Here is a 72,089-nt window from a genome sequence, read left to right as displayed (position 1 = left end):
AAACTTCCTTGCTAGGAATCTATCCAGGAGATATTGTGATAAGTGTAATTTATACATACAGGGACATAGGATGTATAAATTCAGGTCAATGATGTTGAATTTTAAAAAATGTACAGCCTAGAAGTTGAGAGTCAGGCTTCCCTGGTGGCCCAGTGGTTAAGAATCTGCCCCAGTGCAGGGGACATGGGTTTGATCCCCGGTCCAGGAAGATTCCACATGCCGTAGGGCAACTAAGCTGTGTGCCACACTGAGCGTGGATGCCTAGAGCCTGCGCTCTGCAACAAAGCAACCACTGCTTAGGGAAGCCTGTGCACTGCAACTAGAGTGTAGCCCCTGCTTGCTACAACTAGAGAAAACTCACGCAGCAACGAAGACCCAGAGCAACCAAAAATAAACACAAATTTTTTAAAAAATGGTAGTCGAGAGTTAAGTTTTATTTGGTGGAAAATCTCAAATAACTTTGAGAGATTGCTCCAAAGAGGCAAGGGCAGGACCCAAGGTACATAGGAGTTTTTGCAATAAAAACCAGGTAGTTGGAACATCAAAAGTGACTTAAAGGGAAAGTCACTCAGTTGTGTCCAACTCTTTGCAATTCCATGGACTATACAGGAATTCTCCAGGCCAGAATACTAGAGTGGATAGCCTTTCTCTTTTCCAGGGGATCTTCCCAACCCAAGAATCAAACCCAGGTCTGCCGCATTGCAGGCTTATTCTTTACCAGCTGAGCCACAAGGGAAGCCCAAGAATAATGGAGAGGGTAGCCTATCCCTTCTCCAGCGGATCTTCCTGACCCAAGAATCGAAATGGGGTCTCCTACATTGCAGCTGGATTCTTTACCAACTGAGCTATCAGGAAAGCCTTGGAACATCAAAAGGTTACTATTAATTAAAGAAAACCAGATATCTTAAGTTAAGAAATCTAGCGCTTTTTTATATATGGGAAGATGCAAGAGTCTGGGCTCACTGAAATCATTCCTTTGACATGCACCTCGGCTTACCTGTGCTTTCTTGCCCTGAATCTCCTCATACTGGTTGTCTGCAGTGGCTGAGGGCTTGATGGAGGGGAACCTGTTTTTTTCAACCCTGAGTTCCATCAGGGCTCACCATCTGGATGGCTGCAATACCCTTTGTTTACTGACGTGGCAGGCAATATTTTTCATTCACAATGTGATTTGTTCTATCACCCTGAATTATTTGCTGTGATGTATCAGATGGAGGAAAAAGGAACACTTTGTACAGAAAATGTTGCCTTAAACTTGTGCATACAGTTACAAAATCGCTAAGCTACCATGCTCAAAGATAACCCAGGCTAGCATGGCTTAACTTTTGTTGTCGTTCAGTCGCTACATCGTGTTGTCTTGTCAGACTCTTTGGGACCCCTTGGACTGCAGCACACCAGGCTTCCCTGTCCTTCACTATCTCCCAGAGTTTGCCCAAACTCGTGTCCATTGAATCAGTGATGCCATCCAACCATCTCATCCTCTGTCGTCCCCTTATCCTCCTGCTTTCAATCTTTCTCAGCATCATGGTCATTTCCATTGATTTTGCTCCTTGCATCAGGTGGCCAGAGGGTTGGAGCTTCAGCTTCAGCATCAGTCCTTCCAATGAATATTCAGGATTGATTTCTTTTGTGTGTGTGTGTGTGTTTAGAATTTTATACTTTATTCTAATAAATTTCTAAAATTTTGATAAATAGACAAATTTTTTAGAAACCATGATTCATAAAATTAATACTAAAAAAAAGATACAGAAGGTTTGCAGCATTATAATTTTCTCTAGTTTTACTGAGGTATAATTGACAAATAAAAATTGTATATATTTAAGTTGTACAACATGATCCTTTGACATATGTATACATTATGAAATGACTATCACAATCAAGGTAATTAACATAGTCATCACCTCATTTAGTTCTTTTTCATTTTTTTTCTTTTGTGAGAACAATTAAAATTTCCTTTCTGATATGCTCAGTTCAGTTCAGTTCAGTCGCTCAGTCATGTCTGACTCTTTGAGACCCCATGAATCGCAGCACGCCAGGCCTCCCTGTCCATCACCAACTCCCAGAGTTTACTCAAACTCATGTCCATCGAGTCGGTGATGCCATCCAGCCATCTCATCCTCTGTTGTCCCCTTCTCCTCCTGCCCTCAATCCCTCCCAGCATCAGGGTCATTTCCAATGAGTCAACTCTTCACATGAGGTAGCTCAGCATCACTCATTTCTAAGGGATAACTTGGCCTCAGGAAATGTTTGGCAACTTCTGGAGACAACTTTGGCATCACAGACAATGTTGGCATTAGTGAACAAAAGCAAGGGATTCTGTTTAGCATTCTACAATGCAGAGGACACACTCCCAGTCACAAAGAATTATACAGCCACCCCCAAATGTCAGTAATGCTGAGCTTGAGAAATTCTGCCCTTACTTTCTATAAATGCTAAACTCAGCTATCTTCCTTTTGCCACTGGATGCAGGAAATTTTCTACAGAATATATGAGTGGTAAAGAGAAAGTAGCTTTTAATAGGAAATTCAATATTCTCTTTCTTTCCCTAAGATTGAGAAACCCTGTTCTCCTGGCAAAAGTGGACAGCAAGTATGAACACATGAGAAATTTCAAAAGACTGTGAGGGCCAACATTTTAAATTTTATAATACCATACTTTAAAAAATATCTAGTCATAGAAAAAAAGGATTGACTTGTTTGATCTTCTTGCAGTCTAAGGGACTCTCAAGAGTCTTCTCCAGCACCACAGTTCAAAAGCATCAGTTCTTAAGTGCTCAGCCTTCTTTATGATCCAACTCTCAGCTTTGCCTACATGGACCTTTGTTGGCAAAGTGATGACTCTGCTTTTTGTGTTAGTATACTGTAATGGTCTTTATCTTTCTGGCTTACTTCGCTCTGTATAATGGGCTCCAGTTTCATCCATCTCATTAGAACTGATTCAAATGAATTCTTTTTAATGGCTGAGTAATATTCCATGGTGTATATGCACCACAGCTTCCTCATCCATCCATCTGCTGATGGGCATCTAGGTTGCTTCCATGTCCTGGCTATTATAAACAGTGCTGCGATGAACATTGGGGTGCACGTGTCTCTTTCAGATCTGGTTTCCTCAGTGTGTATGCCCAGAAGTGGGATTGCTGGGTCATATGGCAGTTCTATTTCCAGCTTTTTAAGAAATCTCCACACTGTTTTCCATAGTGGCTGTACTAATTTGCATTCCCACCAACAGTGTAAGAGGGTTCCCTTTTCTCCACACCCTCTCCAGCATTTATTGCTTGTAGACTTTTGGATAGCAGCCATCCTGACTGGCGTGTAATGGTACCTCATTGTGGTTTTGACTCGCATTTCTCTGATAATGAGTGATGTTGAGCATCTTTTCATGTGTCTTTTTGCCATCTGTATGTCTTCCTTGGAAAAATGTCTGTTTAGTTCTTTGGCCCATTTTTTGATTGGGTCATTTATTTTTCTGGAGTTGAGCTGGAGGAGTTGCTTTTTAATATGCTGTCTGAGGTTTGTCATAGCTTTTCTTCAAGAAGCATGCATCTTTTAATTTCACAGCCACAGTCACCATCTGCAATGATTTGGGAGCTCAAGAAAATAAAGTCTGTCATTGTTTCCATTGTTTCCCCATTTATTTGCCGTGAAATGATGGGACAAGATGCCAAGATCTTAGTTTTTTGAATGTTGAGGTTTAAGTCAGACTTTTCACTCTCCTCTTTCACCTTCATCAAGACACACACACACACACACACACACATATATCAGATGAATGCATATATATGGTATGTTATTGAGGTTTTGAAATGAACTTTCCCCATTATTCAAAACAATGCAGTTTTTTTGTTTTTTTTTTTTGTTTTTTGTCTTTTACATAAAGACTTATCACGAGACCTGGATGACTTACAATTTTTCTCTCATGACAAAAATTTGGGTATAGATGACTCTTGTAGTCCTGACATGCCCTCACGTTCTTAACTCAATTTACAATCTAAATTTGTGTTATCAAAGCCTCACAGAATCGGGGGTGGGTGGTGTATTATTGTGCGTATGCCCATGTAAACTTGCCTCTCTTTACAGTGCTAAAAAGTTTAATAACAGTTTTGGAAAATCATCTTGCAAGTTATCATCATAGCCAGGATGATAATACTACTATATATATTAGTGTATGATATGTATATGTATATTATATATAGACAGATACAAAAACTGGTATCAAACCTATATCTCCTACATTGGCAGGTGAATTCTTTACCCTAGAACAACTAGAGAAGCCCCACAAATATATATCTATATATATATAATGACAAAGTTTGGTGTGATGTGTGTGAGTATGTGTGTCTTCAAGCAAAATTGATAAGGTTCATTGTTTCACTCATTGCTATAAAAAAGAGGAGAAAAAAGAAAAACCTGAGTTTGTTATGTTCACCTGTTTTCCCAGATGCAATGTTTTTACCACACATAATGTTTAGGAGAATGAATAGATTATGTAATAAAAGTGTACCTAGATGAAAAATTCAGTGTATTATTTCTACCATTCTGTGGATATGGATGAGTTTTAAAGACAATTTTGATTTTTTTAGAGCAATTTTAGGTTCACAGAAAAATTTAGCGATGAGTATAGAGAATTCCCATGTGCCTGCCACCTGCACACAGGTGCAGACTCCCTGACTGGCCCATCCACAGCAGTACGTTTGTTAAAACAGATGAATCTGCATCAGTACATTGTAGTCACTCCAAATCCGTAGTTCACCAATTAGGGTTCACTCTGGGTGTTGCACATTCCAAGGGTTTAGATAATTGTGTGATGATCTGTATCCATCATTATAGTATCACACAGAGCATATTCACTCATGAGTCCTAAAACTCATCCACCTATTCATCATGTTCCTGCTGATGTCAAATTTTTGAGTTTTTTTTATAGCTAACATCACATTGTATGTTTTTAAAGATTTATTTATGTATTGGCTGTGGTGGATCTCTGTGGCTACACATAGGCTTTCTCTAGTTGCCTCCAATGGGGGGGGGCTTCTCTTTGATGTGATGCTCATGCGTCTCATTGTGGGGGCTTCTGTTCTTGCTGAGCTCAGGCTCTGGGGTGCACGGGCTTCAGCAGTGGTGGCACATTGGCTTAGTTGCTCTGCAGCATGTGGGATCAAACCCGACCAGGGATCAAATCTGTGTCCCTTGCATTGCAAGGCTTAACCACTGGATTGTTAACCACTGGACCGTCAGGGAAGTTCAGCTCATTGTATATTCCATTTTATATATATAATATATTATATGTATCACATCTTTTTTCAATTTAATTGTAGTTGATTCACAATGCTATGTTAGTTTCAGGTGTACAACAAAGTGATTTGGTTATATATATATCTATTTTATATATATGTATCTATATATATTCCCCCCCAACCTTGGGCTTCCCAGGCAGTGCTAGTAGTAAAGAACCTACCTGCCAATGCAGGAGACATAAGAGATGCATGTTAGATCCCTAGGTCGGAAAGATCCCATGCAGAAAGAAAAGGCAACCCACTTCAGTATTCTTGCTGGGAAATCCCATGAACAGAGGAGCCTGGGGGTCTACAGTCCATAGAGTTGCAAAGAATTGGACACGACTGAAGCGACTTAGCCTCCATGCATGCATATTCTTTTTTCAGGTTTTTTTCCCATACAGGTTATTACAAAATATTGAATATAGTTCTCTGGGCTGTACAGTGGGTCTTTTTTTAAATCTATTTTATATATAGCAGTCTGTATATGCTGACCTCAAACTCCCAATTTATCCCTCCTTCCTGTCTTTCCCCTTTGGTAACCATGTTTGTTTTTGATATGTGTGAGCCTGTACCCTTTTTTTTAAGATTCCACATGTAAATGGTATCATATGGTATTTGCCTTTCGCTATCTGGCTTACTTCACTTAGTATGATAGTCTCTGGGTCCATTCATGTTGCTACAAATGGCATTATTTCATTCACTTTAATGGCTAATATTCCATTATATAAGTATACTACATCTTCTTTATCCATTTGTCTGTTGATAGACACTTTTATTGCTTCCATGTCTTGGTATTGTTAGATGGTGCTGCTACGGACATTGGGGTGCATGTATCTTTCCAAATTAGCATTTAAAATTTTTTGGATATATACCCAGGAGTGAAATTGCTGGGTCAGATGGTAGTTCCCAAACTGAAGACTTTTTTTTTTATTTCAGAAGTTATTCAGGTGACCTGACATAATACAATACCACATACAAGCAGTTCTTTTGACCTCTCCTCTACCCCCACACAAAGGTCAAATAAAGACGCTACAGAGCGAGAGGAAGTCACGGAGGAAGTTAGAACATGAGACGTTCTCAGGACTCTTGTCCACTCCTTCCCCCCCGAGGGGTGGAGCATGTGCGGAGCAACCTATATAATTCGGCAGGTGCAGAAGCAGAAGGAATCTCTTTCAGAATGAACTGGCAGATACATCCCAAACAGGGTCCCCAATAACACAGATTGACAAAAGAACAAAAAGATGCTTCTGAAACATCCAGAGCAGTGTCAGTGATGTAACATCAGACAGAAGATAGAATTAGAAGAGAAAGGGAGTAGAGATCATGAATGATATTTTCCTGCTTCATTGTGATGCAATTGACATATCATATTGTGTAAATTTAAGTTTACTTACATGTTGTGTAAGTAAATCATGTAACAATTTGACACATATGTAACTGCAAAATATTCACTATTAGATTAGTTAAAATATCCTTCACTTCATATAATTAACATAATTTTAAAAGAACTGTTTCAGAAGGTGCTTCTCATCGCTAATTATTAGAGAAATGCAAAGCAAAACTACAATGATGAGGTATTACCTCATCATTCTAATGACGGTCAGAATGGCCATCATCAAAAAGTCTACAAATAACAAATGCTGGAGAGAATGTGGAGATAAAGGAACCTTCTTACAATATTCGTAAGAATATTAATTGGTGTAGTCACTATGGAGAACAATATGGCAGTTCTTTTAAAAAATTAAAAACAGACCTACCTTATGATCCAACAATCCTATCTTGGGTATATATTCAGAGAAAACTAATTTGAAAGGATCCAAGCACCATAATGTTCATAGCAGCACTGTTTACAATAGTCAAAATATGGAAGCAATCTAAATGTCCATCCACAGGTGAATGGATATCAAAGATGTAATACATGTATACAGTGGACTGTTAGCCATAAAAAAGAATGAAATAATGCCATTTGTAGAAAATGGATGAACCTATAGATTCTCATATTAAGTGAAGTAAGTCAGGCAAAGATAAATATCATATGACATTGTCTCTAGGTGGAATCTAGAAAAAAATGATACAAGTGAATTTATTTACAAAACAGAAACAGATTCACAGACACTGAAAACAAACTTGTGGTTATCAAATGGGAAAGGGGAGGGTGGAGAAATAAATTAAGAGGTTGGGATTAGTAGATACATACTATTATATATAAAATGAACATCAAGAACCTACAGTACAGTGCAGGGAACTATATTCAGTATCTTGTAACAACTTTTGATGGAAAAGAATCTGAAAAAGGATAGATAAATACACCAGAAACTAACACAACATTGTACATCAACTATACTTCAATAAAAAGAACTGTTTCAGATTTACAGAAACGTGATGATAGTACCGATGTACCCAGCACCCATGTACCACGTGAGTGACATCTCCATAGACACCGAGCATCTCCTTCACTTCTCTCTCCTGTGAATGTCTTAGAAACAGGGGTAACATTCATATTCCCAAGGAGGATTTACATATTAGTTGGAGCTCAATAACTATTTGAGAAATGAAGGAACAGACAGCCAAAGGAGGAAAGAAAGAACCACTTAATTCAGATTCATGAAATCTCTACCTTTAGTCTCTTGCTAACCAACAACCAAATCCTGATCTTTTTCTTGACCAAAAAAAAAAAAAAAATTGCTTTTTAAAGAAAGAAATTAAAACCAAAGAATTACTATGTAATATAGCAAACATTTACATTTCCACCACCTAGAAAGGAGAATTAGTAACATTTTATTGGGCTTCCTGGTGGCCCAGTGGTAAAGAATCCACCTGCCAATGCAGAAGACACAGGTTCAAACCCTGGGTTGGAAAGATCCCCTGGAGGAAGAAGTGGCAACCCACTCCAGTATTCTTGCCTGGGAAATCCCATGGACAGAGGAACCTGGTGGGCTATAGTCCATAGGATCCCTAAAATACCATTTAGCAACTAAACAGCAATAACAGCAGCATTATATTGTATTTATTTTGGGTCCTAATTAGCAACATTTTATTACATTCATTTTGGGTCTCTTTAAACAAAGAAAATAACTTTTGACAGATCCAATGACTCCCTTTGACTCTCCAACCCTAGGTTCTGTTTTTCTTTCCATTCCCCCAAGGCAGCAAATTGTATTTATTTAGTGTATACCCTTCCTTTCTGATTTTCACACATGTGAGTGTTATATGCGTCCAAACATGTATGCATCTCAACATATATTCATACAAAAAACACCCATATCAGTGAACAATATCTAGCATTGTTTTGTGCATTTCCATTTTTATCTATATTTGCCTAAATAGGTAATAAATATACTTACAGTTCATCTTATGTTTTTAAGTTCAACTGGTCTATGAAGATGATGTCTGTGAAACTGGAATGTCATACTGCATATTATATTAGCAAGCAAACAAATTCATCCTTTGTTTGCAACCTGAGTTCTGCTAGGACCACAGGAAGAAAATGGGGGAAGTGGGTTTTTGCACCAACATGCATCAGGGTGCCACCCTTACAGAGATAAATAATCTAGTCTGAGAAAAAATACACATCAGTGTCTAGGAAGCAAGTATAGCCACCAGACAGCACATAATTAAAGCACCCCATTTCTCAGTGCATGTTATTTTATAAATGTGGGGAAAACACTAAATGCTGGTATAAAAACTCTGGAAAATTATTTGACCGTGTCTACTGTACCTCTTGCGAAGAGTTGACTCATTGGGAAAGACCCTGATGCTGGGAGGGATTGGGGGCAGGAGGAGAAGGGGCCGACAGAGGATGAGATGGATGGATGGCATCACTGACTCGATGGACATGAGTTTGAGTAAACTCCGGGAGTTGGTGATGGACAGGGAGGCCTGGCGTGCTGCGATTCATGGGGTCGCAAAGAGTCGGACACGACTGAGCGACTGAAATGAACTGAACTGAACTGTATCTCTGTGATCTTTATCCCTATCTATAGTTATCTATATATACTTTTTGCTGTGTGTGTGTGTGTGTGTCTGTCCGTGTCTGTAATTTCACTCCTAGGCATATTCCCAAAAGAAATGAGCACCCATATACACCAATAGATATGTATGGATAAATAGATTGGGACATATTCACGGAACGGAATCCCGTATACCAATGAAAAAGGACAGAGCACAGCTACATGCCCCAACATGGATAAATCTAATAGACACTGATTAACAAAAGAAGAGCAATTGAAGAGACAACAGATGGTATGAGTCTACTTATAATAAAGTTCAAGAACAGACAAAAATAATCTGTGGTGGTGGAGATGGGTTAATTCCAGGGTTGGGAGGATGGTACTGACCAGAGGAGGCATTGGAGAATATTCTGAGGGGCTGAAAAGATTTCCCTATGTTGATTACCCTCCCTCTGGAGAAAGGAGAATACTTCGAGACACTAGCTTGCTGCACTCCCTCTTTGCCTGACAAAGAATAAATCTGCTCTTTTTTTCTCCTTCAAAACTCTGTCTCCATATCTCATATCAGCATTGTGTACAGAGAACCAATATTTTGGCATCAGTAATGGTCTTCTGAGGGTTTACTAATCTACAAACTCATCGAGTTGCATATATTCATTATGCACAGCTTTTCTTGTATGTAATTAGCCTCCAACTAATAAAAATAAATGGAAAAAAATTACTTAATTAAAAGAAAATAAAATAGAAATAGCCTTCTGTGAATGAAAGACATTGATCTGGTCTCTGATGAAAGGAAGTAAGATTTAGGTGGAGAATGTAGCATGATCAAGTTGTTGTTGGGCATATGTTGGGGCCGAGAGGTAAATGCAGAGAGAAAGGCCATAGTGGGACATTCAACATCTCACAAACTTGGACCTCCATCTAGAAGAGATCAATTCAGTGATTTGATAACTTCATCTTTGTAGGACTTGACCAAAAAGCAGCTTATAAGTAATAGCTAATGTGAAGACATCTATAGCTAAGATATTTCTTGAAAAAGCAGAAGAAAAGAGACTTCCTTCTTCTAATCCTGTCCCCTGCTCCCCCCAAATTTGCAAGTCCAATTTGGTCAAAAATAGCACATCAGACTGGAAACTAATGCCGTGGTACTCTTGGCCCTGCTCGGACTTTCCATTTCCAGCCTGGCTGGGTTGTTTGTCCATGAACTAAATTCTGAATATTGGCCCTGATGCCCACTTACTCTGGAACTCATCATTCTCCTTTATGTGTCAAGACTTAATTAATCTCTCCAGAATCATCTGAAATCACATATCCTTCAAGAAACCATTTATTGTGGATTATCAAAAACACTAATTTGAAAAGATACATGCATCCTAAAGTTCATAGCAGCATTACTGACAGTTGCTAAGATATGGAAGTAACCTGAGTGTCCATCAACAGATGAATGGAAAAAAGATGTGGTATATACACACACTGGAATACTTCTAAGCCATAAAAAGGAATGAAAATTTGCCATTTTCAGCAACATGTATGAACATGGAGGGCATTATGCTAAGTGAAGTAAGTCAGGCAGAGAAAGACAAAAACTGTATGATATCATTTAGAGATGGGATCTGAAAACTACAAGAGACTGGTGAATATATATGATAAAAAAGAAGCAGACTCACAGATGTAGAGAACAAGTTAGTGGTTACCAGTGGGAGGAGAGGCAACGTGAGGATGGGGGAGTGGGAGGTGCGACAGTGTTTTCGTTGTCACGTTTGGGAGATGGGACTGCTAGCCTCTAGTGGGTGGGGCTTACACAGGCTCCCACAGCAAAGAATAATCCAACTCCAATGTCAATAACCCCAAGACACAGAAAAAATACGCAGAGCATAATTAAAAATTTTCTAATATTAGTAGGAGCTCTGAGCATAGAGCTTAGATAAAACTTTTATTTTCTTCTTTTTTAAATCCGTGTTTCTAAGATTTCTTTTTTCATTTTTTAATTTATTTTTATTAGTTGGAAGCTAATTATTTTACACTATTGTAATGGTTTTGCCATACATTTACATGAATCAGCCATGGATTTACGTGTGTTCCCCATCCTGAACCCCCCTCCCACCTCCCTCCCCACCCCATCCCTCTGGGTCATCCCAGTGCACCAGCCCTGAGCACTTGTCTCATAATAAATGTACTTTAACCACTACAATATTGTAAAGTAATTAGCCTCCAACTAATAAAAATAAATGAAAAAAAATAAAATAAAAAAAGAAAGAAATGTACCTTAAGATTTTTAAACATCATTTTATTATGAAAACTTGCCAAGCTGCAAGAATTTTACAGTGAACGCCCATGTACCTGAGAGAGACTGGGACCTGGGACCCTTTGTTGCAGTGGTTCCACCTGGACAAGCATCTGCCTGAGCAACAAAATGCAAAATGGGACTAATAACTTCACACATGCACAGATGGGGACAAATTATGAACAATAAGATACAAAAAGGCCACAAGCCAATTGCCATTTCTGAGGTGTGGGAGCAAAATCAGGTCCTGCACATGAACCTGTAATCTCCAGTGAACATCTTACTTGTGTTTTTACAATGTATCTCCATGTCTGCATTGCCTTCTCACTTCATTCATTCATTTTTTTAATTAATTTATTTTTTTATTGAAGGATAATTGCTTTATAGAATTTTTTTGTTTTCTGTCAAACCTCAACATGAATCGGCTATAGGTATACGTATATCCCCTTCCTTTTGAACCTCCCTGCATCTCCCTCCCCATCCCACCCCTCTAAGATGATACAGAGCCTCTGTTTGAGTTTCCTGAGCCATACAGCAAATTCCCGTTGGCTATCTATTTTGCATATGGTAATGTAAGTTTCCATGTTACTCTTTCTATACATCTCAACTCTCTCCCCGCCATTACCCAAGTCCATAAGTCTATTCTCTGTGTCTGTTTCTCCATTTTTGCCCTGTAAATAAATTCTTCAGTACCATTTTTCTAGATTACACATATATGCATTGCTGCTGCTGCTGCTAAGTTGCTTCAGTCGTGTCCAACTCTGTGCGACCCCATAGATGGCAGTCCATCATGCTCCTCCGACCCTGGGAGTCTCCAGGCAAGAATACTGGAGTGGGTTGCCATTTCCTTCTCCACTGCATGCATGCATGCTAAGTTGCTTCAGTCATGTCTGACTCTCTGTGACCCCATGGACAGGAGCCCACCAGGCTCCTCTGTCTACAAAATTCTCTAGGCAAGAAGACTGGAATGGATTGCCATTTCCTTCTCCCATATATGTGTTAGAATACGATATTTATCTTTCTCTTTCTGACTCACTTCACTCTGTATAATAGGTTCCAGGTTCACCCACCTTATTAGAACTGACTCAAATGCGTTCCTTTTTATGGCTGAGTAATATTCCATTGTGTATATGTACCACAACTTCTTTATCTATTCATCTGTCATTGGGCATTTGGTTGCTTCCATGTTCCAGCTATTGTAAACAGTGATGCAGTGAACAATGGGATACATGTGTATTTTTCAATTTTGGTTTCCTGAGGGTATATGCCTAGGAGTGGGATTGCTGGGTCATATGGTGGTTTTATTCCTTTAAGAAATCTGCATACCATCTTCCATAGTGCCTATATCAATTTACATTCCCACCAACAGTGCAAGAGCATTCCCTTTTCTCCACACCCTCTCCAGCATTTATTGTTTGTAGACATTTTGGTGACGACCATTCTGACTGATGTGAGGTGATATCTCATTGTAGTTTTGATTTGCATTTCTCTAATAATGAGCAATGTTGAACATCTTTTCATGTGTTTGTTAGCCATCTGTATGTCTTCTTTGGAAAAATGTCTGTTTAGGTCTTTTTCCCACTTTTTGATTGGGTTGTTTGTTTTTCTGGTATTGAGTTGTATGAGCTGCTTGTATATTTTGGAAATTAATCCTTTGTCAGTTGTTTCATTTGCTATTATTTTCTCCCATTCTGAGGGTTGTCTTTTCACCTTGCTTATAGTTTCCTTTGCTATGCAGAAGTTTTTAAGTTTAATCAGGTCCCACTTGTTTACTTTTGTTTTTATTTCTATTACTCTAGAAGGCAGGTCATAGAGGATCTTGCTTTGATTCATGTCATCGAGTGTTCTGCCTATGTTTTCCTCTAAGAGTTTTATAGCTTCTGGTCTTACATTTAGGTCTTTAATCCATTTTGAGTTTATCTTTGTGTATGGTGTTAGGAAGTGTTCTAATTTCACTTTTTTTACATGTAGCTGTCCAGTTTTCCCAGCACTATTTATTGAAGAAGCTGTCTTTGCTCCATTGTATATTCTTGTCAAAAATGAGGTACCCATAGGTGCATGGGTTTATTTCTGGGATTTCTATCTTGTTCCCTTGGTCTATATTTCTGTTTCTGTGCAAGCACCATACTGTCTTGATGACTGTAGCTTTGTAGTATAATCTGAAGTCAGGAAGCTTGATTCCTCCAGCTCCATTCTCCTCTCTCAAGATTGCTTTGGCTATTCGGGGTCTTTTCTGTTTCCATAAGAATTGTGTGATTTTTTGTTCTAGTTTTGTGAAAAATGTCATTTGGAATTTGATAGGAATCACACTGAATCTGTAGATTGCATTTGGTTGTATAGTCATTTTCACAATATTGATTCTTCCTACCCAGGAATATGGAATATCTCTCCATCTGCTTATGTTATCTTTAATTCTTTCATTAGTGTCTTATAACTTTCTGTGTAACAGTTCTTTTGTTTCCTTACGTAAGTTTATTCCTAAATATTTAATTCTTTTTGTTGAAATAGTGAATGGGATTGATTCCTTAATTTCTCTTTCCAATTTTTCATTGTTAGTATATAGAAATGCAAGTGATTTCTGTGTATTGATTTTGTATCCTGCAACTTTAATAAACTCACTGATTAGCTCTAGTAATTTTCTGACATTCATCTAATTTTTTAAAATGCATTTCAGAGTAAGTTGCAGCCTTCAGTTGATGGTCTCTGTTTCTGTATTTAAAAAAAAAAAAAAAACCTGCTGTTCTCTTTAGTTTCTCATTAGAATACTAGAAGATGGTCCCACAGTAGCTGTTACAAAATCCCCAACTCTCCTTGAGAAACACCAGAGATAAAGACACATAAATTCCTATTTCTGCTTTCATTTTGTCCTGATGGCTCGAAGTCTCTTTTTGCCTTTGAGAGGTAAGTCATTAAAATATTTTATTCTCTCTTAAGGAAAACAGTTATTGTATATTAATGCATGTATTTGGAATCTAGAAGAAAGGTACTGATGAATCTATTCGCAGGGCAAGAATAGACACAGGCGAAGAGAATGGGCTTGTGGACACAGGGGAAGGTGGGGGGTGGGAAGGCCAGAAGTAGGTGAGACAAATTGAGAAATAGCATTGAAAAATATGCATTTTCCTGTGTAAAATAGATAGCTAGTGGGGAGACGCTGTGTAACACAGAAAGTGCAACTTAGTGCCCTGTGGCAAGTTTGAGGGGTAGACTGGGGTAGGGGGCAGTGGAGGCGAAGTTCAAGAGGTGACATATGTATACTTACAGCTGACTCACGTTGTTATATGGCAGAAGCCAACACAACATTGTAACGCAATCATCCTCCAATTAAAAGTAATTTACAAAAATAAACAATAAAAAATTTTAAAAATATATTTTATTCTCGCTAAGTAGAAATAGGAAGGACACTTCAACTCTCATACTTTATCTTGTTTTCAACGTTGTGGCTTGGACAGAAGGCATTCACTTGGTTTGTTCTTTAAAACCATGGCTGAGGTGTGTCTCCTATGGAAACACCTGGAGGAATTAAGATGGGGCACTTCAAAACGATTTCATCAGGCAATGGGGCTCTTCAAAGCTTGGGATCTCTTACATTCCGCCATACAAGGATAGGATCACATGGAGCTTCTGGGGTGGTGGTTGTGTTGTGCTCCGTCATGTCCTACTCTTTGCAACCCCATGGACAGAGGAGCCTGGTGGGCTACAGTCCCCTGGATTTTCCAGGCAAGAATATTGGAGCGGGTTGCCATTTCCTTCTCCAGGAGATCTTTGCCACCTCGCCTCCTGCGACTCCTGCATTGGCAGGCAGATTCTTTACCACTGAGCCAACTGGGAAGCGCTTACAAAACATGAATCTCATGTAAGAATGGATTCTTTCGTGTCAGGGCCAGGTTTTTGGCATGGAAAGCTGTCCCATGCTCATTTTCCTTCCTGAAACTGAGTTGGATTCTTTCAGATCTATTTGCTTAGTGAGCCAGAATGTCCAGACTTGGGTCCTCTAAGTCTCTGAGCTGACCACTCAGAGCATGCAAATTGCTTGTAAATTTACTGAGCATGCAAATTGATTGTAAAATTGCAATGTTGCTCTTTCAGTATGAACGTCCCTTGATGGGGACTAAAAATTGATGAGTATCTTTCTTGTTTCAGAGGAATCACATTTGCTTTCTGCTCCTAATTTTGGAAGCCCCAACATGTATCTTATAAAACATATTAAATTGTTCCTCATCCCATGCTATGTGTTTGTTGTTTTTGTTTTACTACCAAGAGGACTTCTAAAATTATGTTTTTTAATTTACTTGCCCATGATAAACTCATCTAATTGTCCAAGTCCTGTGACTTTCTTTTTTTAGCCACACTGGGAAACACAGGATCTTAGTTCCTAGACCAGGAATCCAATCCAACCCCTCAGTAGCAAAAGCGCAGAATCCTAACCACTGAATGACCAGGGAATTCCCCAACTCATTTGACTTTTATGAAACACATGTCCAGTGAGAGAACCTAACTTCTGTTTTCTTTGCAGATAGAATAAACTGCTAATGAATGTTAAATTCAACAATTGATGAAGCCACATTTTGCTACCTATATAACTATATAGGGGCTTCCTTGGTGGCTCAGATGGTAAAGAATCTGCCTGCAATTCAGGCGGCCCAGGTTTGATCCCTGGGTCATGACAATCCCCTGGAGAAGGAAATGACAATCCTATTCAGTATTCTTGCCTGGAAAATCCCCTGGACAGAAGAACCTGGTGGGCTATAGTCCTTGAGGTTGCAACTAACTTGAAGACTGAGCAACTAACACTTTCACTTTGCTTTCTTTCATATACTTATAAAAGGCATTAAGGTAAATATTTATTTGTCAGTATTATTCAGCTTTCTAAATTTTTCTGTTTCATCCGTTTTTATCCTTGACATCTCAAAAATATTTTTATGAATCTGTGAATGTTTTTTGACCATGATCAACTGACTTTTAGCTCTCAACGACCAAACAGTCTCTAGAGGGCCAAAATTGTGTTGAATGTGTTCAATGTGTTTAGAGAAACTATTCAAGAGCTATTTTGGGGAAGGAAATTAAAGCCAGCCTCAACAGATTCAGGCCACCAGAAAGTATTTAAAAAATTAAACTCCTCTTTTGTTTTCTCCCCCAGGACTTTCCTGCTTAATTTTCTTCCTGAATATTCCTAACTCATCATTTCAAGGTATGTGGGTGATGGGCAGGATGAATCTGGAATAGTTTGTGTAGCCTGTGTTTCTACAGATGTTTCTATTTTGCTGCTGTTGTTTTTTCTGTTTTTCTTTTTCTTTTTGAACCGCACCCCGAGGCATATGGGACCCGAGTTCCCTGACCCGGGATTGAACCCATAGCTCCTGCACTGGGAGATGGAATCTTAACCATGGGACCACCAGGGAAGTCCCCATAGATGTTTCTTTACAAAGCAGTTTGGGGATAAGCAGAACAACTTTTGCTCTCCCCAAATTCAGACTTAAAAAGAGAAACATGGAAATGGTAAGCATTTGCTCACACTCGTGTGACTCTCCAAGTAATTCTAGCCTTCACAGTTTTTCCTACCACGCTATATTTATGACACTTGAAATAGCTTTATTGGCTCATTCTTACTGTGTAACTGAGGCTATTTACACAAAGAATCCACAAAAGTCAGGAGAACAATTATACAGAAATAATAAAGAGAAAACTACTCTGTTTATTATGCGTGCATGCTAAGTCTCTTCAGTTGTGTCCGACTCTTTGAGAAACCCTATGGATTGTAAACTGCCAGGCTCCTCTGTCCATGGGACTCTCCAGCTAAGAATATTGGAATGGGTTGCCATGCCCTTCTCCAGGTGATCTTCCTGACCCAGGGATCGAACCTGTGTCTCCTGTGGCTTCTTCATTGCAGGCGGATTCTTTCACACTGAGCCACAATCCATAGGATTGCAAACAGTTGGACATCACTAAGCAACTAAGCACATCACACTGGGGAAGCCCTATTTTTATCATGGTGTATATATATATATATATATATATATATCTCTTTACCTACATATATCTGTAAATAAATATACACCTATGCTAATATATTTCTATAAAGCTATGCCTATATACATGTGTGTACATATATATACACATACACCTATATGTACTTATTTACCTATATATAAAATATATATTTATTTTTATATTTAAATACACACACACACACACACACACACACACCTATTTATGGGCTTCCCTGATGGCTCAGTGGTAAAGAATCTGCCGGCAGTGCAGGAGACATAGACTTGATCCCTGGTCGGGAAGATCCCCTGGAGTAGGAAATGGCACCCCACTCCAGTATTCTTGCCTGGAGAATCCCATGGACAGGGTAGCCTAGTGGGCTACAGTCCATAGGGTTGCAAAGAGTTGGACATGGCTGAGTGACTGAGAATGTTGTACCTATTTGCTTATTTATATAGTTATTTTAAAAGTATATATTAATATAAATATAGACAAATAGGTGTATATTTAAGTATATATACATACACAGGTATAGACATTTATAAATATATAATATATATATATACATAAATAAGTAAATATGTGTATATTTAAACACATGAGTCACAGTAAAAAGAGTGATCATCTCTTATTATTTCCATATAATTTTTGTGGGTTCTTTGTGCAAATAGCCTATGTATGTTAAATAGTATGTACATAAATATAAACATGCATTTACATACATAAATAGGTAAATAGATATAGACACAGACCAAGATTTGATAAATGCAGTTATGACTATGTATGTATTATTTACAAATGCAGTCACAGTTTACGTGTTTTACAATATGCTTTTATTTCACCTAATACATCCTGAATATCTCCTGTCAATCAGACATAGCATTCCATTTTGTTAATATTCCACAGTTTATCAATCCATTTTCCTGTTGATGGACTCCTGATTTTCTGGTGGTTGACTATGATGAAGAGGGCTGCTGTGAAGCCTATTGAACAAAGACTTCATGTACAAGTCTTTCTGTGGACATATGTTCTCATTTTTCTTGGGGGAATTTCTCTAAGAGGAATCACAGGATCATAGGATGACCAAATATATAGAATTATTTTCTTCATCTTGTAAATGATAAAATGAAAGCAAAAAATTAAGAAAATGCAATCTATCCTGGGAAACTGCAAATTAAAAATCATGAGGCTTGCCTGGTGGTCCAATGGTTATCTCTATGTTTTCACTGCAAGGGGCATGGGTTTGATCCCTACTCTGGAAACTAAGGTCCCGCATGCTGTGGCCTCCTGATCAATAAGAAAAAATAGTAAGGAAGTATTATCTTCATGAATATTTAGTGGGAGATGGCTGTGAGACATTAAGTTTTTAAGATTACATTTTTAAAATTTTCTTTTTGGCTATCCTGGGTCTTTGATGCCGCACGGGCTTTTCTCTAGTTTTGGAGAGTAGAGGCTACTCTCTAGCTGTGGTGTGAAGGCTTCTCATTGTGGTGGCCTCTTTTGTTATGGAGCATGGATTCTAGGGCACTTAGGCTTCAGTACTTGCAGCACATGGGCTCTGTAGTTGTGGCAAATGGGCTCAGTTGCTCCAAGGCGTGTGGGATCTTCCTGGACCAGGAATCGAACCCATGTCGCCTGAACTGGCAGGCGGATTCTTTACCACTGAGCCACCAGGGAAGCCCCTAAGATTACATTTTGAACTCAGGAATGATCAGTCTGTCTCCCTGTTCACTCCTGTCTACCGTTCCATGCCAAGATGGTCTCCATCTCATGACTTGTCCCACTGCTCTAGAAAGCCTTCTGCTAGAGACTTCCCTGGCTGTCCAGTGGTTAAGACGCCACACTTTCAACACAAAGGACCCGGGTTCAATCTCTGGTTGGAGAACTAAGATCACACATGCCATGTGGCAGGGCCAAAAAAGAAAAAAAAAAAACCCACCTTCTGCTAGACTTTCTCATACTTAGTCATCTCAGCCACATTTGCCCTGATCATCCTACAGAATTTCTCTTCCTGACCCTTTCTGAGCCTCTGGCTTCTTTTTTTCAAATTTTTTTTAATTGGAGGATAATTGCCTTATAATATTGTGTTAGTTTCTGCCATACATCAGTATGAATCAGCTATCAGTTCAGTTCAGTCGCTCAGTGTCCAATTCTTTGAGACCCCATGGACTGCAATATGCCAGGCTTCCCTGTTCATCACCAACTCCCGAAGCTTGCTCACACTCATGGTTGTACATATGCCCTCTCCCTCTTGAACCTCCCTCCCACCTCCCACCCCATCCCACCCCTTTAGGTTGTCACAGAGCACTGGATTTGAGCTTCATGCTTCATACAGTAAAATTTTCACTGGCTATCTAATTTTACATATGGTAATGTATGTTCCAATGCTACTTTCTTAATTTGTCCCACCTCGGGCTTCTTCCGGTGGTTGTTCAGTCGCTAAGTCATGTCCAACTCTTTGTGGCCCATGGACTGCAGCACACCAGACTTCCCTGTCCTTCACCATCTCCTGGAGTTTGCTCAGACTCATGTCCATTGAGTTGGTGATGTCATCCAACCATCTCATTCTCTGTCACCCCCTTTTCTGTCATCGCCTTCTCCTCTTGCCCTCAATCTGGCTTCTTATATCTATTTGCAATCCTTTCCATATGGGATAAATTGTTCCCTTGTCCCCTCATAAAAATATAAGCTCTGTGGAACCAGGACCTTGAGTGCTTTCATTAACAGGTGGGTAAGAGAATGGTAAACCAGGTGCTGGGGACCTAAGGAGTACTCTGTAGTGGACTGAATGCCTGCATGATAGGGTAGTGACATGGCCTGAACTCACTCATTTGACCATTTATGGATCCTTAGTCACAGATGTGAATGAATGCCTGGATACCCAGGCCTGCCCTTCGAAAGCCACCTGCACTGACACTGTGGAAAGCTACTTCTGCACCTGTAAATCTGGATATGAATCAAGCAACGGGAAGATACGTTTTAATGGTCCCAGAGTGACGTGCGAAGGTGAGTGTTACTTAGGTAAGAACATTCTAGAAAAAAGTAGGTCTATTTATCCCTCATATTGAGATATTGGATATTGAGAAATTTGGGGAATAACTCATCAAGTCAATGGCTTTGATAGTAGAGACCTACATGTTAAGCATGGAAAACAATTTTTTGTTGAATAGCATTAAAGAGCCCTTAAATTCTTTAGCTCAAGGATCTTTTTGCTTAGACAACATAGTCTTTGATCTAAGTATTAAGTAAGAAGGAATGTTACCAGGGATGTATAAAAGGGGTTTGTCCTCAATTTGGAATATTTTAAAGTCCATATTAATAAGGGGTTGGCAGACATGTGTAGCCTAATGAGTTTTTCTCATTTGGAGATGTTGTTCAGTTGCTAAGTCATGTCTTACTCTTCGCGACCCCATGGACTGCAGCATGCCAGGCTTCCCTATCCTTCAGTATCTCCCAGAGTTTGCTCAAATTCGTGTGCGTTGAGTTGGTAATGCTATCTAACTGTCTCATCCTCTGCTGCCTTCTTCTTCTTTGGCCTTCATCATTTCCCAGCATCAGGGTCTTTTCCAATGAGTTAGCTTTTCGCTTCAGTTGGCCAAAGTATTGGAGCTTCAGCTTTAGCATCAGTCCTTCCAATGAATATTCAGGACTGATTTCCTTTAGAATTGATTGATTTGATCTCCTTGCAGTCCAAGGGACTCTCAAGAGTCTTCTCCAGTGTCACAATTCAAAGACACCAATTCTTCAGTGCACAGCATTCTTCATGGTCCAACTCTCATATCCATATATGACTACTGGAAAAATCATAGCTTTGACTATACAGACCTTTGTTGGCATTGGCAAAATGATGTCTCTGCTTTTTAATATGCTGTCTAGATTTGTCATAGCTTTCCTTCCAAGGAGCAAGTTTCCTAATACACTAAAAAAAAAAATAGAGTTCACACAAATTTTTTTTTTACTACCATTTTGCATTTTGGGGTTTCAAAAAATGGTTAGCACTTACATTTGTGTTTATAGCAAAAAATTAATGAAAAGGTTATAAAGATTTGTGCCTGGGAATTTGTTTTCATATGTGTCCTAACATGTTATTTCTTCGAGGGTGGGATGTTTTGAGAGAACAACGTCGAAACATGTACATTATCTATGGGGAAACAGATCTTCGGTTTAGAAAGTAGTTTTTAGAAAGTGTTTTATAAGAACTTAACTTCTAAAACACACTAGTGATTTTTCAAGTGTTGCTCCTGATTTTTTCAAATGGAGAAATCAACTCATTTTAAAAAGCTGTTTGTATACTTATTTTTTAAGTAGAGAGAAATTTTCTCAGGAGTAGGATTATGGAATCATATAACTCTATTTTTATTTTTTTGAGTACTCCACACTGTTTTCCATAGTGGCTGTATCAATTTACATTCCTACCAACAATGTAGGAGGGTTCCCTTCTCTCCACACCCTCTTCAGAATGTATTGCTTGTAGACTAGGAACGTAAGAATACCAACTGTGATCAAGGCACGGAAAATGTGGACTCATCGTAAAGTCATCAGTTCTTCCACTGTTTTCTACACAGAAGAGTTCTGTGTATGCTCAGTTACTCAGTCACATCCTGACCCCATGGACTATAGCCCACCAGGCTCCTCTTGCCCATGAGACTTTCCAGGCAAGAATACTGAAGTGGATTGCCATTTTCCTCCCCCAAGGGATCTTCCTAACCCAGGGATCAAACCCACATCTCCTGTGTCTCCTGCCTTGGCAGGTAGATTCTTTACCACTAGCACCACATGGAAGCCCAGTGAATTCCATCTGTTTTCTAAATCTTACCTCACTGTTTCCTTTGGGAATTTCTTGTATGGTGTTTTCATATTCTCTTGCGCTTTGTCACTTCCTCTGAGACATATTTTCTAAACTCATATTTTAAAAATCTACTCATCATTCTCTGTTCCTTCTACTGTTTTTTAAACAATAAATAAATATGTATGTTAATTAGTGTTAGTCGCTCATTCATGTCCAAATCTGCAACACCATGGACTATAGCCCACCAGGCTCCTCTGTCCATGGGATTACCCAGGCAAGAATACTAGAATGGGTTGACATTTCCTTCTCCAAGGGATATTCCCAACCCAGAGATTGAACCTGGGTCTTCCACACTGCAAGCAGATTCACTACAGTCTGAGCCACCAGGGAAGCCCATATTAAACTATTTTTTTAAGTAAAAAAATTTTTTTGAAGTATTTATTATTGTTTTTCAGTCACTAAGTTGTGTCCAACTCTTTGCAACCCCATGGACTGCAGCACACCAGGCTTCCCTGTCTTTAACTATCACCCAGAGTTTGCTCAGATTCATGTCCGTTGAGTCAGTGATGCTATCTAACCATCTCATCTAACTGATTATTCTACTCTTATTTTCCCTGCTGGTAGTCACCCTTCATTAGCATGGTATTAGGGCTTCCCTGCTGACTCAGACAGTGAAGAATCTACCTTCCTGTCATCATCCTCATGGATGGGCTCCAACACTAGAAAAAAAAATGCTTTGTATACTCCAATAAAAGTTGATTTAAAAAATGGAAAGTAGATATGAGTAATCCTGTTCACTGCTCTGACACTGGCTGACCATCTCGGTTGGGTTGGCACTCAGTGGATTTCTAGAGGCAAAACTTTCAGCTGTATATTGAGACAGTCTTGAGCAAACCAAGGCGAGTGCCTTGAAATGCACAGACTGTGACCTGTGTGTGGTGGACATGCACAGGCGTGGCATGAAGACGTGAACTCATGGAGCCTTGAGTGACCCCGTGGAGCCCTGTCACTGACTGATTCGCTTTTCACCTTTTCCTGCCACAGATAAGAATGAATGCCTGAACCCCGCACTGTGTTCACCGACAGCCAGGTGTAAGAACACCCGGGGAAGCTACTTATGTGTCTGCGATCCTGGGTTTGAGACAGCTGATGGGAGAACTGAATTTACTGGCTCCGGGGGAACTTGCATAAGTAAGCAGATTCTCTGATGCCTTTGGGTGAAAATTTTCTGAGAGAAAGAGTTGAGGTAAACAAGTGAAGGAAAGCAATGCATCAGTATGGGTCTGACTTTGAATGCTAATAACCCCTCAGTTCCTCAGCATTAAACACTGTCCTTTGATATAGCTGTTTATCTGTGTTTATGTGTGCATAACACGTATGTGTGCACACATGTTTATGAGTGCTCAGTCACTTCAATCATGTTCTCATCTTTGCGACCCTATGGATTATAGCCCCCCAGGCTCCTCTGTCCATGGGATTCTCCAGGCAAGAATACTGGACTGGATTGATATGGCCTCCTCTAGGGGATCTTCCCAATCCAGGGTTCGAGTCCAGGTCTCCTGCGTTTCCTGCTTTGGCAGGCAATTCTTTACTACTGAGCAGAGATGCGTTCCAAATGTGCAGCTCCTGTTAAGGTAACACAAAAGACTCCCCCTGGTGGTTGCCAATTTACTTGTATTTTAACTTGTCTTTCTGACTTCTATTGAAATATTGAAACTTAGGACAACTCAATTAAAAAACGAAAAGACAAATTATTTTATAAAAGAATAGAGACATATATATATATATATACACATATACATATATAGTTAACTTTGCTGCACTCCTGAAACTAATACAACACTGTTAATCCGCTATACTCTGATATAAAATTAAAAATTTTAAAAAAACTGAAAAGATAACCCACATAATAGGAGAAAATATTTACAAATGATAAGATGGATTAGGGATTAGTATCCCTCAGCAAAAGCCTTGAATAGACATTTTTCCAAAGAAGAAATACAGATGGCCAACAAGCACATGAAAAGATGTTTAACATTGCTGATCATCAGAGCAATGCAAATCAAAACCACAATGAAGTAACACCTCATACCTGTCAGAATGGCTATCATCAGAAAGTCTACAAACAAGTGTTGGAGAGGATGTGAAGTAAAGGAAACCCTTGGAAATTGTCGGTGGAATTTGTGTAGTCACTATGGAAAGCAAGGGATTCCCTGGTGGCTCAGAGGGTAAAGAGTCTGCCTGCAATGTGGGAGACCTGAGTTCAATCCCTGCATCAGGCATATCCCCTGGAGAAGAAAATGGTAGTCCACTCCAGTATTCTTACCTGGAAAATCCCATGGACCGAGGAGAAGCCTGGCAGGCTACAGTCCACAAGGTCGCAAAGAGGCAGACACGACTGAGCAACTTCACTTTCACTTTATGGAAAACAACACGGAGTTTCCTCAAAATACTAAACATAGAACTGTGATATGATCCAGCAATTCCACTCCTGGGTATATATCTGAAGAAAACAAAAAGATTGATTTGAAAAGATACGTTCATCCCAATGTTCATAGCAGTAGTGTTTACAATAGCCAAGATACAGAAACAATCTGTGTCCATAAACAGATAAATGGATAAAGAAGATGTGAGATATAGAAACAGACAGATAGATATAGACATATGCAGAACGGAATACTACTCAGTCATAAAAAAGAATGAAATTCTGACATTTGCAACGATATGGACTAGAGAGTATTATGCTTAGTGAAATAAGTCAGACAAAGACAAATACTGTATGATATTACTTACATGTGGATGCTAAGAAATAAAACAAATAGATATATTACAAAACAGAAACAGACTCACAGATATAGAGAACAAGCTAGTGGCTACCAGTGGGGAGAAGTAGGGGGAGGGGCAAGATAGGTGAATAGAATTAAGAGGCACAAACAAGTGTGTATAAAATAAATAAGCAACAAGGATATATTATATAGCAGAGGGAAGTATACCCATTACTTTGTGATCATTTTAAGTGGGGTACAATCTATATAAAAATATTGAATCACTATGTTATACACCTGAAACTAATACAGTATTATAAATAAACTATACTTCAATATTGGGCTTCCCTGGTTACTCAATCTGTCTGCAATGCAGGAGACCCAGGTTTGATCCCTGGGGAAGATACCCTGGAGAAGGGAATGGCAATCCAGTATTCTTGCCTGGAGAATTCTATGGACAGAGGAGTCTGGTGGGCTACAGTCCGTGGGGGCACAAAGACTCAGATATGAATGAGTGACTAACACACACACGAACACACACATATACACACAAGCGCTTCAGTTGGCTAGCAGGCATGACAACCGCCAGGCATGACCGAGAAGCAGAAATCCCATAATCCTTTTTGTAAAGAAAGCTGGAAGGAAGTTGGACAAAGGAAAAGTTGAGAGGAAAATTTTCCCAATTTCAGACTGGGAAGAAACATTTCTGTTTTTCTTTTTCTTTTTGAATTCTCATTCTATTTCTAGGAATCAACCCTAGGTCCTCGGTCCCAACCCAAGTTACATTTACGGAAGCCTATAGACAACAGGTATGTTTCCATCTCTGTAAATTTGTGTTTGGTGCCCACCACCAGTATGTGGAAATAAACAGTAATTACAAATGAAATACTCTCTAGAGGGAGTATGCCTAAATATAAAATATAAAACAAGGGTACACCTTCCAGCGCACATACACATAATGGTCTCTCGGGATAAAAAGGTGTTTCTTGATATTAATATTTTTGCATCCTCTCCTATTTCTTCCATATTTTGTTTTATCGATTGCTTTCTTTCTGAACAACAGTGTATTGTTTGGAGAATATATGGCAGCCATGAAGTGTTCTCAGTCAACCTAGTTCTGTACAGAATTAATTATAAAAAAATAAACCATCTGGGACTTCCCTGGGGGTCCAATGGTTAAGATTCCAAGCTCCCAATCCCTGGTCACAGAGCTAAGGTTTCGCATGCTAAATGGCATGGCCAAGTTACTTTTTTTAAAGCAGTAAGCACCCACACCCCCTCAATTTAACCATCATTATGGTTGATATAATTTCACTGGTGCAAGTGCTGTATGTTATTGCAAAGGAATCTTTCAAAAGTGACTTACAAGACAAACGTATGTTACACTGAGACAATATGGAAATCAATATTACACCTACAAGATGAATTTTCAAAATTCAGTCCTTTGTTTCATTAAAAGTTATTTGTAGTTTGATCTAAATTGTCCAGTGTCATATAGAACTTATAGGACTTGAAAAACCTGCCTTCTATGCCATATAAGTTAAAGTGCACTTTTGGAAAACAGACTGTCTCTAGTCGCAGTCAAAAATAGAGGTAAATGGAATATTATTTAGCTATAAAAAAGAACACTTTTGAGTCAATTCAATGAGGTGGATGAAGCTGGAGGCTGTTATACAGAGTGAGGTAAGTCAGAAAGAGAAACACCAATATAGAATATTAATGCATATATATGTAATTTAGAAAGATGGTAATGATGACCCTTTATGCAAGACAGCAAAAGAGACACAGATGTAAAGAACAGACACTTAGACTATGTGGGAGAAGGTAAGGGCGGGATGATTTGAGAGAATTGCATTGAAATGTGTATATTATCATATGTAAAATAGATGAACAGTGCAAGGTCAGTGGATGAAGCGGGGCACTCAGAGCCGGTGCTCTGGGACAATGCAGAAGGATGGGGCGGGGAGGGACGCGGGAAGGCGGATTTAGGATTGGCAGACACATGTACACCAATGGCTGACTTATGTTGATGTATGGCAAAACCCCCGCAATATTGTATACTCCAATTAAAAGTAATTAATTAATTTTTAAAGAAAGGAATTACACACACACAAACCAGAAAAAAACAATAGAGTAGGAGGAGAATAAATAAAGCTGGCAGAAGGACATGGAAGCAACCCAGATGCCCATCAGCAGACGAATGGATGAGGAAGCTGTGGTACATATACACCATGGAATATTACTCAGCCATTAAAAAGAATTAATTTGAATCAGTTCTAATGAGATGGATGAAACTGGAGCCCATTATACAGAGCGAAGTAAGCCAGAAAGATAAAGACCATTACAGTATACTAACACATATATATGGACTTTAGAAAGATGGTAACGATAACCCTATATGCAAAACAGAAAAAGAGACTCAGATGTATGGAACAGACTTGTGGACTCTGTGGGAGAAGGCGAGGGTGGGATGTTTCAGGAGAACAGCATTGAAACATGTATATTATCTAGGGTGAAACGGATAACCAGCTCAGGTTGGGTACATGAGACAAGTGCTCGGGCCTGGTGCACTGGGAAGACCCAGAGGGATCGGGTGGAGAGGGAGGTGGGAGGGGGGACCGGGATGGGGAATACATGTAAATCCATGGCTAATTCATATCAATGTATAACAAAGCTACTGTAATGATGTAAAGTAATTAGCCTCCAACTAATAAAAATTTAAAAAAAAAATAAATAAATAAAGCTGGCAGAAAAAGAATAAAGGTAAATGTGCTATGAAAATTGTTTTTATTAAAATGGAGAGTGGAAAGATATGTATGTCTACATCATTATCTGTTATACACAAAGGTTATATAGAACTAAAGATTTTATATAAAATATATTATACAAAATAGAAATAAATTTTAATATTTTGACTATTATGAATGGCATTTGATTGTTTTACTTCCATCCCCCAAAGTTGATATATTTAAATTGCCCCTCCTCCAATTTTAATTTTCTCAGTGGGGAAAAAAAAAGATTAACTTAATAGTTCGGAATATTTAGGCATTTTTGACAGGTAAGCTCTCTAGAAATTATTTTTGAGAATAATGAGGTGGGTGTTGAACTGATTCAATCTTTTCAAATAGATACCCACTAGTCCCAAAACAATGTATTGAACTTTATTTACATTGTGTGTGTGTGTGTGTGTTAAACTCAAACAAGTGTGTTTAATTTTGCAGTCTTACATTAACAGATATGTCAGAGTATTTCTCTGCCAGGACCAATTGTTTTAATAAAGTTTCTGAGAACTTAATAACAACCTCTGGATGCTTTTAACTGAATGAAAGCTAATTATATGTTTCTATTCTTTCCTTTTAGGATACCACCAAGGACCCAAATGACAAGAGGATGAGCTCTGCTACCATGGTGACAGAAGGAGTACCAGAAGATGACAATGTCACACTTGTGTTACAGGTTTGAGATCATTCCCAGTTTCTGTGAATGTTTTCTCACAGTAGATAATTCTCCATCTTCTTCTTCCTTCAATATGCCTGAAGGAATTAATTATAAGTTAGGTGGGACAAACTGTTTTTCCTTTCTGGGTCTCCACATCACAGGAGAAATCCAAACCGCACGTGTAGATTTTTAACCTTATTTCTATTGGACACAGAGGTCTCTCCCTTCCTACTTTTCTGAAAAATAAACATTTTCCCATATTGGATGACAACTTACTGTTTCTTCAGAGGTATACTAAAAAGCTGTAAGAGAGAGTACAGAGGCAGGGGGATCTAGCAGAAAAGCAAAGGTGAAACCAGGTAGCATGAGTGCGTTCTCAGTCACTCAGTCGTGTCCGACTCTTGCCAACCCCACAGACTGTAACCCTCCAAGCTCCTCTGTCCATGGGATTTTCTAGGCAGGAATACTGGAGTAGGTTGCCATTTCCTCCTCCAGGGGATCGTCTCCACCCAGGAAACCAGGTAGAAGGTGATGCAAAATCTAGGACCAGTGAATTAAAAATATTCAATTACTCCACAATGGAATGAAGTGACAGTATAAGGTCTGAGTTTCTTCCTGCTTTGTTTAAACATTCGCGTCTTTTCCCTACACTGTTCCCTTCTTCTGCTATTAGGCAATGGAAATACTCCCAGAGAAAGCTCATAGTTATGGAAGCTTTCAAGAAATATCTGGAAAATAGAAACTGTAATCTTAGTTTCCTTTTATGATTTCCTCCTAGACAATAGTCATTTTCACATCCATTATTTTTTTGTTTATTCATATTTCATTCTTTTTAAAAAATTTTTATTGGTGTATCATACTCTATTTTTTGTTTATTATTATTATTAATATTATTATTATTATATTTTATTTATTTTTTTTGTTTATTCCTAAGTATGTTATTCTTGTTTAAAAATTGTATTGGAGTAGAGTTAATTGACAATGCTGCTAGTTTCAGGTGTGCTGCAAAGACATTCAGTTATATATGTATATAGTCATTCTTTTACAGCTCCTTTTCCCATAGAGGTATTGTAGAATGTTGAGTATAGTTCCCTGTGCTATACAGTAGGACCTTGTTTTTATCCATCCTTTGTATTATAGCTTGCATCTGCTAATCCCAAACTCCCAGCCCGTCTCTCTCCTGCCCCTCTCCCTCTTGGCAACCACACATCTGTTCTCTACATCTGCAAACTCACTATTTGTATGGCAGGAAATAGCCGATTCTTTTGGCGACTTCAGCAACAACATCAGCAAGTCATCTCAGAAACACAAGGAAGAAACTGCCCGTTTTGCGACACAGTATCTTCACACGGTGCAGTCGGCAGCCTATGAAGCTGCCCTCAATCGGCCCACAGAAGGAACGCTGAGGAGAGAGTCACAATTTATGGGTAAGCTGTGGTCATAGATGCTCAGGCAGACTTTCAAACTTAATTGGGTTCAGGAAATGCTGGTTGAGATACAATTTCGTTGGCAGAAAACAGCCTTCTCTTTCTTTACACTGGCAATATCTGTGTATGTACTTGACATGAAATATCTTATTTCTCTTCAGAACCCTAAGTTTGCATTGGATGAGGCTTGAAAGTTCATTTGACTGGACCATCCATTCATCTTTCAAGTCTAACCTATTTTTAAAGTGAATCTTTTGTGGCTGTGTGTACTGTCACTTTTAATCCAAGAGTCACCTTGGGGTTCTTATGTACAAATCTTTATCAAGGATACACTGAAGGATAAAGCAGTCTTTACTCTTAGAATTAATGAGGCTTCCCTGAGCATAAAGAGCACCTAGTAAAGTGTCTGATACCTAGAAGGATTTGTGCTGTGTACTTAGCCACTAAGCCATGTCATACTCTTTGTGACTCTGTGGACTATAGCCTGCCAGGCTCCTGGGTCCCTGAAATTCCCCAAGTAAGAATACTATAGTGGGGTGCCATTTCCTCCTCCAGAGGATCTTCCTGACTCATTGAACCCAAATTTCCTGTGTCTCCTGCATTGTAGGTGAATTCTTTACCCGATGAGCCATCAGAGAAGCACCCTAGAAGTATTTACTAATTGTCAAATGAATGAATGAATATATGAACAGAAAAGCTGTGGTGTTGTCATCAATTAGAGGATAAAATTCCACTTTAAAAAATTATTTTGTTGAAGTGTAGTTGTCCCCCTCACAACCTCTAAGTTTTCAGGCTCTTTTTCCCTGCTGACATCATGCAATGATATCTCACTATCCTTTTATTTGCATATCACTGATTACTAGTGGATTAGATGTCTCTATTTTATTCTGGCCATTAGGTTTCTTTTTTTTGATTCTTCTGATATGTATTTTTTGTCCATTTCCCCTTATCCTTTTGCTCTTTGTCCATTGTGTTTTTGATTTTTAATCTTATTGATATTTAGGAGCTCTTTACATATTATGGACCTCATTTATGTCTCTAAATATCTTCTGCCAATCTGTGGTTTGTTGAAAGGATGTTTGAGTGGAGATGTTTTAAATTTTGATGTAATCAAACTTGTCTGTCTTAGAGAGGAGGTGAGGGACACAGCAAATGTCAGGGAAGCAGTTTGTGATGCTAATTAGAGTAAATAGAGTAGGCTTGGAGATAAGGCAAGATTTGTGAGAAGACTTGAAGAAGAAGGCGTGAGCTGCGTGCATATCTTGGGGAGAATGATCCTGGGCAGAGGGTTTGAGGTGAGCATTCCTGGTGTGTTGGAGATATTTGCAGAGTGACTGAAGGTGACTGGTCAAGGAACTGATGCAAGGCAAGGTCAAGCAGGGTCTTCCTGGGAATTGTAACAACTCTGAATTTTATTCAGAGAGACCCTATCTGATTCACATTTTGAAAGGATCCCACTGGCTGCTCTGGGGGAACAATGAATGAATGCAGTTAGATGATTGGGATGAGCCAAGAGAGATCTACTGGTGGACCAGATGAAGTCAGTGCCCCAAATCAGATTCACACCAAGGCTGGTGCCTTTTCAGCAAAAGGTCTGGATTTGTTGCCAGGGTGCATGTGGAGTTTGAGAGAAAGAGAAAGTTTGGTGCTGAAGTTGATTAATATGTACATGATGAAAATACTTAGCTTATTCAAAACAAAAGAGGCAGAAGAGTGAGTATGGAGAGATGAAGGGAAGAAAGAAGATGTCTTATGATTCTTTTTTTAATTAACTTTTGTTGAAGTATGATTGCCTTACAGTGTTATGTAAATTTCAACTATACAGCAAGGTGAATCAGCTACATATCCTCTTTTTTTTTTCCCTATTTCCTTCCCATTTAGTCACCACAGGGCACTGAGTAGAGTCCCCTGTGCTAGAAAGTAGATTCTCATTAGTTATCTATTTTATTTGTTGTTAGTTTTCAGTTGCAAAGTCTCATCCAATCCTTTGAAACCCCATGGACTGTAGCCTGCCAGGTTCCTCTGTCCATGGGATTTCCCAGGCAAGAATACTGGAGTGGGTTGCCATTTCCTCACCAAGGGATCTTCCTGACCCAGGGATGCAATCTGCATCTCTGGCGTCTCCTGCATTGGCAGGTGGATTCTTTACCACGGAGCCACCTGGGAAGCCCATAATATTGATAGTAACTGACATATTGTTGTTGCTGTTCAGTCATTCAGTCATGTCCAGCTCTTTGTGACCCTGTGGACTGCGACAGCCTTCCCTGTCCTTCACTGTCCCCTGAAGCTTGCTCAAACTCATGTCCATTGAGTCGGTGATGCCATCCAACCATCTCATCCTCTGTCGCCCCCTTCTCCTCCCACCTTGAATCTTTCCCAGTATCAGGGCCTTTTCTAATGAGTCGGTTCTTCGCATCAGGTGGCCAAAGGATTGGAGCTTCAGCTTCAGCATCAGTCCTTCCGATGAATATTCAGGACTGATTTCCTTTAGCGTTGACTGGTTTGGTCTCCTTGCAGTCCAAGGGACTCTCAAGAGTCTTCTCCAACACCACAGTTCAAGAGCACCAGTTCTTCAGCGCTCAGTCTTCTTTATGGTCCAGCTCTCACATCCATACATGACTACTGGAAAAACCATAGTTTTGACTATACGGACCTTTGCTGGTGAAGTAATGTCTCTGCTTAACATGCTGTTTAGCTTTGTCATAGCTTTTCTTCCAAGGAGCAAGCATCTTTTAATATTATAGCAGCAGTCACTGTCCACAATGATTTTGAAGCCCAAGAAAGTAAACACTTATGTGTTTCCATTGCTTCCCCATCTATTTACATGAAGTGATGGGACCAGATGCCAGGATCTTAGTTTTTTTGAATGTTGAGTTTTAAGCCAACTTTTTAACTCTCCTCTTTCACCTTCTTCAAGAGGCTCTTTAGTTTCTCTTTTCTTTCTGCTCTAAGAGTGGTGTCATCTGCATAAGTAATTTCAGTCACTCCTTCCTGTAAAACTGCGACCCATGTACTGCAGCATGCCAGGTTTCCCTGCGTATCTGAGGTTATCTGTATTTGAATTTGTTCCCTCCAATAAGAGACTGGGTACCCAAATAAAGCCAACAGCTTCTACGTGCCCACTCCAACTCCATCACCAAAAATCCAGTTTTCATCTGAAGCTCCTACAGTTGCCATTTTTTAAATTTAATTTTTATTTATTTTTTTGCCACACCATGCAGCATGTGGGATCTTAGTTCCCTGACCAGGGATCAAACCCATGCCCCTTGCTTTGGGAACATGGATTCCTAACCACTAGGCACCAGGGAAGTCCTTGTCATTTTTTAAGTGAGATGGACAAGGAGATTATATTATAAAATAAGTGTTTATAAGGATTTCCAATATTCAAGCAGATTTTCTGTTTTTTTAGTTATTGAAGCGCTGACCATCAAGAATGGCTGCAAAACAGAAAATGAGATAGTTAAATTACAGACTGAAAAGGAGACAATGGACATCGACTGCACTGTTGTCACTGGAGGAGGAACTGGAGGTAATAGAAATTACCTAAATTATCTCAACATCTCTAGAATTGGGGGCAGGGGAAATTTACTCTTATTTTTTATTGAGTTATATTAACAATTAATACACAATATTATACTAATTTCATGCATGCTGTGTGCTAAGTCGCTTCAGTTGGTCCAACTTTTTGCCACCCTATGAACTTAGCCCACCAGGCTCCTCTGTCCATGGGGATTCTCAAGGCAAGAATACGGGTTTCCATGCCCTCCCCCAGGGGATCGTCCCAACCCAGGGATCGAACCCATGTCACCTGTGGTTCCTGCGTTGCAGGCGAATTCTTTACTGCTGAGCAGTAATTCTTTACCAGGGAAGCTCAATTTCAGGCATACAACAGGCTGATCTGATGCTTTTATACATTATGAATGATCACCTCACTATACAAAATTGTTACAGTATCCTTGACTATATTCTCTGTCTGTAATTACATCTTTGTGACATATATTTTGCAGCTGAAAGTTGGTACCTCTTAATCCCCATCACCCTTCTTCTTCCCGTGCCCCCTTCATATTCTCTCCTCTCAAAACCACCACATTATTTTCTGTGTCCATGAATCTGTTTCTCTTTTGTCTTGTGTTTTAGATTCCACATAGAAGTGAAATCATGTGGGATTTGTCTTTCTCTGTCTGACTCATTTCACTAACATAACATCATACCCTCCAGGTCCATCCAGGTTGCTGCAAATGGAAAGACTTTGTTCTTTTTATGGTTTCGTAATATTCCATTGTGTATACATACCACTTCTTTATCCATTCATCTATGGAGGATGCTTAGGTTGCTTCCATATCTTGACTATTGTAAACTGTGCTGCTAGGGACAGAGGGGATATCTCTACTAGAATCCAGACATAGCCTTAACATCCTGCAAGTGGAAAGGTTTTGGAATCTCTCCCATCTATTTTTTCAAGAGTGTATGGTCTAATAAATTAGGATTCAGAGCCTTACATTCCATATCTGACTCCTAAGAAACTGGCCATATAAATCCTTAACTGGCAACACATTCTCCAGTCTCCTCCTCAGGTTCATCGTTCTTTGCTTCCTTTCAGGTGCTGTGGTCTTTATTTCTTACAAGTCTTTAGGGTCCATCTTAGATGGCTCCTTTGTGTCTAAGGAAAACCTAACTCTCGAGCAAAAGTTGGATCACTTTCAACTGAATTCCAAAGTGATAAGTGGTACCACAGGATGCAAGAAGAATTGTTCCCTGGCCAAACCCGTGAACTTCACGTTTCACCACATACAGGTAGGCAAAGTATCCACTTCTTTGAGCACCTAGAAATTTCTACTGATCATACCTATAAACCCAGTAGTGAAAAAGTATGGCTTTTACAGTCAGTTCTTTCTGCCCAGGCTGATTTATCAGGAACTGCCAATGGAGATTTGAAATTCAACCCAATCCTTGGTTAAGAGTTACTCCAAAAATTACATGATGGGAATTATTCCTTCAACAGACTAAAAAGTGATTTTAAAAAAACTATAGCCTTATTTACTGTTGGGAAATGAACAGAAAAATGTGACTTTTTGCAATCCCATGGACCCGAGCCAGCCAGGCTCCTCCATCCATGGGATTTTCCAGGCAAGAACACTGAAGTGGGTTGGAACTTTCTCCTCCAGGGGATCCTCCCAACCCAGAGACCAAACCCGTGTCTCCTGCACTAGCAGGCAGATTCTTTAGCACCTAGCCACCAGGGAAGCCCAAGATGTTCACAGTAAGGTCTCTTAAAGTGAACATCAAGTCACATCCTTTAAGTATGTACAGTTATATTTGTCAAGTATTCCTCAATAAAGCTGGAAAAAATAAAAGACTCAACTTAAAAAATTAAAAGTCAGATGAGAGCTTCCCTGGTGGCTCCGTGGCAAATAATTCACCTGCCAATGCAGGAGACATGGGTTTGATCCCTGGTCCGGGAAGAGCCCACGTGCCTCAAGGAAACTAAGCTTGTGTGCCACGACTACTGAGTCTGCGCTCTAGAGCCTTCAGGCTGCAATGATGAACCCACGTGCCCTAGAGCCCATGCTCAGCAACAAGAGAAGCCAGCCATCACAGCGAGAAGCCCGTGCACCACAGCTAGAGAGTAGGCCCTGCTCTCTGAAACTAGAGAAAACACTGCAAGTAGTGAAGACCCAGCACAGCCAAAAATAAATAAATTTAAAAATTTCTTTAAAGTCAGATGAAAGATTTTTTTTTTTAATATTAGGATTTCATTTCTGACCCCAGAATAGAAACTTGGGCCTCTAATTAATTGAAGAAGAATTTGAAAAGATGTTCTCTGGTCTTCCAGTTCTAAGTAAAAGATAGTTTATATAACAAAGCCTATAGTGAATATGGTATCATGCACTTCAAAATTTGCTAAGAGGGTAGATCTCATAGTCAGTGTTCTTACCACGAAAACAAACAAACAAAGCAGAAACAAAGGGACCCAGGAAACTTCAGGAAGTGTTGGGTTTGTTTTGTTACTGTGATGGTGGTGATGGTGTCACAGGTGTTTGCATATACCCAAATTCATCACGTTTTACGTAGCGTGTCGTGTGGTCAGTCGTGTCTGACTCTTATGACCCCATGGACTCTCGTCCACCAGGCTCCTCTGTCCATGGGATTCTCCAGACAAGAATACTGGATTGGGTTGCCGTTTTCTACCCCAGGGGATCCTCCCAACCCAGGGATTGAATTCATGTCTCCTGCATCTCCTGCATTAGCAGGTGGATTTTTTACCTTTGTATATCAATTATACCTCAGTAAAACCATAAGACAGAGAAGGCAATGGCACCCCACTCCAGTGCTCTTGCCTGGGAAATCCCATGGACGGAGGAGCCTGGTAGGCTGCAGTCCATGGGGTCGTGAAGAGTCGGGTACGACTGAGCGACTTCACTTTCACTTTTCACTTTCATGCACTGGAGAAGGAAATGGCAATCCACTCCAGTGTTCTTGCCTGGAGAGTCCCAAGGATGGGAGCCTGGTGGGCTGCCGTCTATGGGGTCACACAGAGTCAGACACGACTGACATGACTTAGCAGCAGCAGCAGCAAAGCCATAAAAAAGAAAAACTGAATCCCATGATTTTTAAAACACGTTAAAAATTGTCCTCACAAGATAGTTAATATAATTCCCCATGCTATATATTAGGACCTGTTGCTTATACATTGTAAATGTATAGTTTGCATCTACGAATGCCAAACTCCCAGTCCATCCCTCTCCCTCCCCACCCCCTCCACTCCGGGCAACCACAAGTCTGTTCTCTATGTCTATGAGTCTGTTTCTGTGTAAACAAAATTTTGCAATTATTGTAAATGGAAAGTAACATTTAAATTGTAGCAATTCAGTCGCTCAGTCATGTCCAACTCTTTGCGACCCCGTGAACCACAGCACGCTGGGCCTCCCTGTCCATCACCAACTCCCGGAGTTCACCCAGACCCATGCCCATTGAGTCAGTGATGCCATCTAACCATCTCATCCTCTGTCGTCCCCTTCTCCTCCTGCCTTCAATCTTTCCCGGCATCAGGGTCTTTTCAAATGAGTCAGCTCTTCGCATCAGGTGGCCAAAGTATTGGAGTTTCAGCTTCAACATCAGTCCTTCCAATGAACACCCAGGACAGATCTCCTTTAGGATGGACTGGTTTGATCTCCTTGCAGTCCAAGGGACTCTCAAAGAGTCTTCTCCAACACCACAGTTCAAAAGCATCAATTCTTCAGCACTCAGTTTTCTTTATGGTCCAACTCTCACATCCATACATGACCACTGGAAAAACCATAGCCTTGACTAGACAGACCTTTGTTGACAAAGTAATGTCTCTGCTTTTCAATATGCTGTCTAGGCTGGTCATAACTTTCTTTCCAAGAAAACAAAAACTTTAATATAACAAATTTTATTGGATTATAGTTGATTTAGAATGCTGTGTTGGTTTCAAGTATATGATACAGTGGGCTTCCCAGGTGACTCAGTGGTAAAGAATCTGCCTGCAAGTGCAGGAGACGAAGGAGGCTCGGATTTGATCCCTGGGTCAGGAAGATTCCCTGGAGGAGGGAAAGTTAACTCACTCCAGTATCGTTGCCTGGAAAATTCCATGGACAGAGGATCCTGGTTAGACACAGCTAAGTATGCACGCATTCATACAATATGGTAATTCAGTATTTTTGCATATTATATTCCATTATAGGTTATTACAAAATAATGGGGATAGTTTCCTGTGCTATATAGTAAATTGTAGTTGCTTATCTCTTTTATAAATAAGAGTTTGTATCTATTAATCCCATAGTCCTAATTTGTCTCTCCCCTCTTCCTTATCCACTTTGATCATCATAAGTTTGTTTCCTATGTCTGTGAGTTTGTTTCTGTTTTGTATATTCCATTCATTTGTTTTATTTTTTAGTTTCCACACGTAGGGAATAATATAACAGTATTTGTCTTTATCTGCCTGACAATTTACTAAGCATAATATCCTTTAGGCCTATCTGTGTTGCAAATGGTTTTATTTCATTTTTTATGGTTGAATAGTATTTCATTGTGGTGAGCTTGCATACGTGTATGTGTGCATGTATGTGTGAAAAACTTCAGATTTTAAATGATAGTGTCTCATGAACCAGCAATTTTCTTTCCAGATGATAGGTGAAAGCAAAAAGTCTCTTTGTGTCTACTGGGATGAGCTGGTCTGGTCTAATGAAGGGTGCCATGTGATCTTTTACAATGGAACTCAAACTGTATGCAGTTGCAGCCATCTGTCCACCTTTGCCATCCTCATTGCCTCGGTCGAGCTGAAGGTATGTATATAAACACACATGACACTAAAAATCAGCTCTGCTGTAGGATGGTGCTGGGATGGAAGGCAGGGATCTTCAAAAAGAAGATGAAAAAAATACTCACAGAGTAACAGCTATGTATCTTCCTCTCGTCTTCCTTTTTTCTTTTCATTTTTTTAAATTCAAGAATAATGCTTTACAATGCTATGTTAGTTTCTGCTGTACACCAACATGAATACGTACACCAACATAAATATATATATGTGTGTGTGCGTGTGTGTGTGTATAAATATATTCCCTTCCCTTTTGAGTCTCCCTCTTACAGAACCCCCATCCCCCTCTATTAAGCCATCACAGAGTACCAAGCTGAGCTCCCGGTGCAATACGGCATCTTCCAGCTAGCTCTTTATTTTACACATGGTCATGTTCTTGCTTCAGGGCTACCTGAGAAGCCACAGTGTATATGTTCCAGTGCTGCTGTCTCAACTGGTCCCACCTTCTCCTTTCCCCTCTGTGAACACAAGTCCTTTCTCTACATCTGAGTCTCTATTCCTGCCCTGCAAATAGATTCATCAGTTCTGTTTTTCAGGAAGATCCCCTGGAGAAGGAAATGGCAACCCACTCCAGTATTCTTGCCTGGAGAATCCCTTGGACAGAGGAGCCTGGCTGGCTATAGTCCACGGGGTCACAAAGAGGCAGACACGACTGAGTGACTAACCCTTTCTATATATACGTTAATACAAATTTCTCTTTTTCCTGTTAAAAATATACAACCCTTTTAGGAAGTGTGTAGTGGTATCTCATTGTGGTTTTAATGTGTACGACCCTTATGACTAGTGGCGTGGAGCTTCTTTCCATGTTTTCATGGGGTAGAACTTGTGAGTGAAACACCCCTTGTATCTAGGAAACCTAGTCATCCAAAACCACTGCACTCAGCCTTTAGGAATTTCTGGTGGATTTCTTCATATGCAGTCCTGTAGCAACCACATCTTCCTTCTGTGCTCTGTTAAAATCGAAATAGTTCTGTCTCATCCCTCTTGGGAAGAAGTTGAGTTAATGTTGCCTCTTTGCTGTGCAAACTTGGCTCTCCAATGAGATCGAGAAAAGTTACAATTCTGTTGGCTATCATTTTCTTATTATTGGGATGAGAGTCATGTTTCATTGTGATTTTCTAAATCTTTTTTAAAAATCAATTATTTACTTTCAGCTGCCTGGGTCTTCACTGCTGCATGTGGGCTTTCTCTCTTTGTGGTGAGCCAGGGCCACTCTCTAGTTGTGGAGTCCAGGCTGCTCATTGTGATGGCTTCTCACTGCGGAGGAGCCCAACAGTGGGCTCTAGGGCATGTGGGCTCACTAGTTGCAGCACACAGGCTCGGCAGTTGCAGCAGGTGGGCTCAGGAGTTGTGGCACGCGGGCTTAGCTGCCCCACAGCATGTGGGACCTTCCCGGGCCAGGGATGAAACCCACGTCCCCTGCGTTGGTAGGCCAGTTCTTCACCGGTGGACTACGAGGGAACTTTGGTTTGGCCACTATTGATCTGCTCAGTTTCTCACGAGGAAATTAACACCATGCATGGAGGGTTCTAAGACCTGGGTCATTGGGAACCACAGCATCCAAAGCAAAAACGAGCTGGAGTCTCTTTTCTCCTGCCGCATCTAGGAGGACCCCGTGCTGACCATGATCACCCACGTGGGGCTGAGCCTGTCCCTGCTCTGCCTCCTCCTGGCAGCCCTCACCTTCCTCCTGTGCCGACCCATCCAGAACACGAGCACCTCCCTCCACCTGCAGCTCTCCATCTGCCTCTTCCTGGCCCACCTCCTCTTCCTCACAGGCATCACACGGACAGAGCCCGAGGTAGGAGAATTAGCCAAATCCCTTTCTTACTTATTTTTTTATTTTGGCCATGCTACATGACTTGTAGGATGTTAGCTCCCCCAACAAAAGATTGAACCTAAGCCCACCAACAGTGAAAGTGTCAATTCCTAAACTGGACTGCCAGGGAATTCCCTTCTTCTTTTTATAAAACAGCTTTTTCTTTCATTTTTATTGGAATATGGTTGCTTTACAAGGTAGTGCGAGTTCCTGTTGTTCAGCAAAATGAGTCAGTCACACATATACATATATCCCTCCCCTCTGGGCTTCCTGCTCATTCAGGTCCCCAGAGTGCATTAGGGAGAGTTTCCTGGGCTGTACGGTAGGCGCTCATTAGCTATCTATCTTATACATAGTGTCAACAGTATAATCCACACATATATAGTTTGCCCTTTTTAAATGTACATGTCAGTGGCTTTCAGTATATTCATGGAACTGTGTATTCCCTCGGATAACTTATTACTCATTACACATTCATACCCACAAATTACATCAGCCTTATCATTGCAACCCCTACCTCTGTCTCCTGGCAATCAGGTTTTTACTCTTTTCTTTTTTCAGGAATCTGAGATTTTTCAATTCCACGAATACAGGATTATACAGTACTTGTCTCTGACAATCTCCTGAGCATAGCTCAAGGTTCACTCGTGTTGTTCCAGAAGGCAGGAATCCTCCTTTCTCATGGATAGACAGTACATTAGATATGTTGTTGGAAAACTCCACAGACAGAGGAACTTGGTACCACCCATGTCTATAATAGATATAGATATGTTGTTGTTTAGTCAAAGTTGTGTCTGACACTTCTGCAAGCCCATGGACCATAGTCCTCCAGGCTCTTCTGTCCATGGGATTCCCCAGGCAAGAATACTGGAGTAGGTTGCCATTTCCTCCTCCAGGGGATCTTCCTGACACAGGGATCAAACCCACATCTCCTGCATTGGCAGGTGGGCTCTTTACCTCTGAGCCACCAGGGAAGCCCAGATATAGAAACAGAGATATAAAACTGTCACCCTGATCAAGATATAGAACATGCAGTTTTCTTCATGTCCCTTCCCCCAGTTAATTGTCAATTTAAAAACTTTTACAGACTGAGTGAATGATGCACAGTGGAGATGGGTCCTAAGGGTCACTGATTTATGATTCCAAGCTAGCAGGTTTGATATAAAACATCTGTTTCATGCAACAGCATCTCCAAGGAGTGAGGGGGAGAAACAAGGAAGTGAGTGGAGTTTTGTAAAGATTGAGAGGTTGCTATAAAGACTCAGGACATGATTTCTAAGAGAGGAGGGTTTTATTTATCATGAAAAGAGAGTCATGGTCCAGAAGAGTGCATGAGAGGTGTAGGAGAAACCCAGTTCCCCCCAGACAATGGAGAGCGGTCATTGTTCTCTTGAAATGTGTGGAAAGCAGTGTCCTCAAACAAAAGCCAGGTTATACTTTAATCAAAGACATGGGGTGGGGGCGATCATTTCCCTGGTGGTCCAGTGGTTAAACTCCACAATTCCAATGCAGGGAGCGTGGGTTTGATCCCTGGTCAAGTAACTAAGATTCCACATGCTGCGCTGTGCAACCTAAAGAGAGGGGGGAAATTGACTTTTTCAAGCTCCAGTGGTCCTAAAGACATGGAGGGAACATTCAGTGAACCTGAAGAAAGATGGGGGAGGGCTTGCTTACTACAGAAAATGTCATTCAGAGCAGATGCTTTCATAGTGGAGGAAACCATGAGCCGTTGGCTCAAAAGAGAAAACTATGGGGCTTTATGGGGATAAAAATATTATAGGACCGTGGCTGGTTCATGTCAGTGTATGGCAAAAACCACTACAATATTGTAAAGTAATTAGCCTCCAACAAATAAAAATAATTGGAAAAAAAATTAGAGGAGGCACTCATTCAATCACTCATTCATGTACCCAACATATATGCCACACAGACCAGAGTGACTTCAGTTCTGGGCAGTGACCAAGATGGAAGAGACAGTGATCATGGCAGGACAAGCAGGCCATAAGCTTTCTACGAGGATTTTCATCCTCAGAAGGGGCAAGGAGGTGGTTAAGGGCTCTTGGGTTGGAGACAGCCCTGGCCAGCACCAGTTTCATCCGACTCAAGAGAAGTCTAGCATCCATTAGCCAACAGGCAAAGGGCTATCTGATTTCTGCAGTCTTCAACACACTTTGAATATTGTCTTCTTCCGTTTTAAGATGGGCAAAGATCTCTTTGAACTTTAGTTAGCTAGTTAGCTGTTTTGGCTGCGCTGAGTCTGCACTGCTGCGAGCTTTCTCTAGTTGCGGCGAGTGGGGGCCCCTCCTCCTTGCAGTGCCTGGACTTCTCACTGCGATGGCTCCTCTTGTTTCAGAGCACGGGCTTTAGGGCTCGGTCTTCAGTAGTTGTGGTGTTTGGGCTTAGTTGCCCCATGGCCTGTGGAATCTTGCCAGACAAGAGATCAAACCCTTGTCCTCTGCACTGGCAGATGGATTTTAAGCCCTGGACCACCAGGGAAGTCCCCCATTCAGCTTTAAACATGATACATTTTCAGTTTTTCTTGGGTGGCCCAAGTGACATCCGGCCAAGGCATGGGAATAGACAAGGGGGACCATCCATCCGTTTGGAGACATGACTCTAAAGAGAAGAAGGACATGTGAAGAAGGCTAAGGAGCATCCCTCACCAAAGTTACCCAGCGACAACCCTGGTGAAGAGCAGATGGTGAGGTCATTGCCCCCAGAAACGCTCCAGTGGCCCCCCTCTCCCCTCCAGGTGCTGTGCAAGGTCATCGCAGGTGTACTGCATTACCTCTACCTGGCCGCCTTCACCTGGATGTTCCTGGAAGGGCTGCACCTCTTCCTCACTGTCAGGAACCTCAAGGTGGCCAACTACACCAGCGCAGGCAGATTCAAGAAGAGGTTCATGTACCCTGTAGGCTACGGGGTCCCGGCGGTGATTGTGGCTGTGTCAGCCGCGATCAACCCCCAAGGATACGGCACCGCTAAGCAGTGAGTACGGGGCTGGAAATGTGCTGTCGGGGACGTGGGCACACACCTGTCTCCGTGGGAAACTGAGGGAGGAAGGAAGGGTTGAGTAGATCCTGACTCAGGTTGAGAATAAAGATGCTGAACATTTATTTCTCCAGCCCCTGGGGCGAAGTGTTTCATATACACCATTTCTCATGTCTATCAAAACATCCCTAGAGGAAAGTGCTCCAATTGTTCCCATTTTGTATACTCAGCAAACAGGTTTAGAGAAAAAAGATGAACGACTAGTATAAAGTAACACAGACAGTAAACTGGAAGGAGCATGAATTTTTATTGTTTATAGAAATGTCTATATTTATAAATGTCACATGTTTATAGATCTTTGCTACTACTATTACTGAAAGTAATAACTGGTTTTATAAAAAATAATATTCTAATAAAGAACCTCTGTAATACCACTAAGCCCAGTATGTGTTAGTCACTCAGTCACGTCTGACTCTGCAACCCCATGGACTCACTAGGCTCCTCTGTCCATGGAATTTTCCAGGCAAGAATACTGGAGTGGATTGCCATTTGCTACTCCAGGGTATCTTCCTGACCTAGAATTCAAACCCATGTCTCCAGTGTCTCCTGCTTTGGCAGGTGGATTCTTTATCAACTGCACCACTTGAGAAGCCCCTTAAATATATATAAATATACATGTAAATATATATATTTTTAAAAATGGGATCATGATAAAGATACTGCATGTAATTTGTTTATTCAGAATACTGGAGTGGGTAGCCTTTCCCTTCTCCAGGGAATCTTCCCGACCCAGGGATCAAACCCAGGCCTCCCACATTGCAGGCAGATTCTTTACCAGCTGAACCACAAGGGAAGCCCAAGAACACTTGAGTGGGTAGCCTATCCCTTCTCCAGGGGATCTTCCTGACTCAGGAATCAAACCGGGGTCTCCTGCTTTGCAGGCAGATTCTTTGCCAACTGAGCTATCAGGGAAGCCCAATATATATAATATACATGTAAACATATATTTTTTATAAAAATGGGATCATGATAAAGGTACTGCATGTAATTTGTTTATTCCCTTAATAATATGTAGTGGACATTTTCCACATTATTAGTACAGATATATATCATGATTCAATGTATTACATTGTATATTCTTACCATCTTTATAAAATTAATCTCTAAGTGATAGACATCTGAAATTCTTTACAAATTTTTGCTATCATAACCAAATGCTTCCATAAACTTGAAGAAGCATGAATTCTAGACTCAATTACCTGATTCCAAATTTCAAGGTTCCTCACTTAACTAGCCTGGTGACTCTGGGGACAGTTACTTTCCTAGGTTTTCTCACCTGTAAAATAAGGACAGTAATACTATGTACTTCCAAGTATTAGAATGGTACCTGACACATGTAAATGCTATATGCATGCTCAGTCGCTTCAGTTGTATCCAACTCTTTGTGACCCTGTGGACTGTAGCCCACCAGGCTCCTCTGTCCATGGGTTTCTCTAGGTAAGATAACTAGGGTGGGTTGCCATGCTCTTCTCCAGGGTCTCTTGCCCACACAGGGGTCGAACCCAAGTCTCCTTCATCTCCTGCATTGCATGCAGATTCTTTACCAGTGAGCCACTGGGAAGCCCAAAAAATCCTATGTAAATATTATCTATTGCAGATCATTTATTGTATTCCATTACTTTTTTTAAATGCTGCTACTGTTGCTTTCTGTTTTTCAGTTGCTGGATCAACATAGAGAAAGGATTTATCTTGAGTTTCTTAGGACCCATATCAGCAGTCATCTTGGTAGGTTTGTAGTGTGTGTGTATCTGTCTCAGGTGCCATATGTATATAGAGTACGTGTGTGTAGTATGTAGTATTTAACTTAATTTGAAGATCAAAAGATGTACTACTGTTTATTTTTTATTGCAGTGTAGCTGATTTACAGTGTTGTGTTAGCTTCAGTTGTACAGTAAAGAGATTCAGCCATATATATATATAATGGAAAAGAATCTGGAAAAGTATGTATATATGGATACTTTTATATGTATATAAAAGTTTTACTTACATATAAAAGTCTTTTATATAATAAAAGGATATATTTTTCAGATTCTTTTTCATTATAAGTTATATCAAAGAATTGAATACAGTTCACTATGCTGTACAGTAGGTCATTATTGTTTACCTGTTCATATATAGTAATGTGCATATGTTAATTCCAAACTTCCTAATTTTCCTTCTCCCCACTTCCCCTTTGGTAACCCTGGTTTGTTTTCTGTTTGTTGATCTATTTCTCTTTTGTGTTTAAATTCATTTGTATATTGATTTTAGATCCCACATATAAGCAAGAGCATATGATATTTGTCTTTCTCTGACTTAACTTCACTTAGTAGGATAATCTCAAGTTGTAACCATGTTGCTGCAAACGGCATTATTTCATTCTTTTTATGAACTGAATGATGTTCCATTGTATATATGTACCACATTTTCTTTATCCATTCCTCTGTTGATGAACATTTAGGTTGCTTTCATGTCTTGGATAGTGTAAATAGAGCTGCAGTGAACATTGGGGAACATGTATCTTTTCAAATTATGGTTTCTCTGGATACATGCTCAGGAGTGGGATTGCTGAATCGTATAGTAGTTCTAGTATTACTTTTTAAAGAATCTCTATACTGATCTCCATCCTGGTTTTACCAATTTATATTCCTACCAACAGTGTAGAAGGGCAAAATAGGTACGATTTTAACATTCATTTGTTTCCTTTTCATATAAGATGTTTGAGTATATGTATTTATTTAAAATTTTTTGAGCATATTTTTGCCATCCAGAAGTCTACAAACAATAAATGCTGGAGAGGGTGTGGAGAAAAGGGAACCGTCTTACACTGTTGGTGGGAATTCAAACTAGTATAGCCACTGTGGAGAACAGTGTGGAGATACCTTAAAAAATTGGAAATAAAGCTGCCATACAACCCAGCAATCCCACTTCTGGGCATACACACCGAGGAAACCAGAGTCAAAAGAGACACATGTACCGCTATGTTCATTATAGCGCTGCTTACAATTGCTCGGACATGGAAGCAACCTAGATATCCATTGGCAGACAAATGGATAAGGAAGTTGTGGTACATATACACAATGGAATATTACTCAGCTATAAAAAAGAATGCATTTGAGTCAGTTCTAACAAGTGGATGAAACTGGAGCCTATTATACAGAGTGAAGTAAGTCAGAAAGAAAAGCACCAATACAGTATATTAACACATATATATGGAATTTAGAAAGACAGTAGTGACAAACCTACAGGCAAGACAACCAAAGAGACACAGATGTAAAGAACAGACATTTGGACTATGTGGGAGAAGGCAAGGGTGGGATCATTTGAGAGAATAGCATTGAAACATGTATATTACTAAATGTAAAACAAATGACCAGTGCAAGTGTGGTGCAAGAAGCAGGACACTCAAAGCAGTGCTCTGGAAAAACTCAGAGGGATGGTGCGGGGAGGGAGCTGGGAGGGGGCTTCAGGACAGGGGGGACACATGCGCGTGCACCCATGGCTAATTCATGTCAATGTATGGCAAAAACCACCACAATATTGTACAGTAATTAGCCTCCAATTAAAATAAATACATTTTTTAATTATAAAAATAAAAATCTAAAAAAAGGAAAAAAATTTTTGAGCATATTTAAATGCTGAGCAATAGAGAAGAATCATCCTTGTATCTCTAATATCTAGCATACCATACATACTTAGTATATATTCATTGAATAAACAAATGAGTGGATGTATAAAAATGTAATTGTCAATATGATAAAATTATGTGATTTGAAAGTTATTTCACCAAGTGTTCTTAAATCTTCTTCAGTTTGTTCAACTCTTAGGATACAGTCTGATGATTAGTCAGTTTAGGCTAAAGTGTGCTACAGTGACAAAGAAGTCCCAACATCCCAATGGCTTGACAGAGCAAATACGTTTTTGTGTGCTGTTTTTGCAAAGCCCAGAGTGGATCAAGAGGCTCCTCCCCATGTGGGATTCAGCCTTACTTTCTTTATGACTGTGCTGGCTCTTCCTTGCTTTGTGCAGGCTCTCTCTGGTTGGGTGAGCAGGGGCTCCTCTTTATTGGGTGCTCAGGTTTCTCACTGAGGTGGCTTCTCTTGTGGAGCACAGACTGTAGGCGTGAGGGCTTCAGAAGTCACAGCATGTGGACTCAATAGTTCTGGCACATGAGCTTTGTTGCTCCAAGGTATGTGGGATCTTCCCAGACCACGGACTGAACTCATATCCCCTGCATTGGCAGGCAGATTGTTAGCCCCTGTGGCACCAGGGAAGTCCTCGGCTTTTCTATTATTTTGACACATGATCTCATTGGTTGTTGCTGAAGGGGAAGAGTTGAAGACTGTAGGATTCAGGCATATGTCACTGTGACCAACATCTCATCCACTAGAATTCAGCCACATGCCCCAGACTATCTGAAGTGAGCCTGGAAAATATCTGCCCATGGCCCGTGTGTGCAAGGAAAGGCATTGGTGGAGACACCACACTGCACTGTGTTTGTGCCGCCTGACCACCCATGCACGTTCTTTTGTGGGCTTTCAGGAGCTCCTTGGTGGTATTGTACAAGTATCCCCAGTCTGCTCCAAAGGAATTTCAACATATTTTTAAACTATTTGTCTGTGCTATGAGGCATGTGGGATCCTAGTTCCTGACCAGGGATGGAACCTGCATCCCCTGCATTGGAAGCATGCAGTCTTAACCACTGGATCACCAGGGAAGTCCCCAAGTTTCAACATATTCTAACCATAAAATCTCATACCTTTTCCCATGATCTTCAGTGCCTTCTATTTTGACTCTCTATGTTTTTTCTTAGGGTATAGTTGCCTTGCAATGTTGCACAGCAAAGTGCATTAGCTATAGCATGTAGCATGTTAGTCACTCAGTCATGTCCAACTCTTTGTGACTCCATGGGCCATAGCCCACTAGGCTCTTATGTCCATGGAATTCTCCAGGTAAGATTACTAGAGTGGGTTGGCATTCCCTTCTCCAAGGGATCTTCCTGACCCAGGGATCGAAGCTTGGCTTCCTACACTGTAGGCAGATTCTTTACTATCTGAGCCACCATATATATCCCCTCTCTCATTCCCACCCACCCCCGTCTCACCCTCTAGGTCACCATAGAACACCCAGCTAGGCTCCCTGCACTCTATGGCAGGTTCCCACTAGTATCTGCAGCTCTCTACACATGGTGTCTTTACACATGGCAGTATACATACGTCAGAGAAAATCATAAAAAGACAAAACAGCAGCCCTCAGAATGGGAGAAAATAATGGCAAACAAAGCAACCTACAAGGAATGAATCTCCAAAATATACAAACAGCTCATGAAACTCAGTATAAGAAAAAACACACCCAATCAAAAAATGGGCAGAAGACCTACATAGACGTTTCTCCAAAGAAGACACACAGATGGCCAAGAGACACACGAAAAGATGCTCAACATCATGAGCTATTAGAGAAATGCAGATCAGACTGCAATGAGTAGTTTACCTCACACGGGTCAGAATGGCCATGATAAAAAAAACTGACTCTCTATATTGGTCCACAGTTAGTTTCTTATTTTTTTTTCTTTCAGATAAACTTAATCTTTTACTCGATAACCCTGTGGATTTTGAGAGACCGACTTTCTTCCCTCAATAAAGATGTGTCCAAGATACAAAACACAAGGTAAAATGGGTTTAGACAGTTTAATGGGCTTAGCATGAGTTGTAGTTCTAAAGGATTGCTTTTTCAAGCATGCATGCATGCTCAGTTGCTAAGCAGTGCTCAGCTCTTTGCGACCTCATGGACAGTAGCCCACCAGGCTCCTCTATCCATGGGATTTCCCAGACAAAAATACTGGAGTGGGTTGCTATTTCCTCCTCCAGGGAATCTTTCTGACACAACAATCAAAACCATGTCACCTGCATTAGCAGGCAGATGATTTACCTACTGAGGCGCCTGAGAAGCCCCTGAACAGTCATCTATAGAGAGTTGCCTCCCATGTTAGGAGCCACTGTCAAATGAGAATCACCCTTAAAATCATATATATTGAAAACTTGAAATTAATGAGAAGATTCATAGAACCAGAAAGTAGAATTGATGTTGCCAAGGGGTGAGGATAGGAAGGAATAGGTATTTACTGCTTTTTGGTTACAGAGTTTCTGTTCTTCAGGGTGAAAAAGAGCTCAGTAGAAACATAAGTGTTGGGCTAGTGGCACAACAATGTGAATGTATTTAATGCCTATGAACTGTGTGTTTAAATTTTGCATTATGTGTATTTTGCTGCATTAAAATAAATAATGGTAAAATACCGTTCCTGGAGAAGGAAATGTCAACTCACACTAATATTCTTGCCTGGGAAATCCCATGGACACAGGAACCTAGTGAGCTACAGTCCATTGGGTCACTAGAGTTGGACATGACTTAGCAACTAAACAGCCACCACCACCACAAAATATCATTCCAGTTATAAACATTCATATTAGAGGAAAACATCCATGGAATAAACTCATGTTCAGCTATTAGAGTTTTTACAATGAAAATGATAGCCATTACTTCCAAATATTGCACTCACCACCACAGTTTCTCCAAGTCCATCTTGGCTTGAGAAAATTTCACCAGTAACTAGAGAGAATGGGCTTCCCAGGTGGCTCAGTGGTAAAGAATCTGCCTGCCAATGCAGGAGATCTAGGCTGAATTCCTGGGTTGGGAAGATCCCCTGGAGAAGGAAGTGGCAACCCACTCCAGTATTCTTGCCTGAATAATTCCATGGACAGAGAAGCCTGGCAGGCTACAGTCTATGGGGTTGCAAAGAGTCAGACACAACTTAGGGACTAAACTACTGCCGTTGGAGAGGAAGGCAGATGGGGTCTGAAGGCAGGACAGCATACTACTCAAGAGAGAAGGTGCTGAGCTGGTGACTCTCCTTCTTGGTGTTAACAGGATGCTGACGTTTAAAGCCATCGCTCAGCTCTTCCTCTTGGGCTGTTCCTGGTGCCTTGGCTTCTTTCTCGCTGAGCTGATAAAGGAACCCATCAGATCCATCATCGCCTATGCTTTCACCATCACCAATGTCCTGCAGGGAGTCTACATCTTCCTGGTCCACTGCCTGCTCAATCAGCAGGTAATAGGACCCATCCTGTCTTCTTCCCAGCTCTCAACTTGGGTCCTTTCGCATCATTTACCTGGCTAGCCCTTCTCTCCCACATGATGCCCTCCTGCCTGATGATGTGTTCCCATTTTCCCCAAGCCTACCATTCTCCACTGAGTCCAGGAGTTCAAACCCCTGTTTGTAGATGCATTTTTTATGTATTTATGGGACAAGGTAAGTTCCATATCCTACCACTCCGCCATCTTGAGTCCCCTTTGGGAGTTCAAGTCTCCAGTTTTCAGTTTCCCAATACATGAATCTGCAATGAGGAGTGGATAGTAACTTCCCCATTCATCTTCTCAGATCATGAATATGGGTTCTGACACCAACAAAACTAAAGTTTGGGGGACAATGGCTTCCATTTTTTAGTATTTAAATTGGATTTTAACAATTATTACATGCCTGGCTCTGGGGGACCCAGGGGCTGCTTTCTGAACAGTGAAGAAATCAGAAATGGGAAACAACATAATTAGACATAAATAACCAACTGTGATTTGCACCATGGGGAAAATTGTTAGGGGGATATTAAACTACCAAGTAGGGCTTCTTTAGACTTGACGGTGAGGAGCTTAAGGTGGGTAGGACACAACCAGCCAAAGAAGGGAAGTAAAGCTGATGTGGAAACCCTTGCCAGTTCCAGAACCCAAAGACAGGTAGCGAGGGCAGTGCTCTGAGTGTAGGAGAATGTGGTGCTAGTGATGATCCAGGTGCCAGCATTGGCTGGACGACATAAACTTTTTAAGCAGTGATTTTGCACTGCATTCTGACTTGATAAATAGATAGATATTGCTTGGTTTCACTCCAGTGGGGTTGTATGGATCTCAGAGAGACATGTAGTCAGGTATAAATGTAAGAGTTGAACCATAAATAAGGCTGAGTGCTGAAGAATTGATGCTTCAAACTGTGGTGCTGGAGAAGATGCTCGAGAGTCACTTGGACGCAAGGAGATCAAACCAGTCAATTCTAAAGGAAATCAACCCTGTATATGCATTGGAAGGGCTGATGCTGAAGCTGAAGCTCCAATACTTTGGCACCTGATGCAAAGAGCCAACTCATTGGAAGACCATGATACTGGGAAAGATTGAGGGCAGGGGGAGAAAGGGGCAACAGAGGATGTGATAGTTGGATGGCATCATCGACTCAATGGATGTAAGTTTGAGCAAATCCCAGGAGATACTGAAAGACAGGGAAACCTGGTGTGCTGCAGTACATGGGGTCTCAAAGAGTGGGATAAGACCTAACAACTGAACATCAACAACAACATTGAGAGGAGGAAGTAATTCTCAGTGGTTACAGAAAACGGCTCATGCTTTTAAGGATAATATAAATGCTGTGTTATCATTAGCATAAAGATGCATAGGCTAATCCACATATATTACCTCTGTAATCACTCATAGGGGCCTGCCTGGTGGCTCAGATGGTAAAGAATCTGCCAGCAATGCAGGAGACCTGGGTTTGATCCCTGTGCTGGGAAGACCCCCCTGGAGAAGGGCATGGCAACCCACTCCAGTATTCTTGCCTGAAGAATTCCATGGACAGAGGAACCTGGTGGGCTACAGTACATAGGGTCACAAAGAGTTAGTGACTAACACACAATCACTCATAGATCAATCTATCTGATATAGCCTCTATGGGTTATCTGCAAATATAAATGGAAAAATAAATGCTATTTTGGTAGTATTCGTGCATGTATGTGGAATGTATTTAAACGCAAGATTTTCATTTACCATCTTTTTCAGGTGAGAGAGGAGTATGTGAAGTGGCTTAGGAGTATAAGTAAAAAGACAGAGTCTGACAGCTACACCCTTTCCAGCTCTACCACCCAAACCCATGTGGTAAGATGATTTCCTCTTCTAGCCCATGCTGTTTCCTAATTTGAAATACTCTCTTCTGCTGGCAGTTGGGTCTGCCCCTCACCCAATAGTGTGATGAGACCACACGTTGCCTCTTGGTACAGGAACCTGTTAGCGTCTCTGTCTCAGCTTACTGTGCAGTATCTGACTCTGAGCATCTCTAGGGTAGGATAATAGCATACTTACCACATATGATCTGCACAGTGAATGATTTTACTTTTCTGGAATTATTGGATTCTGAGGCCAAGAGCTTCCCCGGTGGCTCAGTGGTAAAGAACCCATCTAACAATGTAGGAGACACGGATTTGATCCAGGGTCAGGAAGATCCCCTAGAGAAGGAAATGGCAACCCACTCCAGTATTCTTGCCTGGGAAATCCCATGGACAGAGGAGCCTGGAAGACTATAGTCCATGGGGTCACAAAACAGTAGGACACAACTTAGCAACTAAACTACAACAGGAGCAAGCTGAGTCCAAACCTTGGAGTTACAGAAACACGAATGAAACTTTTTCTTAGATACATTATATCATTACTAAGTTATACTAGTTCATGAGTTCCACAAAGTTGCCAAACAGGTGTTTCACTGCTGGTATGCTCTGAGCCTTAACCAGGCCTATGCTTTGTAAACCTTCAAAGAGGCCACAGAACTCGGGACTTGCCAAACATCTTTAGCCAGGATTTTTTTTTTCCTGTAGAAAACGTCTTTACATTTTGTAGAACACTGGTGTTAAAAAAAAAAAAAAAAAAAAAGACGTAATTTAAGGACTGTTGGTATATGCAAAATAGTACTTGAAGAAAGTGATAGACATTACCAAACACTCTTCTTCTTTTACTTGATATTGATGAAGGAAAATGAATGAAGGGATAAATAGGATGGATTCAGGTGAGATGTAGGAATATGAGACCTTGGTTTCAGTCCTACTTCTGAAATTAATTTGGGTGTGATATTGACATCAGTCTGCTCATGGCTGCAATAAGTAGGCCAGACTTCATCATCTTACTTTCATGATTACTTTCATATCATCATGATTGCTTTCATATCTTTAACTTTCTGAGATGCAAAAAACAAAGTTAAGTACATTAAGCCTGGAAGAAAAACACTCAGACTTTGCCTGGGATCCATGCCTCAATATGAATCTCACCTTTTTGTCAGGAAATTCCCAACAAATGATGTCAATAATTACTTTCAGGAATATTTCAGCATTATTTCTCTTTCTGTTTCTCCCATAAATTCGCACATGGAGATGGAAAAATCATCTAACTTATGGGGAAAAAGAAGTGATACTTCAGTCTGAAAATGACACAGTTCCATGTCATCCTCCCAATCACCCTGGAGAAAGAATCAGCCATGTGACTCAAGCTCCCAGGAGAACTGCTTCATCCTACAGTAGAATAATCACTCACGGAATGTATGCTTTGGTTTAATATTTTGTGTAGTGTTACAGCGCTCTATGTTTTCAATTAAGATATTTTACACAGAGACATGTAGATCTTAAACTTGGTAAGTTTGAAAATATATATACATGTATATGCTGTTTTTGTTTAGTCACTCTGTTATCTGTAACTCATTGTGACCCCACGGACTTAATCCAACAGGATCCTCTGTCCATGGAATTTCCCAGTCAAGAATACTGGAGTTTGTTGCTATTTTCTTCCCCAGGAATCTTCCCAACCCAGAAATTGAACCCTCTTCCTCCTGTATGTATATCTATTAACTACATCAGTCAAGTCAAGATATGGAGTAGTTGCATTACTCCTGAAAGTCCCCACATAATCCTTTCAATCATTTATCCCCAGTCTTCCACCCTGGAAACAATTATTCTGATTTCTATAGCAACAGATTAATTCTGTCAATTCTTTAAGTCCATATACATGGAATCATACAGTATGACCTCTTGGTGTCTGCCATGTTTCACTCATCTTGATGATGATTTTGGAACTCATCCATTTCATGCATATGTTATTAGTCTATTCCTTTTATTGCTGAGTAGCATTTCACACTATTGTATATCACAATCTGTTTATCCATGCCCCCATTGATGTATATTTGAGTTATCTCCATTTTTTCCACTATAAATAAAGATATATTACAATATAAATATAATATTTGTGTGTGCTTGTGTGTGGCCATGTGTTCTCACTTCTCTCGGGTAAATACCTGGAGCTTTCTGTCTTTGAATCCTATCTGACTGATGTGCCAGGATTCAGTTCTTAGTGTGTGGTGCCTATACTAGTGGCAGTGGCATCAGTTGGAAAGCCAGAAATCACATTGTGGGTCTCTTCCTGGATACACTTGGGTTTAGATCCAGAAATCAGAGTTGTAACAACCCTCTGAATGCCTGTGATGCACCATGTAATCTGAGACTCATTTCTGCAGGGAGAGAAGAGGGTGGTCCAAATGCTCTGAGAACATTCTCCATGACTGGCAGTCATTTCATTCCCCCCTCGCCCTTTTTATTTTTTTTTTTCCGTTTATTTTTATTAGTTGGAGGCTAATTACTTTACAACATTGCAGTGGTTTTTGTCATACATTGAAATGAATTAGCCATGGATTTACATGTATTCCCCATCCCTGTCCCCCCTCCCACCTCCCTCTCCACCTCATCCCTCTGGGTCTTCCCAGTGCACCAGGCCCGAGCACTTGTCTCATGCATCCAACCTGGGCTGGTGATCTGTTTCACCCTAGACATACATGTTTCAATGCTGTTCTCTTGAAACATCCCACCCTTGCCTTCTCCCACAGAGTCCACAAGTCTGTTCTATACATCTGAGTCTCTTTTTCTGTTTTGCATATAGGGTTATCGTTACCATCTTTCTAAATTCCATATATATGTGTTAGTATACTGTAATGGTCTTTATCTTTCTGGCTTACTTCGCTCTGTATAATGGGCTCCAGTTTCATCCATCTCATTAGAACTGATTCAAATGAATTCTTTTTAATGGCTGAGTAATATTCCATGGTGTATATGTACCACAGCTTCCTCATCCATTTGTCTGCTGATGGGCATCTAGATTGCTTCCATGTCCTGGCTATTATAAACAGTGCTGCAATGAACATTGGGGTGCACGTTTCTCTTTCAGATCTGGTTTCCTCGGTGTGTATGCCTAGAAGTGGTATTGCAGGGTCATATGGCAGATCTATTTCCAGCTTTTTAAGAAATCTCCACACTGTTTTCCATAGTGGCTGTACTAATTTGCATTCCCACCAACAGTGTAAGAGGGTTCCCTTTTCTCCACACCCTCTCCAGCATTTATTGCTTGTAGACTTTTGGATAGCAGCCATCCTGACTGGCATGTAATGGTACCTCATTGTGGTTTTGATTTGCATTTCTCTGATAATGAGTGATGTTGAGCATCTTTCCATGTGTTTGTTAGCCATCTGCATGTCTTCTTTGGAGAAATGACTGTTTAGTTCTTTGGCCCATTTTTTGATTGGGTCATTTATTTTTCTGGAATTGAGCTGCAGGAGTTGCTTGTATATTTTTGAGATTAATCCTTTGTCTGTTTCTTCGTTTGCTATTATTTTCTCCCAATCTGAGGGCTGTCTTTTCACCTTGCTTATAGTTTCCTTTGTTGTGCAAAAGCTTTTAAGTTTCATTATTTTTGCTTTTGTTTCTAAAATTCTGGGATGTGGGTCATAGAGGATCCTGCTGTGATTTATGTCGGAGAGTGTTTTGCCTATGTTCTCCTCTAGGAGTTTTATAGTTTCTGGTCTTATATTTAGATCTTTAATCCATTTTGAGTTTATTTTTGTGTATGGTGTTAGAAAGTGTTCTAGTTTCATTCTTTTACAGGTGGTTGACCAGTTTTCCCAGCACCACTTGTTAAAGAGGTTGTCTTTTTTCCATTGTATATCCTTGCCTCCTTTGTCGAAGATAAGGTGACCACAGGTTCGTGGATTTATCTCTGGGCTTTCTATTCTGTTCCATTGATCTATATTTCTGTCTTTGTGCCAGTACCATACTGTCTTGATGACTCTGGCTTTGTAGTATAGTCTGAAGTCAGGCAGGTTGATTCCTCCAGTTCCATTCTTCTTTCTCAAGGTTACTTTGGCTATTCGAGGTTTTTTGTATTTCCATACAAATTGTGAAATTATTTGTTCTAGTTCTGTGAAAAATACCGTTGGTAGTTTGATAGGGATTGCATTGAATCTATAGATTGCTTTGGGTAGTATAGCCATTTTGACAATATTGATTCTTCCAATCCACGAACACGGTATATTTCTCCATCTGCTTGTGTCCTCTTTGATTTCTTTCATCAGTGTTTTATAGTTTTCTATGTATAGGTCTTTCATTTCTTTAGGTAGATATACTCCTAAGTATTTTATTCTTTTTGTTGCAGTGGTGAATGGTATCGTTTCCTTAATTTCTCTTTCTGTTTTCTCATTGTTAGTGTATAGGAATGCAAGAGATTTCTGTGAGTTAATTTTATATCCTGCAACTTTACTGTATTCGTTGATTAGCTCTAGTAATTTTCTGGTAGAGTCTTTAGGGTTTTCTATGTAGGGGATCATGTCATCTGCAAACAGAGAGAGTTTCACTTCTTTTCCTATCTGGATTCCTTTTACTTCTTTTTCTGCCCTGATTGCTGTGGCCAACACTTCCAAAACTATGTTGAATAGTAGTGGTGAGAGTGGGCACCCTTGTCTTGTTCCTGATTTCAGGGGAAATGCTTTCAATTTTTCACCATTGAGGGTGATGCTTGCTGTGGGTTTGTCATATATAGCTTTTATTATGTTGAGGTATGTTCCTTCTATTCCTGCTTTCTGGAGAGTTTTAATCATAAATGGATGTTGAATTTTGTCAAAGGCTTTTTCTGCATCTATTGAGATAATCATATGGTTTTTATCTTTCAATTTGTTAATGTGGTGTATTACATTGATTGATTTGCTGATATTAAAGAATCCTTGCATTCCTGGGATAAAGCCCACTTGGTCATGGTGTATGATTTTTTTAATATGTTGTTGGATTCTGTTTGCTAGAATTTTGTTAAGGATTTTTGCATCTATGTTCATCAGTGATATTGGCCTGTAGTTTTCTTTTTTTGTGGCATCTTTGTCTGGTTTTGGTATTAGGGTGATGGTGGCCTCATAGAATGAGTTTGGAAGTTTGCCTTCTTCTGCAATTTTCTGGAAGAGTTTGAGTAAGATAGGTGTTAGCTCTTCTCTAAATTTTTGGTAGAATTCAGCTTTGAAGCCATCTGGTCCTGGGCTTTTGTTTGCTGGGAGATTTCTGATTACAGTTTCGATTTCCTTGCTTGTGATGGGTCTGTTAAGATCTTCTATTTCTTCCTGGTTCAGTTTTGGAAAGTTATACTTCTCTAAGAACTTGTCCGTTTCTTCCAAGTTGTCCATTTTATTGGCATAGAGCTGCTGGTAGTAGTCTCTTATGATCCTTTGTATTTCAGTGTTGTCTGTTGTGATCTCTCCATTTTCTTTTCTAATTTTGTTAATTTGGTTATTCTCCCTTTGTTTCTTAATGAGTCTTTCAGTGTTGTCTGTTGTGATCTTTCCATTTTCTTTTCTAATTTTGTTAATTTGGTTCTTCTCCCTTTGTTTCTTAATGAGTCTTGCTAATTGTTTGTCAATTTTGTTTATTTTTTCAAAAAACCAGCTTTTAGCTTTGTTGATTTTTGCTATGGTCTCTTTAGTTTCTTTTGCATTTATTTCTGCCCTAATTTTTAAGATTTCTTTCCTTCTACTAACCCTGGCGTTCTTCATTTCTTCCTTCTCTAGTTGCTTTAGGTGTAGAGTTAGGTTATTTACCCCCTCCCCCTTTTTAATCATCTTCTCTTTTTATTCAAAGTAAAATTTCATTTTGCTTTCAGAGGTGAAGCTCAAAAGTAATATGATGCCTCAGACATTGGAGAAGAAAAGACAATACTATTTAGACAAGTCAGAGCAGAGCCACTGTGATGAAACTGCACTTCCTATAAGGCTGACCAGCTGCACTTTCCAGAGACCAGTCACAAGGATAACCTCACATCCTGGCAATGTGGTCAGACACCGTCAATGTGAGGGGACCTTGGAGAAGCCCCCAGCAAGTCTGTGCGTTCAGGAGACTGCAGGGTCTTCAGGCCTACAGCCCAGTAGGAGACCCTTTCAGGACCATGGACAGCGCAAATGTTTGCAGGATCTTCGCCCAGCTTGGTGTGGGTGAATCCCTGGGCCGTGTTGGTGCCTGGTCTCTGCACACCAGCCCTGAGCCCATCCTTGCCCAGTCTTCAGATGGGGCAGAGCTGGGCCTAGGATTGGGTCCTGGAGTATTTCAGTCCATGGGGTCTCAGAGAGTCAGACCCAACTGAGTGATTGAACAGCAACAATGAGCAACAGTTTCAGAGTCAGGGCACCCGGGGCTGGAACAGGAAACCTAAGGAAGCTGGGCTTCTCCCAGGTGTAATGGCCATCCCTTCTTTGGTTGGGGGCATGGCTGGAACTCAATAGCTTGGGGCTGCAAATCTGAACTGATACCACTCTTCCCCTAGAGGGCATCTGGGTCAGGGCCATAGTGGTTGGACCGACACCACGTAAGCTGGTTGCTCTCCTTTCCAAGTGCATAAACTCACACACATGCCCACAATGACAGTTTCTGCCCTGGCCAGAGGCAGGACTGGTATCTAAGGTAGCTTCATCCCCTCCAAGTGTCCATGTGATTGCTGTAAAGGCAGCTGCTGCATTAGCAGGAAGCATCACCAGAGCAGGAGGTCTTGATGTGGGAGCCCAGAGGAGGATGGAATGTGCACTGGGACCATCCAGGCCAGCTTTCCAGAGCACCAGGTTGTTTTCAGCTTGCTGCCTCTGTGCTGGATGAGAGAGCAAGAAAGTCTGTGCATCTGCTCTTCAAGAATGGAGTCTAGGGCCTCCCTGGTGGTGCAGTAGTTAAGAATCTGCCTTGCAATGCATGGGACACCAGTTCAATTCCTGGTCTGGGAAGATCCCTGGGGCATCTGAACTGGTGTACCACAACTGAGCCGGCACTCGAGAGCCCAAACCCACAATCCACATCTACTAAGACCAAGTGCTGCAACTACTGAAGCCTGCACACCCTCAAGCTTGTTCTCCCCAACAAGAGAAGGCACTGCAATCAGAAGCCCTTGAACCACAACTAGAAAGTAGCTCCTGCTCGCCACAACTAGAGGAAGCCCACACCCAGTAACGAAGACCCAGCACAGGCAAAAATAAAAAATAAAATAATTTTTTTTAAAAAAGAATGGGGAGAGGGATGGGTAGGGGGCGGGGCCGAGGGCGGCGAAGCCGCAGCCGCAGAGCTGGCGGAGAAGCGAGCGGCCGAGAGCAAAGGAGGGAGGGAAGGAAGGAAGAGAAGGAGGAGGATAGGCAGGCGGGCACGGGGGTCGGGGACTGAGGCAATAGAAGAAGGCGAGAGCCCGGCAGCTGCTTCGCGCTGTGTTTGCTGCACAGGCTTTTGGAGGGAGTCGGCCGTGGAGTCGGTCGAGGAGAAGCGGGCACCGGCGGCGTTGCTGCTGGCGCCTGGGGGCGGGGGACTGGGGAGGAGAGAAAGGGGGGTCGCTGCGGTGGTTCTCTCGCTGTCGCGCTCTTCTTGCCTTTCTCCTGGCTCCGTGGGCTCCTCCCGGCGTCTCCCTCGCCCCCGGGGCCCCGATCCCCGCCCCCCGCGGTATGTCTTGATCCCGAGCAGCGGGTTTCATGGGGCTCCTCAGGATTATGATGCCGCCCAAGTTGCAGCTGCTGGCGGTGGTGGCCTTCGCGGTGGCGATGCTCTTCTTGGAGAACCAGATACAGAAACTGGAGGAGTCCCGGTCGAAGCTAGATTCTGAGATTTCATTGTAAACCAACAAATTAGCCTCCCGGAGTTTTATGGAAGCTGGTAAGAAGACGTGAGTATCAGCGTTTTTGCACGAGTTTGCTGAGCTCCACATACCACAGGCTTCTGCAATACATGAACCATGAACTTCCAGATGTTCAAGCTGGTTTTAGACAAGGCAGAGGAACCAGAGATCAAATGGCCAACATTCGCTGGATCATCAAAAAAGCAAGAGAGTTCCAGAAAAACATCTATTTCTGCTTAAAACTGTTGAAAATTCTGAAAGAGACGGGAATACCAGATCATCTGACCTGCCTCTTGAGAAACCTGTATGCGGGTCAGGAAGCATCAGTTAGAACTGGACATGGAACAACAAACTAGTTCCAAAGAGGAAAAGGAATACGTCAAGGCTGTGTATTTAACTTATATGCAGAGTACATCATGAGAAACGCTGGGCTGGCGGACGCACAAGCTGGAATCAAGATTGCCTGGAGAAATATCAATGACCTCAGATATGCAGATGACACCACCCTAATGGCAGAAAGTGAAGAAGAACTAAAGAGCCTCTTGATGAATGTGAAAGAGGAGAGTGAAAAAGTTGGCTTAAAGCTCAACGTTCAGAAAACTAAGATCATGGCATCTGGTCCCATCACTTCATGGCAAATAGATGGGGAAACAGTGGAAACAGTGGCTGACTTTATTTTTTGAGGCTCCAAAATCACTGCAGATGGTGAATGCAGCCATGAAATTAAAAGACGCTTACTCCTTGGGAAGAAAGTTATGACCAACCTAGACAGCATATTAAAAAGCAGAGACATTACTTTGTCAACACAGATCTGTCTAGTCAAGGCTATGGTTTTTCCAGTGGTCATGTATGGATGTGAGAGTTGGACTATAAAGAAGGTTGAGTACAGAAGAATTGATGCTTTTGAACTGTAGTGTTGGAAAAGACTCTTGAGAGTCCCTTGGACTGCAAGGAGATCCAACCATTCCATCCTAAGGGAAATCGGACCTGGGTGTTTATTGGAAGGACTGAGGCTGAAGCTGAAACTCCAATACTTTGGCCACCTGGTGCGAAGAGCTGACTCGTTTGAGAAGACCCTAATGCTGGGAAAGATTGAAGGCAGGAGGAGAAGGTGACGACAGAGGATGAGTTGCTTAGATGGCATCACTGACTGAATGGACATGAGTTTGGGTAAACTCCGGGAGTTTTGATGGACAGGGAGGCCTGGAGTGCTGCAGTTTATGGGGTCGCAAAGAGTCGGACACAATTGAGCAACTGAACTGAACTGAGCTTTTCAGTTCAGTGTTATTTTATATTGTTTGGTTTATACGGTTCATTCTAAAGATGATATTTTGTAAGTTTTATTTTACATATTGTTTTAGGTATACATTTAGTGAATATCCCTGTAGTGTGCTAATCATGCTTAACATATATTTTAATAATGAAAGATATATTCTCCAATTAAGGTAATTACTTAAGGTTAAATGGCTACAAGCATCACAGTAGAGATGGTACCAGCTAGAGTTCCGTCAATAAAACAGAAATGCACTATGCATTTTAACAGAGGGAATTAATATAAGTAATCGGTTGCATAGGTATTGGAGGGTTGAATGAGCAAATGTCATTTGTAGATCTCCAGCCTCAGGATCACAGGGCAGAGTAGAGAAGGGTAAATTTGGAATTAAGAGACAGTAGCTTAAGAGGTGGCACTGAAAGCTGTGGAATATCTCTATTATTATATTTTAATATCATAGTTATATGTTCCTTTCATGTTTAAACTTGCATTTTTGAAATTCTTTTGTCTCTAGAAGGGACTTAGCTGTGCATATACTTTGCATCAGTGATTTAAGATGTGTTCTTTTCAGGATGATTACTGAGTTCACTAAAAATTGCACAGAACTTACTACCCAACCCCAATGCCTCAACTCTCTGTTAAAAATTTGACCTAAAATTTCATGAGTCTCTTGAAAACCTTTCCTTTCTTTATTAACTGTGATTCTTCAGGTATTAAGATTTGCAGAATGTAACATGAATAAAAAATTATAATCTAAAAAAAAATAAATAAATAAAATAAAAAATAAAAAAGAATGGAGTCTCAATTTTTTAGTGCTTGTTTTATTGAATAAGTTATTTCTAAGTAAAATTAATTATTTATTGAATAATTGATTGTTAAATAATTACAAAATTATGATGTGTCCCACACTGTGAGGTGGAAAAATTACAGTGACTCCAGACCTATTTCAGGGAAAAACAATAAGTTTGCTGACAAGTCATTTTCCACATCAAATGCTTTTAGAGAACATGTTCTGTCCTAATAATCTAAGGTTAAATCTAATTTTAATAAATAGCCACAAATTTTCAGGCAACAGATAAGGATGTAACAGGAAGCTAAGTGCTAATTAAATTTACATTAAAATGTCTTAACATTTGATTTGGCACAAAATGAAAAAAATGATGTAACTTACATTAGAATGAGATGTAAAAGCAAGCTGAATAAAATAAGATTTCCACAGAGCTAATTGACATTAAAAATATAATCTCTTTAAAAACACAAATACCACATGATATCACTTATATGTGAATGTGAAAAAATTACACAGATGAACTTATTTGGGCAACAGAAACACAGCCACAAACATAGAGAGGAGATATGTGGTCACCAAGGGGGATGGAGAGGGAGAGGGATGGATTGGGAGCGTGGGCATCTCTGGCAGCTCTCACGGTAAAGAATCTGCCTGCAATGTGGGAGACCTAGGTTAGATCCCCAGTTTGAGAAGATCCCCTGCAAGAGGGCATGGCAACCCACTCCAGTATTCTTGCCTGGGGAATCCCCATAGACAGAAGGCCTGGCAGGCTACAGTGCGTGGGATCACAGAGTCAAACAGGACTGAGTGACTCAGCACAGCACAGATGCAAACTAGTACATATAGGATGGATAAAAAAGGTCTTACTGTATAGCACAGGGAACTATATTTGATAGCCTGTAATAAACCATAATGAAAAAGAATATTAATGTATATATGTATAGGTGAATCACTTTATTATATATCAAAAATTAGTACAACATTGTGGATCAACTATATTTCAATGAAATTCATACATATAACCTCTTTAGAGTAGGCATTTCTTCCTTGAGTGTAAGCAATGTTAGAACACATATAAAACACTAAATAATCCTTCAGGCTAGATAACCTCTGTAGAATTTAATATAAAAGTCAATTTTAAAAATCACAGTAAATAGAAATTGAGGTGCACAGGGACAAGCAAAAATCTTTTTTCTTGTCACGTGAAACCCAACCTCTTACCCACAGAAATATTTCCTCATCCCATATTTTTCAAACAAAAAGGTTTAACAGAGTACAGTGTTAATGTAACAAAGCCTCTCAGTCCAGATCAAGAAATAGGGCTGACATTCAAGGACGCAAGTATCATGGAGGGCTGCCCAACCCCACCCCCTGCCCATAAACTACTTCCCAAGGGCCACATATCATTCAGCTTCTTTGGGACGATTTTCTCCTATTTTTCAATCTAGTTCTTAGGACTCCTGGCTCTTTCTGCCTCCCTGGCAAGCCTGTCTGCGCTCCAGGCCATAGCTAATCTCTTCCTTGCCCTCTTCACTTTCTGAGACTGCCGATGAATATCTCCATCTGTTACTGGTTGTCTGCAGAGGGTGTGTGGGAGGAAGAGCCCCAATCCTGGGTCCAGCTCTGCCCCATCTGAAGGCTGGGCAAGGATGGGCTCAGGGCTGGTGTGCAGAGACCAGGCACCAACACGGCCCAGGGATTCACCCACACCAAGCTGGGCAAAGATCCTGCAAACATTTGCGCTGTCCATGGTCCTGAAAGGGTCTCCTACTGGGCTGTAGGCCTGAAGACCCTGCAGTCTCTTGAACGCACAGACTTGCTGGGGGCTTCTCCAAGGTCCCCTCACATTGAAGGTGTCTGACCACATTGCCAGGATGTGAGGTTATCCTTGTGACTGGTCTCTGGAAAGTGCAGCTGGTCAGCCTTATAGGAAGTGCAGTTTCATCCCAGTGGCTCTGCTCTGACTTGTCTAAATAGTATTGCCTTTTCTTCTCCAATGTCTGAGGCATCGTATTACTTTTGAGCTTCACCTCTGAAAGCAAAATGAAATTTTACTTTGAATAAAAAGAGAAGATGATTTAAAAAGGGGAGGGGGGAATGAAATGACTGCCAGTCATGAAGAATGTTCTCAGAGCATTTGGATAACCACCCTCTTCTCTCCCTGCTGAAATGAATCACAAATTACATTGTGTATCACAGACATTCACAAGGTTGTTACAACTCTGATTTCTGGATCTAAACCCAAGTGAATCCAGGAAGAGACCCACAGCATGATTTCTGGCTTCCAACTGATGCCAATCCTGCTAGTACAGGTACCAGACACAGAAAACTGAATCCTGGGTCATCAGCCAGATGGAACTCAAGGACAGAAAGCTCCAGGTCATCACCCAGTACCAATTCCAGACTTGCCCCTCCACCATCCTCTTAGAGGATGTTTTCACCTTCTCATCTCTGTCACTGTCAACCACACACACATGCTGCTACCCCCGAATCCACCAACATTCAGACAAAGAGATCACAGGTTCTTTGAATCCCAAGACATTACACCTTCACTTTTACCCCCAACTCCCTTCTTCACTCAAGTATTCCCCTGAAGCATACTCTCATCACCAAGTTCCTTTTTCCCACTGTAAGTAACCATTTTTACTCCCTGACTCTCTTCCTCCCCTCCTCCTAACCCTCTCTCCCCTCTCTCACTTAATGATCGATGCTTCTTAGAAATTGGTTCTGTTCTCACATCTGTTCTACATCTTCAGCTTCTTCCAGGCAATCCCATCCATTTTCCTAGCTTCAGATACCATTCATGAACTAGAAATGCTCACAGATTCACCCATCTGGCTTCAGCCTTCAGAACCGAATATCCATCTGCCCACCCACCACATCAGTGAAAATATTTGTGACTCAACTCTCACTGAGCAGGTTCCAAGCTGAACCAATTAGTTTTCCAAATACATCACCCATATCTCAGTGTCCCCTAAACTCACTTTTTGGTATTAATATCCTATGCCACTGAGTGTCATTCTGGACATCCTGCCACTCCATGCTTCTATCAGTTAACCCTGCATTTTCCTTTTTGAGGCCTTCCCTGGATAACTTAAAGTGATTTTACAAAAGGGAAAAAAAAGATACAAAGGATCACTCTTGACATCAATATGGATTCCTCACTCACCAGAAGAGGCTGGCTTGGAGCACTTGTTGGTGTGGCTCAGTAGGTAAAGAATTTGCCTGCAATGTGGGAAACCCAGATTCAATCCCTGGGCAGGGAAGATCCCCCAGAGAAGGGAACAGCTACCCACTTCAGTATTCATGCCTGGAGAATTTCATGGACAGAGGAGCCTGGCAGCTACAGTCCAAGGGTTCACAAGGAGTCGGACATGATTAAGTGACTAACACTCACTTTTCCTTTCTGAATCCACCTAAAAGTTTCAGCTTTTGAAATAATCCTTGAGTATCTTTCAATTTTCATCATAATACCATTTCCACAGAGTGAATTTTTCCATTTTTAAATCTTATATACTATAATTTTGTGCACATGTAGATTTTCTTATTAAGTTGGATGCTCAGTAATGAGATGAATAATGGGAACTTTAATGTGTAATACTTATTTGCTTTGCTCTTTGAAGGTGCTCAGATATCTTTTTTGAAAGAAATTCTGCAAACTCAGCTAAAAAAAAAACTTTCTAAAGTTTTCAAATAAATTTACCCAACTACAAGCATAAGATGACATAATCTCTTTTGTGGTAAACTGTAATAAATTGTAACTAAGATTTTAAACTCTTTATGCTTATAATTCATTTTAAGACTCTATTCACAATAATTTTTTTAACTGTAAACCTAATAAGTGCACAATTCCTTACAAATTACTCATTTCTGTCCTCAGAAGATTTTTTAAGGAAAATAAGTCTCATTTCATTCTTTTTGTCATGCCATAATTATTAATACTACCCCTTTTATGAGTCAAAATGTCCCAGTTTGGTGGGGAGATTACTGCTGCTGCTTCTGCCGCTGCTTAGTCACTAAATTATGTCTGATTCTTTGTGACCCATAGACTGTAACCTGCCACGCTCCTCTGTCCAAGGGATTTTCCAAGCAAGAATACTGGAGTAGGTTTCCATTTCTTATGCCAGAAGATTTTTCTGACCCAGGGATTGAACCCATGTCCGCTGCTTGGCAGACGGAATCTTAACTACTGAGCCACCTGGGAAGCCCAGGGAAATTACTAGATCCTCTGATTTATAGAGCACTTACTATATATCAAGCTGTGTATTCAAACTCCTGACTCAGAATTTCAAACAATTTCACTTCTCTAGTTTATTTTAATCTTGGTAAGAGGAAAAATTAATAGAGTAATGAGTGTTTAATGCAGTGTTGGGTATAATTTGGTGCTGTGATCAACAATAAGACCAACTCAAGAGACAGAGAGAAAAAGCAGATGGGATGGAGGAAGAGAGGTCAGAAGGAATAAATAGAGAAAGAAATTAACTGTAGTGATGAATGATGAGATTATAGAATTAAGGACATATTTGAGCAAAGAATTGAATTTTAAAAAAAGAAGAAAAGACCTAATACATTATGCATAAAGAATTTTGCAGAGGAGAGAACAGTTTAAACACTCTAAAGTCAAAAGGCATTTCCACTTCCTAGTGACTTTGGTCAAAAAGGAAAATACATTTTGTCTATTATTCTATGAATACCTTATATACAAAAATATACAAAATCTTAAATATGTCTTAACAAACATTAACCCCTGGGAAATAACCTTCAAAAATATCTTCTTGTGTTAACAATTACCATTTGCTAACTTAACATGATTATACAAAAGGAAAAGAAAGATACAAATGGCCACTTTTGACATCAATATGGACTTCTTACTCACCAGAAGAGGCTGGCTTGGAACACTCATTGGTGTGGCTTCTCCCCTCTTCAGAATTTGTCTTCTGACCCACTACTCAGATGCAAGCAGTCTGTGATTTCCTGGAAAACTTAAGCTTCTGATCCCCTTTTATGGAGTGAGTGAGTAATCCAATCAGTGGATAATCCAAAGAAGATATCTTATCTCACATCATTGGGATTGGAGAGATTTTTAAATCACAATACACTAAAAAGATCATACACCATTATAAACTGAGACTTATTCTGAAGATGCAAGCCATTCACAAATCATTCAATGCGATCTGCCACATTATCAAAACAAATGATAAAAAATCACATGATTCACCTCAATAGATGCAGAAAAGTATTTGATGAAATTTAACACCCATAGAGACCATTATACCAGCTCCTTAAAAAATCTAAGCATATAACCACCACATGACCTAGCAATCCCACTCCTGGGTGTATAACCTGAGAAAATCATAATTCAAAAAGACACATGTACCCCAGTGCTCATTGCATCACTACAATAGCCAGGACATGGAAGCAGCCTAAGTGTCCATTGACAGATGAGTGGATAAAGACGATGTGGCACAATGGAATATTACTGAGACATAAAAGGGAACAAAACTGGGTCACTTGTAGCAATGTAGATGGGGACAGCAGAGGATGAGATGCTTGGATGGCATCACCGACTCAATGGACATGAGTTTGAATAAACTCCAGGAGTTGGTGATGGACAGGGAGGCCTGGCATGCTGCAGTCCATGGCGTCACAAAGAGTCGGACACAACTGAGCGACTGAACTGAACTGAACTGAGATGGACCTAGAGTCTGTCATACTGAGTGAAGAAAGAGAAAGACAAATGTGTCAGAAATAGAAAAACAAATATATATTAATGAACATATGTGGGATCTAGAAAAATGTCACTGATCTGCCATGCTGTCACTCAGTGTTGTCTGATTTGCAGAGCAGGAATAGAGATGCAGACAGAAGAATGGACATGTGAACACAGTGGGCGAAGGATGAAGGGGAGAGTGAGAAGCTGGGATAGTAAAGCTGCTGTGGCTTCCCTGGTAACTCAGCTGATAAAGAATCCGCCTGCAATGCGGTAGACCCTGGTTCGATTCCTGGGTTGGAAAGATCCCCTGGAGAAGGGATAGGCTACCCACTCCAGTATTCTTGGGCTTCCCTGGTGGCTCAGCTGGTAAAGAATAAGGCTGCAATGCGGCAGACTTGGGTTCGATTCCTGGGTTGGGAAGATCCCCTGGAGGAGTGCATGACAACCCACTCCAGTATTCTTGCCTGGAGAATCCCCATGCACAGAGGAACCTGCAGAGCATGGGGTCGCAAAGGGTCGGACAACACTGAGTGATTGAGCTCGGCAGAGGAAGCTGCTGTGGAGCACGGAGAGCTCAGCCTGGTGCTCTGTGGTGACTTAGAGGGGGGAGGGACGCGCAAGAGGGCGAGGAGATATGTATGTATATAGCTGACTCACTTCACTGTACAGAAGACATTAACTCAACATTGTAAAGCAATTATACTCCAATTTTTTTTTAAGTTTGTAAAGGAAGATGTGCATGCAGGCTCAGTCGTGTCCAACTCTTTGTTACTCCATGGACTGCAGTGAACCAGGCTTCCCTGTGCATGGGATCTCCCAAGGTAAGAATACTGGAGTGGGTCGCCATTCCCTTCTCCAGGGGATCTTCCCGACCCAGGAATCGAACCCGAGTCTCTTATGTCTCCCACATTGGCAGGCAGGTTGTTAACCACTAGCGCTATCTGGGAAGCCCTTGTAAAGAAAGATAACAAAAAAAGAAAGTGTGTCATTAGAAAAATATTTTGAGAACATTTTTGATGAAACATGGTAGGAAAAAAAAGATATGACAACAGAAGGGAAATGTGGGATAAAGAACAAAGTTCTTTTTCATTGTGACACATTAAAACGTTTAATGCTGAGTGCTTGACACTGGAATTATAAACAAACAGAGCACAGAACATCAGGCTGTGTGCATGCATGCTAAGCCACTTCAGTCATGTCCGATTATTTGCGACCCCATGGACTGTAGCCTGCCAGCCTTCTCTGTCCAAGGGATTCTTCAGGCAAGAAAACTGGAGTGGGTTGTCTCCTCCAGGAGATTGTTTCCACCCTGGAGAGATACATGTAAAAAAGAAAAATACATAACATTCTAATCTAAATCACAACCTAGAGACCTTAAAAGTAGCTGTTACATGAGATAGAAACTTGAAGACTTCTGTATCACACAAAAAAAAATGTAAGATATAAAGTATAGAAGGGTTATAGTGCTTTTATTTGCTAAAATATAAACAATATTGAATGACTTGAATTCTTCCATCAATATTGCACAATTCCAATCATTTTAACAGTAGGATTCATTCAGTTCAGTTCAGTTCAGTCACTCAGCCGTGTCTGACTCTTTGCAGCCCCATGAATCGCAGCACACCAGGCCTCCCTGTCCATCACAAACTCCCAGAGCTTACTCAAACTCATGCCCATCGAGTCGGTGATGCCATCCAGTCATCTCATCCTCTGTCGTCCCCTTCTCCTTCTGCCCCCAATCCCTCCCAGCATCAGGGGCTTTTCCAATGAGTCAACTCTTTGCATGAGGTGGCCAAAGTACTGGAGTTTCAGCTTCAGCATCAGTCCTTCCAATGAACACCCAGGACTGATCTCCTTTAGGATGGACTGGTTGGAACTCTTGCAGTCCAGGGACTCTCAAGAGTCTTCTCCAACACCACAGTTCAAAAGCATCAATTTTTCGGCGCTCAGCTTTCTTCACAGCCCAACTCTCACATCCATACATGACCACTGGAAAAACCATAGCCTTGACCAGACAGAACTTTGTTGGCAAAGTAATGTCTCTGCTTTTTAATATGCTATCTAGGTTGGTCATAACCTTCCTTCCAAGAAGTAAGCATCTTTTAATTTCATGGCTGCAGTCACCATCTGCAGTGATTTTTGGATCCCCCAAAAATTAAGTCTGACACTGTTTCCACTGTCTCCCCATCTATTTCCCATGAGGTTCCATCATTTGGCAAATAAATAGGTAGGTATGAATAAGCTAACTTTAAAAAAGACTTCTCTTGCTCATGAATGTACTGAAGTATTTGCAACATCAAAGTAGTGTTTAAAACAAGAGAAATAAAGAACATGGGACTTGAGAACCCACAATAAAACATACATGTGTTGTGGGTACCAAGCTTGTCTCTGAAAAGACAGAGGGAGAGAGAGTCCAGGAGCAGTTTTTGACTCTAAGAAGAGAGAATGGATACCTGGGGAAATAAATTCACAGGATTAAGAATCCACATCCTTGGTGACATCACTGAGCCAGCCTAGACCCACCATATGCTAAAGATTCAGGCTCCAGGCTGACTGTATCTTGTCTTACCTGTAGCTGAAAGCATTCTTCCTATGTTTTGAGTACAGAATCTTAATCATGTACCTGAGTATTCCATCATAGCCAGTCTGTCTACACAGTGACAAGAGGTGATCATGTTAAAAACAGGCCAAAAATGAAGAATTTTTAAAGAAGTTTTTATAAAAATGAAGAATTTCTGAAGCTGAAACACCGAGTCTTTGCTTTTTCCCCAGATGCAGAGCAGCCTAATGCTCTGTATCCAGCGCCCAGCCTAAGGGCATCCAAACAGTGAGAGAAATCACTGTCTCTCTCCCCAAGGACTTGACCTTCCTGAGCTTTGATGATTCTCTGGGGATGTCACTGACTTGTTCATCTCCCTCCTTCTGTGCGTCCTCTGCTCCTTACTCTTCATCAATCATCCCCACACAGCCACCTGCGTCCTCCGACAGATCACATTTGGAGCTGTGTTCACTGTGGCTGTGGCCACTGTTTTGGCCAAAACCCTAGCTGTGATCCTGGCATTTAAGGCTGGGAAACCAGGAAGAACCATGAGGTGACTGCTGGTAACAGGAGCTGCTATGTCTTTCCCATGTGCTCCATGATCCAGGTGATTATCTGTGGAGTCTGGCTGGGAACCTCTCCCCCTTTCCTTGAGATGGACACACTCTGAGCCCAAGGAGCTCCTCATCATGTGGAACAAGGGCTCGGTCACTGCCTTCTACTGTGTCCTGGGCCACCCGGGCTCCTTAGCCCTGGGGACCTTGTCCTTGGCTTTCCTGGCCAGGAACCTGCCTGACACCTTCAGTGAAGCCAAGTTCCTGACCTTCAGCATGCTGGTGCTCCTCAGTGTCTGGGTCACCTTCCTCCTCGTCTACCACAGCACCAAGGGCAAGGTCATGGTGGCCGTGGAGACCTTCTCCATCTTGGCATCCAGTTCTGGGCTCCTAGGCTGTATCTTTACCCCAAAGAGCTACATTGTTCTTATAAGAACTGATAAAAACTCTGAAAAGTTTAAAGAATAAGTTGAGTTCCAAGGGAAATAAACATTTTTAGGTTTTCTCTCATGAGTTTCTATCACATTTTTAGGATCTTGAACAACAAAATGATTAAATATTATATATAATCTATAATACCTGAGTGCATTACATCAAATTTACTACTATATCAAATGTTCATTCAGATATCAAAAAACAACCAAAATTGCTTTACCTCTATTTATCAGTGATTCTACTCTCTCTTTTTCAGAGTGTTGTATATAACTGCACTGTCATCAAGACTCAGATATACGTTTTCTGTCTCAGACTAATAGCAAAAGCTGTTGAATCTAACCATTTCTTCCATCATTAAATATGCACAGCCTCTGTTTTTCCAGCCTCTCCTCTATCCTAGTAAAAGGTATCTCATAACTAAGAACTTTTCAGAGCACTCTTTGTTGTATCTCCTCCTATTGCTTCCTTTTTCTGGAAGAACACAGTGCCCAAAATTTCTTTCATGTACCCTGTAAGAAATACCTGTATATCTAAGGCGGAACAAACCCTCAGGCTCCTCAGGCCACCCAAACGGTGCGGGTCACACAGACAGAATGGGGGAGAGGCTCACCACTACCTCAAGGCCTGGGCCAAGGTCAGTGGGAGGCCTTGCTGAGGGCTCTGGAGCCCTGCAGGACACAGCCCCCGGCCTGATCCCTGGGCCCCCACCCCCAGCTCAAAGGGCTGGGTGAGCTGGAGGGCCCCTGGGAGACGGCCAAACTCTGCCTATTACCTCACTCTCCACCTCACGACCACCACTCCAACAGCCCTTGGCCGAATGGGCCAAGTAAGAGTCACCCACTGACTTCCGTTTGCTCGGGGGAGGGGCCCACTGCGGCGCCAACCAATGACTGAGCA

The 72,089-nt window shown here is 40.9% G+C and overlaps 2 protein-coding genes across 2 annotated transcripts; both read left to right on the top strand.

The window, feature by feature from the left end:
• The first annotated feature begins 14,313 nt into the window (after nt 1-14,313).
• Nucleotides 14,314-25,932, top strand: LOC139031883 (adhesion G protein-coupled receptor E1-like). Its single transcript, XM_070457549.1, has 5 exons — nt 14,314-14,407; nt 16,647-16,697; nt 20,348-20,500; nt 23,328-23,474; nt 25,796-25,932. Exons 1-5 carry the CDS (start codon nt 14,377-14,379, stop codon nt 25,930-25,932), a joined length of 519 nt encoding a protein of 172 aa, XP_070313650.1. The 5' UTR covers nt 14,314-14,376.
• A 2,480-nt stretch (nt 25,933-28,412) lies between these two features.
• On the top strand, nt 28,413-54,183 carry LOC110149930 (adhesion G protein-coupled receptor E3-like). The gene is made up of 12 exons (XM_070464829.1): nt 28,413-28,504; nt 29,736-29,913; nt 33,323-33,442; nt 34,514-34,707; nt 38,061-38,219; nt 39,858-40,052; nt 42,823-43,058; nt 44,780-44,846; nt 48,676-48,767; nt 50,025-50,205; nt 51,972-52,067; nt 53,330-54,183. The coding sequence occupies exons 1-12, from the start codon at nt 28,439-28,441 to the stop codon at nt 53,378-53,380; spliced, it is 1,635 nt and encodes a 544-aa protein (XP_070320930.1). The 5' UTR covers nt 28,413-28,438; the 3' UTR covers nt 53,381-54,183.
• Nucleotides 54,184-72,089: the final 17,906 nt, after the last annotated feature.

The sequence above is a fragment of the Odocoileus virginianus genome, chromosome 3 (genome assembly GCF_023699985.2).
Source record: "Odocoileus virginianus isolate 20LAN1187 ecotype Illinois chromosome 3, Ovbor_1.2, whole genome shotgun sequence".
NCBI lineage: Eukaryota > Metazoa > Chordata > Mammalia > Artiodactyla > Cervidae > Odocoileus > Odocoileus virginianus.
Note: the sequence above shows the minus strand (reverse complement) of the source record. Positions and strands in the feature narration are given on the sequence as shown.

Excerpts from the sequence above, each read along its gene's own strand:
- LOC139031883 (XM_070457549.1), top strand. The coding sequence starts at position 14,377 with ATGGCTCGAAGTCTCTTTTTGCCTTTGAGAG. Across the intron at positions 14,408-16,646 it reads TCTCTTTTTGCCTTTGAGAG|GACTTTCCTGCTTAATTTTC; the intron begins GTAAGTCATTAA and ends TTTCTCCCCCAG. Across the intron at positions 23,475-25,795 it reads CTCCGGGGGAACTTGCATAA|GAATCAACCCTAGGTCCTCG; the intron begins GTAAGCAGATTC and ends TTCTATTTCTAG.
- LOC110149930 (XM_070464829.1), top strand. The coding sequence starts at position 28,439 with ATGAGCTCTGCTACCATGGTGACAGAAGGAGTACCAGAAGATGACAAT. Across the intron at positions 29,914-33,322 it reads GAGAGAGTCACAATTTATGG|TTATTGAAGCGCTGACCATC; the intron begins GTAAGCTGTGGT and ends CTGTTTTTTTAG. Across the intron at positions 38,220-39,857 it reads TTGCCTCGGTCGAGCTGAAG|GAGGACCCCGTGCTGACCAT; the intron begins GTATGTATATAA and ends TGCCGCATCTAG.